We start from the raw sequence: 62,843 nt of genomic DNA on the forward strand, positions 1-62,843 counted from the left end.
TACCTTGTTGGCGAAAAACTGCTATTTTATGCCTGTTAACTGTGTTAGTTTTGATATATTTCATATATATCTAACATATATTAGTATTAACTGTACACACACTTAAGTAGCATCTTTATTGTGGAAAGTTATTTAAAGAAAATCAGTTTATTCCTTATTTCCTCTGATTGGAGATAAACACCTTTAATCAGCTTACAGTGTTTATGCTTGTGTGACATCAATCATGTTACAGAAAAGAACTTCAGCAATTCAAGTGTAAAACTAAAACTAAAGTGTAAAACAGAGTGCCCCCTGGTGACTCAGATGTCCCCCTGATTTGCACAAGTGCTGCTCTTGTGTTACCTTTCACTAAAAGAACACAAGACCCCTATAGATAGAGTTGGATGTCTCGAGACCGGTCTTGGTCTCGGTCTTGGTCTCGTCTCGACTTGGTCTTGGTGTTGTCTTGGTCTCGATACCCTCTGGTCTTGGTCTTGTCTTGGTCTCGGATTAGGCGGTCTTGACTACAAGTCTACCTATAGCTCTATGAGATATCTCGAAACATTTTTATTTTTCATTAATGTGAACAAACACTTTTTTCTGACAGACACTTGTCATGGACAGGCTGTCTACGTCTTTTAAACCAGACTGGAGAAATCCATGGAAGCACATTGTTTTTATGGTATAAATTGGATGCAAAGCACTTTTTTTCAAATATTATGTCACTGTTGCCACTATGATGACAACAAGTTAAAATGTTGCATTGCACAGTAGAACTCTATAACTCCTTTGCATGAAGCAGCACATCATGCTTCGTGGTATGCTTCATCTCTCATGGGTGACTCAGTTTAACAACCACTCATTGATTTCTTGAAAACACATTCACAGGTTCACAGGTGATGAATCCTACAGCCTTTACTGCTCTGCTGACCTTTCCTTTGGCTTCACCATGAGCTTTATGTTATCAGTGGATTAAAGTTACTTATTTCAATTATTAGTCATGTTCATATGGAATCCACACATCGCTTTTGGTGCTTTTTTCAAACTTTTTGTATAAACTGTAATGAAACTTGCCTTGATGAGTAACGAACCTATCTCAAACATATCTTTCACAATTCTTTCACTGCAGTAGAGATCTGGTGCCATGAAATATCAGACACAAAGGATCTATAAAACTGCGGCTCTTATTGTCTGTGTACCATTATATACTTTACATGCCCCGATCATACCGCTGTGCCCTGCTTTGGAGTGTCTGATTTTTGGAAGTGAGACTGGCAGCTTCAGCTTGAACAAGGTAAGTACTAAACAGTTAAAAACACCGTCGACATCAGTGTTTATCTAACAGCCATGCTGCTACTTCAAATATCTGGAGGCTTTACAGATACCTAGTACCTCAGAAAAAACAGTCCATGCTGGAGTGAAAACGTGCCCATACTAAGATGTGTCCATGTGAAGTGCTCACACTTCCTTTGGACTTGGTGTGTTCTTATCATCCACGGCTTAACTATCTTTAAAAGTCGGCCCTTCCATGCTGAGCTAAAGCTCAAGAGTCCCCTTCTGAACAAAACCACTGGGAAAACAAAACAAAAAAACCCACTGTGGCTGCTGGTAAATCTTGTTTACTGAGACTCTGACTGGCCAGCTCCCCAGACTACTTATTAGATGCCCTACAAAGAAAACTAATGTAGATGAACATACACACACACACACGCATTCACACACAAACATTTATCCCTCAGTGATGCATTAACCTTTAACCTCAGCTTACATCTGGTAAGCACACAGACATATGTGCAAACATGTCAGCTAATGTGAAATAACACTAATGGTGTCTCATACACCAGCTAAACGGCTGATACATTATGGACGTCTGTACTTCTGTGTTTTGCTGATGACCTTTGATAAGTCCAAAATAGAACTGAAGACCACAGGGAGATGAGAAGCAAAGAGAGTGTGAGACTGAGCTGTTTCAAGGTGTAAAAAACAGCGATCGGATGGAAGCTTTAAATTAGCAAAACAAATAGCACTATTCAGAGATGGAGCAATGAATGACGCAAAAGCATTGTACATAGATGTGTGTTAACAGCTTTGCACATGACAAACAGCAGAGCCTGGAGTTCCCAAACACAATCTTCTTAAAGAATATAGAAATAAGCCCATTGCTCTCCGAGCAGTAGCAGGTCTGTTTAATTTTAATTACTCGAACTTAACCGTCTGAACCGGCTCTGTTCTTGCTCCATTAAGACTCCATTATACTGGTGGGAACAGGCATCGCATCACTTCTGGTATTTCTTTTCTGTTCAACTACAGATTTAATTCCTTTAATTGTCCCAGGAAAAAAAAACTAGAGGTCGCATTTAATTAAGATGCAAACACGGATGCAAGCTGCTTTTCCTTTCACTGTCAGTGTTTCTTCATTTAAAAAAGAAGGGCTGAGAAAGTCTTTGTGGGGCTCATTGGTAAGCAGTGTTTATGGTGGTGTAGAGAAAACTGCTTCACTCCCCATTGCTGTAAAACGATGACCAACATTTCTGTCTGCTACTGAAGAAACACTGTGCTGCAGTCTGAATACAGCAAACCACCAGGAACAGCAGACTGCTGAAAAACATCCTTTAAGGAACTCTAAGGAATTAGAAGTAAAATATGAGGGGGTGAATAAGCAAAGGCCACAAAGCACAATGCTAATCTGATCTCACCTGGTGTAATCTAATTGGTTTGGTGGGGAAAACATGATCCAGACTTGTTCATGGTAAAGGTTTTACACATTTATTCTAAGAGCATTTGGGGGCATCACGAGTGAACCAGACACAAGCTTAGTGTCCACCTATGGTGTGTCCTAACTGTTTTGTTTTAAAAGCTTTATAAAGAGTCAATTAATATTTAACCTTTCATATTCCCGATGTTTGCACTTGATGAAGGTGGTTTCAGTTAGTATGGACTTCTCACTTCTTTGAACTACCTTCAAACTACCCTCAAATTACTATATTCCCCTGGAGATCTCAATGCTTTATTGCCTTTTTACCTTTTTTGGGTGCTATCTGTTTAAGTTGTCCTGTTGCTTTTGTCTGCTCAGTGTGTTTTATAAAGGTTTTTCTTTCTTTCTTTCTTTCAGGTAAAACTTCTGAAAACTAGAGTTTAATTTTAATGACACTGCCTCAGAGTATAAAAATGTAATATTTACAGCTTAAAATTAGATTTTTTGTTTTGTCTTGTCTTTTAAGCACGTTTAATAATATAATTCAGAAGTAAAACTATTTTTTCTGGTATTTTTGAAATCTCACTTTGGCATGAGGATAAGGAAACTAAAGTGTGTCTTATTCAGAGAGCTCAAGATTTTGCTTGAATGTTACTGTTGACTAAATCTGGGGGTGTTTTTTCCAGGTGAAAATAACAATAATAACTTTTTTAAGGCTTAGAGCTTGGGAAGTGAATGAAGAATGTTTTCTTCTTTTTATAGACCTCCTTCTATATATGTAAATACATATTAAGATGGGTGAAAGAAAGATAAGGTTGAATTGCATGTCTGTTTGATCTGTGTAGCAAATGAATCAAAATGACCTTATTTTAATCATCATGTACATTAGCCATAATCCTCTGCACAATTCTACTTAGCTACCCCGTAATTCGTAGCAGCATCAATAATAATAACACGATATTGGATGTGGCTTATTTGAATGAATTTCAGAATTAAACATTTCATCAGCTACACCAGCATCTACTGAACTGCATTCTGAGTAGGACAAACTGGAGATTTAAGTTAATTTTTTAAGGATTGACTGACCTTGTACGGATGAAGAGGAAAGGTGACCAATCAAAGTTGGCTGGGATCAACATTTCTAGCACAGAAATAATGTTGAGGCATCAACCAATCATAAGTCCCTGTGTTTACACAGTGTAACACTGCGCATCATTGCACAGTGGCAACAGTGTCACTGGTGACACTTTGTCTTTACTGTATGTCACTTTTTCTATTGTGCTTTCATCCTGGCGGCTCTTTGATGCTCAAAGCGAGCATGTCAGCATGCTTATGTTACATCATCTCTAATTTATATAGATAGCTATAAGATTATATCCCATTATATTTATCATCCCACTTTCGAGTGTTAGCACACCAAGAGGAGTCAATTACCTCTAATTACATAGTGATGTGAATGCCATTTTTATGCCATAAAACTGTGATGCTGCTAATAATTATACATGGCTGAAGTTATTACAATTTTTCTAGAGGCAATATGCAAATTCTGTGTGAATGCAATGTAATGCTTTTCTAGTCTTACTCTCTATTCAAATTGTTTTAGATCACAAGTCTAGACGCTATACACTAGGACTTTATCCACCTCTCATCCATTACCTAACAGGAGTCACTGTTTACCCTTTCCGTGTCTTTGGACTGTAGGAGGAAACCCATATAAACAACTAGAAACAGGTAGAAAATGCTGACTACACACAGAGAGGACAATTGAAACTGGAAGCTCATTGCTATGAGGTCAAAGTGCTAACCACTGCACCACCGTTACAATGCCCAGAAGTCTGTAATACTTTGTCTAATCTAAAGATAACATGGACGTGAAGGTTAAACCAAAGCAAAAGCCAGGCTATCACTAAAGTATTTAGCATTCATCACATGTGGACCATGAATGTTTGTGCAAGATTTCATGGAAATCCATCCACGAAATACGTATTAAGATCGGTCTAAGAAAGATAAGGTTGAATTGCATGTCTGTTTGATCTGTGTTGCAGCTGAATCAAAATAACCTTATTTTAATCATCATGTGCATGTACATTAGCCATAATCCTCCTTATTTAAAGGTTAAAGTTTGTACAAGTTCAAGTACAAATGTATTAAAGCATCGAACTGATGACCCTGTGAAGAACATTTTACTGATTTATGCTTTTAGTTTGCTTCAAAGTATGCTTCAGCATTCTCACCATGATCTCCAATTCATAAAATAGCAAGGATGAACTTTTCACTTTTAGTGCTTTGCTTTTTGAAATATTTATCTTAACGTGGGGAGCTGCAAACGTAGAAAGTGAGTGTGTGTAGCTGCTTCAATAAAAAAATAAGAAATTTAGAAATTTGAGAACAGAGCTCAAAAGCTTTCAAACATCCTGAAGAATAAAGGATGCTCGTAACAACCGGCTTGTTGTCTAGAAACATAGATCAGTGTAAGACAGTGAAGAGCGAGAGAAGCAGTCTGGATAGACTGAGACTGACAGAACTCAACGAGAACCCCCAACACAGTGTCACAAACCAGATGACCAGATCATCAACAGCCCTGCTGACTACCACTGCCAGCATGGCATTATATTGCTGCTTTCCTCTCATCACTGTACCCTGCACCAGCATCTCATCTCCCTACTGCTGCTTCAGTTATGAATATCTCAGACATGATATATTCGTGAAACTATATGAATGTAACCACAGAGCTGTGCAGTAACCAACTTTGTAAATAAAAATCTCTCAGCCCAGGTTTTAAATAAGAGTCATAAAGAAACAGAGGCCCTCATCTTCTCAAGAAAATGTAAGGAACCACAGTCTATTCTCAATGATGGCTTTTTATTATTACAAAGCCTGTTTTGCATCTGCTATTTCCTCCCCTAAAGTTTAGTATATCATATAAATGCATGAGGTGGGAGAAAAACACCTTCTTAGGCCGGAAAAGCTATTTTGCATCAAGTAGATATACTCTTTTAGCAAAGTCTGAGCCACAGTCTTACAGCCAACACAATACATATCTATTCCAGCATGATTTTTTATACATATATTTTAAGTGTGTGAGTCCCAGCTCTCAAGTATGATACCTGAACCAAAAGAACAGAAGTAGACAGTATGGACCAATACTAAGCTTCTCTTTATATATAAAAATAATTTGCATTATTATTTGTCCTGATGGCATTTAGGTAACCAGTATGGAGACATACTGGTGATACTGGTTAGTACTCATAAACAAATTCTCTGATGTTAAGTAAAATGAGTGTTTCAAAAAACTGTTTCTCTTTCTTTTTTTTTCTTTTTTTCTCAAAAAAAAAACTGTTTCTCTTAAAACACTGTTTCAAGTCAAATTAAATGGGTATTTTCTCATTGAAATCGCTCTTGCTCAAGAGCTATTTTCTAGTAAATCTCCCATTTTACTTTTCTAGTAAAGTGGGAATTTGTTATTTGAACATACAGTTATGTGAAAAAGAAAGTTTTCACAGGAGTTTTATGCATTATTGTGAAAAAGTAAATGCACCCTTGCTCTTTCCATAGTAATTAAAAGTCGCATCAAGTTGCAACCAGGTTCTGTTAATTAAATGCATTTGATTATTTGATCATCAGCAAGTGTGAGCACCTTTTGTTCGTTGGTCTGGAGCATGGAGTGTGTTAAAACAACACCACAATGTTCCCAGGAGTGGACATGCCAGCAATTCTAGCCCAAAGTCAGACCGTGTAGTGTTCTAAATTCAAGAGCTACAGCTCAGATGCTACAGGCATCAGTTAGCATGTTAAACATTAAAGATCATGACAAAAATATTAGAAAAAGACTGAATGGCTTGCTTAGGAGGGTTTCCATGTGAAAGCTTCTTCTTTCTAACAAGAGGATTGTAGGTTTGCAAAGTTACATCTGAACAACCCACAAAAGAATGACCTTTGGACAGACCAGACCAAAGCAGAGATGTTTAGCCGTAATGCATAGCACCATAATTACATATTACACAAACACCCAGCACCAAGTGCCACACACCAGGTAAAGGGTTGATCATTTGGGTGTGTTTTTGCAGCTGCAGGACCCAGGTACTCTGCAGCCATTGAGTTGACCAGAAACTTCTTTTTATGTCAAAGTATTCTAGTGTCAAATGTGAAGCCATCTGTCCAACAGCTAAAGCTTAGCCCAAATTGGGTCATGCTACAGGAAAATGATTCCAAGCACAGTATCTACACAAAAATGGCTGCAAAGGAGAACTGAGGTGCTGCAATGTCCCAATGCTCAATAATGTTGTAAAGAACAGTGGACCAAAATTCCCCCACAATGATGATATAGACAATGATTACTTAAAGCTGTTGTTACTATGAGTGATTCTAAATCATGGGGTGTACTTAGATTCTCACAGGACTTCACGGAGTCCAGTAAAAACTTTCTTTTTCACTCATAATCCTCCATCCACTATATCCACAGATCTCTAGCTGAACCACATGTGTACAGATTCAGTGCACTGTACCTGAAATATTTAGATATTCAACATGGACAGATTTCTCCATTTACTGTTAAAGCTTCTCTCTCTGTCTCATCAGTTCAGTCGTGCATCTGCACTGCTTTCCTCAGCTTTTTATTTTTATTTAATTTCGCGTTTTTCCTTTCAACAAGTGCGCTGTGCACCACAACTGCATTTCCATATATATTTCCTACTGAACAATCATTCCCCCATCATTACTAAACTGATAAACCATTACCTCTTCAGCATTCGGATAATGATGTCACACCTGAAGCCCCCTGTCCCACAATGGCCTCATTAGCCATTTAAGACATTATCTGCGTGAAGGTTGTGTAAATGAAAAATGTGGTCGCTTTTCACAAGGCATTCAGCACAGGCAGATAGATAGAAGTGCAGTCACATGGTTGGAGCGCCTCCCCTGCAGCTTGCTGGAACTGAAATATTTGAATATTTCCCCCTGTCTCAAAACTTTTTTTTCCTCGGCACTGCCCTCAGTCGGAGCGCTGTGTGTGATGCCGCTGAACGCGTGGTTGCAGTGCCGCGGTCGGAGCGCTCTCTCTGCGGTTCCACAGCAATAAAAAAAAAAGAAAGAAAAACGCGTGAGGTGAACAAAAGGACAGGAGCTCCATGATAAAGGACTGTATCTTGGAGAAAAGTGGCTGGCCGGAGCCCGTCAGCATGCGGGTCCTGTTGAGCGTCCTGTACCCGGTCCTTTCCCTCACCATCTTCGGATTGTATCCCTCTATGGTGAGTTTGATTTTTTGACACTTGTTCCGTTACAGAGCGAGGATGTCGTTTTCCGCGCACTAGCCTGCTAAGGGGTGAGGATGCACAACCTGTAGTTTCTCCACAGTAACCCTCGCACTGATAGATGCCACAGTTTGTTCTACGATGGTATGCCCAACTTCGCTCTAAAGTCGCAGTGCTTTAACGGGATTTAATGAGGTTCACGAATGTGCAGGAAGTACAGCACGTCGGTTTGGGTTTGGTGCGCATAGCTGCCCTTATTTCCATGAAAACTTTGAATAAATATAATGCCTGGAGCCATTCTCTAAAATGTAAACTGAAGCCGTCCCACATTTTTTCTAAATGCAGTGCTAGTTAGTAGAAAATGCGTATGGCTTATTACCAAATACACCGTGCGTTCTTTTCTTTCTTTTTTTAAATTCACCTGGGTCTGTTTTCCCAATAAGCCAAAAAACGGCCACGTAGTTAATTTGTTCAATTTCTTTATGAAAATAAAAGGAAATCATTCTTTTGTGAATAATACATTTTGGTTCGTCACCCATCTTGGCCACTTGTGGATGTCATTTCGTTTGAAAGCTGAACAGGTTGTAATGCAGTTGTGAGAGAAGGTGCACAGCATTTCACCGTAAGCTATGGGCTGTTTCCTGTCTAATAGATGTGAAGCTTCAGCCCTAAGCCACCATCCGTGCCCTATATGGTGAATACTTCAGCAGCAAAATCTTCCACAAAGGAGCGTCTCGCTCTTTTGTCAGTGACGCTGTTTCTGTCAGGATTTGTTGGTTTGTCTTTGCGTTTAACCTTCAGAAAATTGGAGGAAAGTAGAATTTCAAGTGTAGTTTTTTTGCTCAAAAATTCAAGTCTGAAGCTCAGTTTATCGAGCTCAAGGTTTTCTGTGGAGCTGTCCACTCTGTGGTGCTGAAACTGTGGTTCTTCCCAACTGGAAAACCAGAAAATCGACTTCATCCAACATTTGTATGCAGTTTCCAAAAGCGCAATAAGAACACTCTATGCTTTATTCATAGGGGTGAGTTCCTTGATCCTTTACTAGTCTTGGAACAATTAGGTGATTAATCAATTAGCGCACAGACAGAAAATGAATAGGTGGCAGTTTTTTTAATGAGTTCATTCTTTATGTCATCAAGATGACAGTGTCTCCTGCATATACGTCCTCAAAATACTGCCTCATTTTTCTCCTTCACATGATTTCATGATTCCTCTGTTCTTCATCTCTAACTTTTATCTGTATACTTTATAAGTTAATCAGTTGATTAGCTCATCCCTGCTATATACTGCATATGTTTTCATTATTTCATCACTAGTGAACTCTGTAAATCTGCTCGTTGGTATTCTCTCTATATTTTAGATGTTTTTTCTGCAAAGGCAGTTGTGGTTTCCTCTGACTATCATTCAGTTCGCTCTCTATCTTTTATCTCTTTGTGATTAAATCGATGAATACACCGTTGCCATTGAGGAGATATTGTGCTTGATCAAGAGCTGCATGCAAATTGCTTGCATGGCCCCAAAGGCCTTTCAGCTTCAGTGTTTAAAAATGATCTGGAAAGGGAAACCTTTTATGGTATTACACTAAGCTGGAAATTATTAAGCTGTCACTCACATGCTTTCAGACCTTATACATAATGCTTTCTTCAGTGTAGTAAGTGGTGGCAGCTGTTACTTCTTGGCATTTAAGTTTATTTGTTCATTCTGCCTTCATTACCCCTCAAATGTTCAGTTGGGCAACTTGAAAATAACCTTTTACAAACCAGACCTTGGACAAAGAGGCTAGAACTAAGGCTAATGGTATGAATTTTCCTTTGTTGCGGAGTGGCACAATCTGGTTTGGCAGATATTACCTCTGCAGTGTAGACAATGGATCCCTAAAGAGCTTTTGTGAGAAAATGAAATATTTGCATAGTGTAGTTTTCCCTTATGGTCTGTGCCAGCCCGGTAATTACACAGTGGCTGCTAACGGCACAGTGTTACTCTCATTATGATCAAAATGATGACTGGGATTTGTGTTTTATGATTACACGTGATAGTCTGCACCCAGAGGACGTATCGATTGAAGAAGAACGAGAGACGTAATTGACCTGAAGAGTCTGACATCAGTCCTGATGCCAAAAATTAAACTGCCCACTTCAAATTCAACACCCATATCTTTCCTCATAGTCCAAGCTAATAGCAGCAATTTTGTCTATAAATAATCACACAGTGCTTTTATGTAAGGTGTTACGTGTTAACATGTTTTAGCGAGTGCTTAACACGATAGGCTTTTTTTTTTCATGGCGAGGCTTAAAGTAATCAATGACTGACATGTCTTTTGCGACAAAAGGGGCAATGCTGTTTCCTGTGGAAAGTTTTTTCTTGGTGAGACAAAAACAGCAAATCCCTGTCAGTTTCCTTAGAATAATTAATTCTTCTTTGGATATAAATGACAAATGATGTGCACGACTGCACAAAACATAACTGGTGTGAATAATGTGAATTTTTCTGGGGATTTTGTTACAACACCAGTGGGATGGAGCTTTGTGTAGGCACTTGCCCTCTCTGGTAGCCATTGTGAGTAGGTGGCAGGCAGGAGTACACAACCTGCAGGAACGCACACACACACACACACACACACACACACACACACACACACACACACACACACACACACACACACACACAGAGTCCAAATAGTCCCTTTTATTAATATAAATGCCAGGTTTGTCAGTTTACAGAGATGCTGTTTTCAGCCTCAGTTTTGGCTGAAATGTTTCAGGTCACTTAATCAGGTTTTGATCACATATGAATAATATGAAATGAAAAATGATCATGGGTGCATGGGAGAGCATACTGTTACTGATCCAACACTGATCATTAATCATCTTAAACACAGAAAGGCATTTATGTAGCTATTGTTTTGCGGGGCTGAAGGAGGCTATCTGTCAGGAACTGATGTTGTCTCTTGCTTGTTTGAAATCAGTTTTTCAGCTTGGATTAGCATTTATATGGATGATACACTCCGGGAAATTTGTTGAGCACAGATGCCATATCAAAAGATGAGAGGTGCCATAGGCACACACCTACTCATATCCACACAGTGGTTAAACAATGGAGGTTTTACACTTCACATGACTATTTCCACCAGGAGCTAAATTAAAAATGACATCTTCTAACTATGTGTCAACATAAACCAACCAAACTGTTAGCCACAAGTCGGCACGCAAAGTCATTAGTCTGATGCTGCTTGTTTCATGATGGAAGCAGGAAGGAGGTTGTCAGGGCTCTTGGACTGGAAATAAAGAAAGCAAGTCACCGATGATGGATGGGGACAGTTTGTGCAAACAGCAGAATAAATATGAGGCACTTTTTGGACTAAGAGATGTTAGACCTTTTGAGTCACTGAGAGGTTGTAATGACTTTTCTGTCAGTTTTTTTAAAAAAAAAATAAATAGTTTTGTACCTGTCTGTTGAGAAGTATGTGGCAGGCTGACGGAAGAATTCAGTTGACCTTGTGTTTGTAGCGGTTGAATTCATCCTTTTGTTTAGCAGCACGGTGTCTAAATACAGACAACTATAGACACCCACAAACAAGCCCTGAAGAAGTTTTTACTTTTGCACCTTTGCTTCTCCCTTTTCTGGCGACTGGCCATCATATTCACTCAAAAACAGATACTTACCAAGAGATTGCAGTTATGTGGGCAATTATCAATCGCTTAAAGTTTCCATCTTTTTTTATATAGGTGATGATTATAACTCTTGAAGTGACATTTCCTCGTTTTATTTTACTTGTAGTTTTTTTCCCCTCTCATCTGAGTGACTGCAGCTTAGTTAATAATAAGTCTAAGCATAATTACAGGAGTTGAAACATGATGTTGAAACTACCAGGGGCATAGTTACAGCCCTCTCCCTGTTCCCTTTTTGATTACTATAATTACAGCCCAAGCGGTCTGTATATCAGCTGCATATTACTGGATAAGAGCTGAAAGGCTTAACATGAGAGGACTGGAAGACCTTTTTAGCCTGGAAAAATGGATCTTATACTTTCAGAGGTATTTAGAGCCAGATAAAGACAATAATTCCTGATGTCTTACTTAGATGCAAACAAACTGGAGCAGAGTTGAGTTTTTAGACTGATGTCAATAATTTAAATAGTCATTAGAGTCAAAGTAAACATGCATCAGAATGCATGAATTTCTTTCTAAGCGGTGTTTACCAGATGTGTTTCTAAAATGGGCCAATAATAGGATTGTTCTTAGTAGAGATAGGCATGTCTCCAAAAAGAACATTTTTGAAAGAGCAGGTTTGAAAGGTTGCCTCTGAACAAACCACAAGATATTTCAAAAGACATTTGGAACAACATCCTTGGGCAGAAAAGAGCAAAGTGGAGATGTTTTAATGTGCACCACCTCATACCAGCTGTCAAGCACCGTGGTGGAGGCGTAATGATTTGATGAGAATCTGGGCATATTGCAGTCGGTGACTAAGCCTTGAACTCCTCTGTATACCAGAATACCAATGCTACAGCCAACTGTGAGGCCATCTGTGACAGTTAAGGCGTGATCTAGAGTGGGTCTTGGAGGAAGACAGTGATCCCAAGCACAGCAGCAAAAATCCAACAGCATGGCTGAAAAAGAGAAGAATCAAAGTGTTGCAATGACCCAGTCAAAGTCCAAACCTCAACCAAACTGAAATGCTATGGTGGGACCTCGAGAGAGCTATGTGCAAACAAAAGCCCTTAAACCTCAATGAACTCAAGCATCCATCCATTCGCTTCCGCTTATCCTTTTCAGGATCGCAGAGGATGCTGGAGCCTATCCCAGCTGTCATAGGGCGAGAGGCGGGGTACACCCTGGACAGGTCGCCAGTCTGTCGCAGGGCCAACACACAGAGACAGACAACCATTCGCTCTCACATTCACTTCCACTTTCACACCTATGGGCAATTTAGGTTGATCAATTAACCTAACCCCACTAATTGCATGTCTTTGGACTGTGGGAGGAAGCCAGACTCAAGCACTCAAGCAATGCTGTAAAAAAAAAAAAACAGTCACAACAATCACTTTTAGTTTTTGCTGTTACGTTTAACAGGGTTCTACTAGCTTTTGAGTCAGGGCTTTATTTGGCTTAATATGTTTTCATATGACTGTTGCCTGCTACAACACAGCTGAAACTTTCATGGACCTCAAATGTGCATCATTATAAAGCCACTCATGTGCTTTACTGTCAGTGTTTATTTAATACACTTGTTCACAAGCGTTTTGCCCAGTACATAGGCACTGGAGCAGGAGGAATAAATGTGCCGTGAAATTGGTCTTTATATTTTTGGAACTTGAACTTGAACGGGTGCTAATGTTGGAATCCAACTGGGGACCTTTTGCTTTTTAGGTAGAGATGTAAACTACCTTACAGCCTTTTGTTCAAAGTGCAAAAGAGCTGCAAGATCAGTAACATTACAACAATGAATCTGTACATTCTTTAGTACTGAACAGAAAAGATAACAATCGTTTAAAAGGTATTTCCCCATTCATCAGGTATACGAGTTTGCTCTTGGTGCAGATGCTGTAACATCTAGAATCCAGAATGATGACTCCTTATGCACGAATGGGTCACACAGCAGGTTTCTGTAGTTGCTGTGGTGGTTTGAGTGCAGTTCCAGCTCCAGCATCAAAGATGGAGAAGTGAGGGTCACCGTTGAAGCCTCTAGGTGCCACCTTGTCTTCTGTGTATCAGAGGATTCCTTTCATGGGTTCCTCAGCAGCAGCCTCAGCAGCATTCTTAATGTTGCTGTACTTAGCGGGCTTTTCCAGATAGTGTGGTTGATGACAGACCCTTTGGGAAAAGATACATGGGAATTCATATCAGTCAGTTAACATTCAGCTTGTAGATAACCTTGCCAACAGCTTTGGTGGCTTCAGTGGAGGTGGGAATGATTTTATCGGAGACCGTCTCTCTGTATTTTACCAGATGAAGTTAAATTCCAAGCCTGATTCAGCATGTTTGTTATAGTCTGCAACCAATGTTGTGCATGTAACTGATAACAGATGTTGTAGAGCGCATTACAGCAGACAGGCACACAATCAGTGTTACATGCTTGCTCTTATAATATAATTCCAGAAACTCTTCAATATCAGTGACTGATCTTAGTACAGTTCAGTGTACTCATTTTTAACATGCAACAAAATACAGAGTTTAACAGGTTACGCTATAATAGGACAAAGATTGTTTAGGGTTAAGGTTAAGCAAAGAGTCATTTGAATTAATTGTGTACAAAATAGATCAGTACAAATCCAAAGTCTGAAGTTTAACCATCAGGTATTGCTTTTTTTCTTCAAAATCATTTCTTTCTTCTTCCACTCGTCAGCACACACACCCAGCTTTCATAAGAGAGAATCTCACCAATTCCTTCATTGGCAGTGGCCTCAGACAACCTTAAAGAGTTTAAAAAGTATTTACCAAGCTACATACTGCTATACACTGGCAGTACTGTCCATATCTATATATGCTGCTTTATTGGAGCCAACTAGTATAAGCATATTCCCAAAAAGTTGTTAAGAGACATTTTAAGGAACTCATTAACTGAAGTAGAAATGTTGGAGTTCAGTTTAAGGAAAGTAGTTAGAGCAAATAAATTGCAACACAACTTCAAAGAACCGCCTGAAATGCACTGAACATACTAATATGATGGTTTTTTGTGGGTAAAAGGCAGTTTTTAGACTTCGTGCTCTCTTGCTTTTACATCAGGATTTGGACCAGAGGCGGACATTTCTCTTCCCAAGGGGTCACATGAGAAACTGGGAGTGTTATGATGGGCTGCATCAATAAGCTGAACTCAGTTCTGCTCAATGTTAATTTTATCTCTTTATAAACAGTTACTGGTGAGAGTAGATGTTACAATAAGCAAATAAAAATATGAACTAAGCAAAATGTTCAAAATTTTGAAGACTTTTAACTTTATCCAGTGTGCTATTGCTATAGTTCTTGTAGTTTAATTACTTCATCTGCTGTTTTTCAGTTCCCTTTCCTTTGTTACTGAGTAAAATACAGTCTTTTTTGGGACTGAAAAGTTCATTGTCTGAACAATATCTGCCTTCCATTCTGCATCTGAGAGCTCTGGAAATCCATAATTTCTTTCTCACAAAACTGAGGTCCTATGCTCTTTTTAGTACTTTGCCCATCCTGAGCTACCTGACAGATATGTGGTGGCCTATGTCACCATGTTCATGCTCGTAGTGCAACAAAGTATTTGTGATTCTCTTGCCCTGATTAAGTTAATTTGTTAACATCAGCGACATGCACGACACATCCTGGTGTATAATAGAATTAAACAATACCAATTTCAGGGTTCACTTCAGTCCTTTTATCTTCTATTGTATCTGCTTCAAAAGTCCTACATTTTCCAGTCAGATTCAGACACCCAGCAGTTGTAAAACCTACTAGTTTGTCCCATTTCAGCCCAAGCCTGTCCATGCATGCAGTTGAACAAATTACTCCCTGTCCTATTCTCTTTCACTGATCACACTGCTGCTAGCTCTTCCTAAAATCAAATGTTTTATTCTCCTATGTACGAAGATGAGTAACTGGGTTGTGTAATGGACACTACATCACAGCTTTCATCCAGAGACGAGAAGAAAAAGACAACATTTTCAGCTAAAGCTCCTTGGACCACCTTGTTACGCTTTGCCTGGAGAGGCAAATACATTAGAAATTCTTCTTTTTTTTCTATTAGCACATCAGAGTCCACCAAATACTCTTTGATAAATTGACCGCTACATCCCTGCAGTGCAAAGCTTGGTAAAAAAAAAAAAATAGTGCTTGCTGCTTTTACAGTTTTGCTAGCAAAGATTCAGATCTCTATTTTTGCTCTACATTATTGGTCAACTTATTCTGCTTCTTTGTCTTTAGTCTTGTAATGGAGATCCAGATTGTAAAATCCTTAAACACACAATCACACAGCGTTACCTCTTGCTTCTTTGAGTGAGTACTTAGGCCAGTGTTTCTCAACCACTATCACATAGGTGTGCCATAAGAAATGATCAGGTGTGCCGATGAAGATTGTCTGGTTCCAGCGGTTAGTACTCTAAGCGACCAGTGTGGGTAGCGGGAGAACAATTACATTCTCTACCACTAGAGGGCAGTACAACTACCTGCTCTAATTCAAGGGGATGCCAACTGCCACTAAAACAGAAGAAGAAGAAGAAGAAGAAGAAGAAGAAGAAGAAGAAGACGATATTACATAATTGTCATCCTGTGAGTGAGAAAATACATTATAGCAATAGATAAATATTTGAGAAGAAAAATTAGTCAATATGACCTGGATGACCTGGAAGAAAATTCCGACCCAGATGAAGGCCCGAGCTTGAGTAGTGGTCAGCAGAAAGCAAAAAAGGTACACTGGGGACAAACCGAGCCAATTCCGCTATGCCTGGTGCACGTGGTTTATCAGTATGCTTTTTGTGACATTTTTGTTTGGTGGTGTGTTTTACAAAAAAAGCAGAAAAAAATAGTAAAGCATGTTATTGTTTTGATAAATATGCAAAATTACAGTTATTTGCTTGCATTCCTGATCAGAACCATTTGGGTTAGTGGTTGAATATTAAGCTTGATTAATTTCTGACTTTTTACAGGAATCCAGTGTGGCTGCTCAAATGTTGGTATGAAAACGTAGTTCAGTGAATTCACTTTTTTGTACGTTTTAAATATATTTCAAAATGATTTGAAATCATATAAATTTCTAAAGCACAGTATGGCGAGCTCTCACCTTCAAAATAAAAGCAACATAACCATATTGTGATTGGGATTTTCCACAAAACTGCAAATAACAGTATAGGCATTCTCTGATGGGGAGTTTTTAAAAGAGTGTTTGTTGACTGAAATGGGACAAACTGCTTGATGTATACTTATTTACATTTTAATCCTAATTTTCCTGACTACACACCGACTGGTTATGGAGAATCAGAAGACCAGATGTGGTCTAGGGGCTGCACAGCACCCAGGTCTAAATTTGTACTAGAAGAATCTGCGTTGTAGCTTCAGCATCCTACCCATCCTACTGACACCACCACCACCGTAGAGCATAATTAGGAGGCGAGAATTCAAAGGGTACTAAAGAGCAAGAATTCGTAAAATGTGACCATCTACAGATTCTGTGACATTAATATGGCAGCAGTGTCCTTTTTCAAAGATTCAACCTTCTTATGTAATACTAATGAGCATGCTCTCATTTTTACCCTTAGAAGCTGCCAAGACATGTAATTGCTAATGACACAGATTTGATTTGAACATCAATTAAATGGAGATTCTTTTTGTGGCAGACTGCTTTACAAGATTTACTATACATTAACTTTAAAATAATCCTCGTTGGGTCCTGAGACTGGATGTGAGTGGCATTTCAAAAAGGCTCCATAGCTTTAGCTCTTATGAATCAGCTGAATGTGGACACTCCTGACAAAGACCGAAAGAACAAAGATTCTAGTCTTGGCACCCAGCATCCGCATGCTTTTCTCAGCGTATCCCAAAATAAATTTACATGGGAGATCTCCTTAGTATTCTGCTTGTGTATGCATGTGCCATTCACAGTGGCCTGAAGCTGTCCACTGGCCTTACTTCACTGATAATGTTTGATGACCGTTTCATTATCATCCTCCGTGGTGCCTATGACTGACATGTCATCATATTCAGTAAGAAGACTCATCGAAGTACCCCCCCGGAGAAGAAGCACAGGCGTGTGAACAAGATAATGCTGTGGTTCATTCAGAGACTGTCTAGGGCAAAATGTGCAGAGCGCCTGCAAAATTATCTATTCAATCGTCTCTTCACTGGGGTCAGAAAAGGCAAGAAGGTAGCACGCCTCTAGAAAAAATAATCTCGCTGCCTTTCACTATAGTCACATCTGAGAGAAAAGATGGCTTTTGCTTTTTGCTGCGTCTTCTTTTCCTCCCTTTTTTACTCCACAGTATGCGGCATCTCTTTGTCACTATCTTTCCGAAACCCTTTTTTGGTTTTAGGATTATTGCTGCTCTTTCTCCTGTGTTTTGGGGCGTCACCATTTGTCAGCGCTGTTTTGGATGTCTGCATTAGACTGCTTACAGACTGCACATGCAAGTTCATCTTCCCGTGCCATTAGAGTTAAAATGTTAAGTCATTCAAGCCGTATGATCATCAGTTACAGCACCGACATGCGCATTCCACTCCACTTGCCTCCAATACCCTGGTGGCTTTTTGTTTGGACAGGCTGATAGATGACTGGAGAGATAGCATCTGTTTAGGTCTCTGTCTTGTCGCAGGCAGAACGGCAGCCTTATTGTGATATGAGATTTAGCTTTGCCGGTATCACTGGCAGCTAGATTTGTTTCTATACATATTTACGGGTCTTTTAATGTCACACAATGCCAGCTTTAATCTGAGTTTAAAGACAGGAAATGCAAAGAATATGGGAAACTTTTCAAACATGTATGTTTGCCGTAACTTCGTGGAATTCAAATGTTCGACAACATAATGGACAAAGACGAGCTGTAGTGACAACTAGTAAAGTTAAGGTGTGTGACAGTGAAGGGATTTCCAGTCTGTCACCTTCTTCTGTCAAGACTTCACACTGTGGAGATGGAAGTGCCACTTCAGACATTACCATCTGAGAATGAACCTCATATAGTCATAACTCCATATTTTACAGTACTGTGACAAACAAGTGATGACAGCTTATCAGAATTAGACTATTTGTGGCTTTTCTGCAGCTCTGACTGATACTGTTGAGGGAGTCAGTTACCTTGCTATTAATCTGTATTTATAACGCATTGATTTCTGCTGCTGTCAATGACAAGCTTTTAATTTTTTCAGCCCCAGCATCTCACCTGGTTTATTCCTCTGAGGGGTTGCTCACAGACTCATACTGCTAGAGCGTAGCAAATAGAATAAGCCATCATGAAAATGGCTAAAGAAATTATATCAAGAGACCAAAGCGATACACAGCAGGGGGAAGGGGGGTTCATTTAGTGCAGACAGTCAGCTATGGTATATAGACTTGCTGTGAATCTTGGCAGCGGCTAATACAGATCTACTCAGCACTGAACAAAATCATTCCGCTGCTAGAGCCCAGCTAGTTTTGCACACAAGGGTGCACTTGAAAAAGAGCTACAGTATCCTCTATCAAGTTATACCTGCTGTGACTTTATAGAAATGCTTGCAAAGAAAAAAAAAGTCCAGAATTCAACGTGCAAATTTATCCGGATAAACTGATCACAACTCACAAACAAGGGGAAAAATTTTTTAAATGCAAAAGAAAAGTGCAAGAGGGCAGAGACCAGATCAGGACAGAAATGCAATCATTAATGGAAGTGATTGAAATCTAATGACTCTAGCTAAGTCTCCCAAATCTTTTGAATTAAAAAGGTTAATGAAGAAACAGTTAAAGGCAAATGAGTAGTAGCCAAGGTGGAGGTTCAGTTAGGTGTGAAGCTGGCAGAATGTATGATTACACTATTCATGGTTATACCAACTAAACTCAAGATGAACTCTGTTAAGATGGAATCAGTTTTGCTCAAAATTATTTGATCTCTTTTTAAGTTTATTGGTCCAACCACAACAGTCCCAGTTTCCCATATGGCACTTGTTCATCCATGACTTGATATATTTACAGCACAAAGGGAGCAAGACAGAAACATTCACAGACAATGCAGAAAATACTTCAAGTAAGACAGGACTATCTACACTGAAGGCTAAATTGAGAAGAGGATATGGGGAATGCAATCAATAAAGTCCAACAGGGAGGTGTGTGGATCTGTCAGTTACCCATATACAGGGGTTAAGGTTAGAGGGTTAGGGAAAAGTGTGGACCGGCTCTCTATTTAAAGGGAATTTCTGATTCCAAGGGGTGTTCTTCCTTGGCAGGCCATGCAGAAACTGGTTTAAGCCAGTGCTAAGGTGAGTCTACCTCTGACAGTCTACCTCTGGATGCTGACCCCGCTAATCTTTTGGCGAAACTCTCCCAGAGTAGCCTTGCTGGTGAAGTCCAATGCATCAGTTCCTCTCCATGGCTGCAGCTCAGGAGGTAGAGCAGCTCTTTCACTATTTGACAGGTTGATAGTTCAATCCCTGGCTGCTCCAGTCTGCATCCTAGATCCTTGCACAATACTGAACTTCTACTGCTCTCTGTTATGTGTATCAGGGTATGAATGTTAGGAAGCAAGTACTTGGGCATTGAAAAAACTGCTTGCATAAATGGGGGGCAATGAAGTATGTTGTATTGAGTGCTTTTTGTAGGATAGAAACGCACAATACTATATGAGAACCAGTGTATTTGGCTAGCTTATTACTTTAGTGGCCAGGAAAAGAATAAGCCCCAGGGATCTGTTTCTTTTTAAAGGGAATCTATAAAGACCATTGAAGATATGTCATAATTATTTGGAATCTGTCACGGTCCTGGGTCTCCTGACCCAGCGTTTTTAGTTCTTTGTGATTTTCGTATTATTGTACTTGTGTGTGATTTATTCTATGGCTTCTAGTTTTGATCCCTTGCCCTTCATGTCTCTCTGTGTCCCCTCTGTTCTGTGTAATTGTGTCTTTGCATGTTTGAGTTTCTTGTTTTCTGTCACTCTGCATTGTGCATTATGTTCTCATGGTTGGTTTTTTGTTACTCTCTCTAGTCTAGTCTCTTGTGTTCCCAGCTGAGTATTTCCCTGTGTATTTTGGTTCTTAGACCTCTGCCTTATGGTTTATGTCTCTGTATTTCTTAGTTGCTGTCTCCACTGTGTCAAGTTCGCGTCTCTGTGTGATACTTCCTGTTTTACTTTGAAGGTCCGTTTCTTATGTGAATGCGTCCTGCTTTGCTTGTCTCGTCAGTCCTGATTTCTCCCAGCTGTGCCCTCCTTCTGTGTCTCATTCCCCTCGTTACTCCCCAGTGTATTTAAACCCTGTGTTTCTCTGAGTCGGTGTGACGTCGTCCCTCATGCTGTGTGTGGATCTCCCTGTAGTTCTTAGTTTGTGGCGTCCCAGTTTAGTTAGTTAGTTAGTTAGTTTGTTTGTATGTTTGTTTTACCAGCAAATAAAGCTGTGTTTTGAGTTCATTCCCTCGAGTCTGTGAGTCCTGCATTTTGGGTCCAACTCCCGCCTGCCGCACAGCGATTCATGACAGTACGACGTCACCAGATATGGACCCAGCAGCACTCAACCCACTAGAAGAACTGCGTCTGGACATTATCTACTCCGTGGAAAGACTCCTGCATCTGTGGCTCGAACATGAGGGGAAGGAATTTCGCCGTGCTGTGGAAACCAAACTACAGCGTTTAATCTCTGGTCTTCCCTGGCTACTCAGTGCGCTCCACCCACTTGAACAGGATTTAATCCACAACGAACTCCTCCTTCATCCCCCAGCTGCTACTACCCACCTGCCTGAAGGGCCGGATGTGGAGCCGCTCGGCCCGTCAGAACCATCATCAAAAAAGAAACGACGATCACGCCGCCAGCGCGCCACCCCACAGCCGGACATTCAGACTTGTACATCGCCGGCTATGGTGAATAAGAACTCTTTTTCTGTGTCGAACCGTGGGACTATTCGTTCAGGGGTTGTGTTTTGTGCTACGGATGGAAATGTGAACAGTTTATGAGCTGCCCGGCCTCCTGAAGCTCTCTTAGCTGCCCGGCCTCCTGAAGCTCTCTTAGCTGCCCGGCCTCCTGAAGCTCTCTTAGCTGCCCGGCCTCCTGAAGCTCTCTTAGCTGCCCGGCCTCCTGAAGCTCTCTTAGCTGCCCGGCCTCCTGAAGCTCTCTTAGCTGCCCGGCCTCCTGAAGCTCTCTTAGCTGCCCGGCCTCCTGAAGCTCTCTTAGCTGCCCGGCCTCCTGAAGCTCTCTTAGCTGCCCGGCTAAAAGCTGCGTCTCCTGTGTCCCCGCTAGCACAGCCATTAACTCCACCACACGCTCCATTTTCACCTCTACCATCGCTTCAGTCATCAGTTCGGTCTGCCACTCAGTCGCCCTTAGTTCCGTCATCCACACTACCACCTGTTTCCCTTCCATCACTACACCCAGCCATTCAGGCTGCTACTCAGTCAGACATTCAACCCATAGCCCTGCCGTTAATATGCTCTGTAGCTGAGCCACTAGCCGCCCGACCCGCAGCCACTTCAGCCACTCCTCCACCCGTCACACCTCCACTACAACCATCACTGCAGTCTCTAGCGCAGCCTCCTGCAGCCCTGCTTTCCCCAGTGCAGTCTCCAGTGTCCCCAGTGCAGTCTCCTGCAGCCCTGCTTTCCCCAGTGCAGTCTCCAGTGTCCCCAGTGCAGCCTCCTTTAGCACAGTCACCCACTCAACCACCAGCACCACAACCGTCACTACCTCTAGTTCATTCCCCTGTGAAGTCATTAACTCCACCACCTACTCCACTCTCACCACCACCGTTACTACAGACATCAGTTCAGTCCCCTGTGCAGTCATTTACTTCTCCACCGTTAGCAGCTCAGGTCCCCGTGTGTCCAGCAGCTCAGGTCCCCGTGTGTCCAGCAGCTCAGGTCCCCGTGTGTCCAGCAGCTCAGGTCCCCGTGTGTCCAGCAGCTCAGGTCCCCGTGTGTCCAGCAGCTCAGGTCCCCGTGTGTCCAGCAGCTCAGGTCCCCGTGTGTCCAGCAGCTCAGCTCGCACCTGAACCTTTGGCCCAGTTCCCCGTAGCAGTGCAGTTTTCTAGCCAGCTTAACGTTGAGCCCGGGGTCCCAATTCTCTCTGGCTCTACATCGGCTCCTGCTGGAAGCTCGGATGAGCTCATCCAGCACTCCGCGGCTCCCGTGCCGCCATCTACCTCGTCCGCTGGGGGTTCCAGTGAGCCCAGCCAGCACCTCCTCATCTCCGCTGGAGGGTCCGAGGGGCCCGTTCAGCCACCTGTCTGCGCTGGAGGGTCCGAGGGGCCCGTTCAGCCTCACGCCTCGTCAGCTGGAGGGTCCGAGGGGCCCGTTCAGCCACCTGTCTGCGCTGGAGGGTCCGAGGGGCCCGTTCAGCCACCTGTCTGCGCTGGAGGGTCCGAGGGGCCCGTCCAGCCTCACGCCTCGTCAGCTGGAGGGTCCGAGGGGCCCGTCCAGCCTCCTGTCTCCGCTGGAGGGTCCGAGGGGCCCGTTCAGCCTCACGCCGCACCAGCTGGAGGGCCCGAGGAGCCTGTCCAGCCGCATCCGCCTGTGCTTCTGCTACGCCTGGTCTGGCCTCAGCCTCTGCTTCTGCTACGCCTGGTCCGGCCTCAGCCTCTGCTTCTGCTACGCCTGGTCCGGCCTCAGCCTCTGCTTCTGCTACGCCTGGTCCGGCCTCAGCCTCTGCTTCTGCTACGCCTGGTCCGGCCTCAGCCTCTGCTTCTGCTACGCCTGGTCCGGCCTCAGCCTCTGCTTCTGCTACGCCTGGTCCGGCCTCAGCCTCTGCTTCTGCTACGCCTGGTCCGGCCTCAGCCTCTGCTTCTGCTACGCCTGGTCCGGCCTCAGCCTCTGCTTCTGCTACGCCTGGTCCGGCCTCAGCCTCTGCTTCTGCTACGCCTGGTCCGGCCTCAGCCTCTGCTTCTGCTACGCCTGGTCCGGCCTCAGCCTCTGCTTCTGCTTCGCCTGGTCCGGCCTCGTCTGGTCCTGCCTCGTCTGGTCCTGTGCCCACCAGGCCATGGCCAGCACGCCTGAGACTGGAGGGCCGCCGCTGCCTTGCGCGCGGTCGGCCCCCTGAACTGGTTCCGCGTCGCCGCCGCCTTGCGCGCGGTCGGCCCCCTGAACTGGTTCCGCGTCGCCGCCGTTGCCTTGCGCGCGGTCGGCCCCCTGAACTGGTTCCGCGTCGCCGCCGTTGCCTTGCGCGCGGTCGGCCCCCTGAACTGGTTCCGCGTCGCCGCCGTTGCCTTGCGCGCGGTCGGCCCCCTGAACTGGTTCCGCGTCTCCGCCGTTGCCTTGCGCATGGTCGGCCCCCTGAACTGCTCTGTGTTTGGGTTGTTTTCTTGGGCTCCGGTGTTTGCTGTGCTCTTTTGTTTTCTGTTCCGAGCCCTCCGTCCTGGGCCCCCGCCGCCCGCCCTGGGTTGTTTTCTGTTTGGTTTTGTTTTTCTGTGTTTGGGCTGTCTGGAGCCAGCCCTTGAGGGGGGGGGTACTGTCACGGTCCTGGGTCTCCTGACCCAGCGTTTTTAGTTCTTTGTGATTTTCGTATTATTGTACTTGTGTGTGATTTATTCTATGGCTTCTAGTTTTGATCCCTTGCCCTTCATGTCTCTCTGTGTCCCCTCTGTTCTGTGTAATTGTGTCTTTGCATGTTTGAGTTGTTTTCTGTCACTCTGCATTGTGCATTATGTTCTCATGGTTGGTTTTTTGTTACTCTCTCTAGTCTAGTCTCTTGTGTTCCCAGCTGAGTATTTCCCTGTGTATTTTGGTTCTTAGACCTCTGCCTTATGGTTTATGTCTCTGTATTTCTTAGTTGCTGTCTCCACTGTGTCAAGTTCGCGTCTCTGTGTGATACTTCCTGTTTTACTTTGAAGGTCCGTTTCTTATGTGAATGTGTCCTGCTTTGCTTGTCTCGTCAGTCCTGATTTCTCCCAGCTGTGCCCTCCTTATGTGTCTCATTCCCCTCGTTACTCCCCAGTGTATTTAAACCCTGTGTTTCTCTGAGTCGGTGTGACGTCGTCCCTCATGCTGTGTGTGGATCTCCCTGTGTCTCGCTGTAGTTCTTAGTTTGTGGCTTCCCAGTTTAGTTTAGTTTGTATGTTTGTTTGTTTTACCAGCAAATAAAGCTGTGTTTTGAGTTCATTCCCTCGAGTCTGAGTCCTGCATTTTGGGTCCAACTCCCGCCTGCCGCACAGCGATTCATGACAGAATCATTTAACCTTAAAGGGTATCCAAAAGCAAAATGCAAGAGAATACTAAATATTAAAGGAAAACAGGGAGCATTAAACTAGTACTCAAGCAAAAAGCCACAAATGCTAAAAATGAATGGGGAACTCGTTATAAAGACAAAACAGAAGAGAAGCACGTAAAACCAGTCTAACGTAACCTTCGTAATCATAAAGTAATCAAGCAGGAAATAAACAAAAGATAACTGACACCAGAGGCTAACCTAAGAGTGATAACAGACAGTGTCACACAGAAGACAAACGAGGCCGAGGAAACACAAATAGGGAGATCTCACAAGGCTCGAATGACAACAAGAAGCCAAACAAACATCAGAACTCAATAATTTCACAAGAACTAAGACTCAGAATCACTAAAGTCAAAAATCATCATTAGAATGACAAACTAAAGCAAGAATCAAAATTCTAAAACTATTTGAAACACTAAATTCACAACTGAGAACCAAACAGAAACCCAAAACTCGAATACAGTGTATTAACCAAGAATCCAACAGCAAAGCCCTTGGACCATGAAAGGACAATACAATTACGCATTTCAACATACAAACTTGATTCTGGTGGTGCAAGGCAACAAACAGGCAATTACTTTTTTTCTCTTTGTGATTTCTCGTGAATTCCCCATGAGGTGTAGAACAAACTGTATGCACTAATGTGAGATGTGACTGGAGGTTTGTGTTGAATCATCTCCTTGTTTACTCACTCACTGTTCTGTATATAATGGACACACATTGGTTCACTCAGCAGCGACAAGTAAATTGAGATGTATTAACCATGATTAGTTTATATCATTACTGTTTGCAATTTGGTGGTCGCGTTGAGCTTTTGTAAAGCACAGTGTATTGTACTGAGGTATTTTAGGCAGATGACACTGACCTGCTTTTTCTGTGTATACATTAACCAATTACTATAAATATAAAGAATCATATTAGAAGGTTGTTGACCAGCATATGTTCAGCCTTTACTGAAAGCCTTGTTTTTCTCAAACTCACAAATGTCAGTCCCACAGTAAGAAAAGGGCAGGGGATCATTAACGTAATAACTAAGATTCATAATCTACATTACATTTTAAGAAATCCCACCATTCTTCCATGAGATTGTGAGATGTTTTGTGCTGAAATTATCAAACCATTGTAATTTCACAGCCCCTTGCATGAGCAGCAAGCTTTGTTTCAGCAGAAGATGCAGCTGTTCAGGACCGCTGGGCAAAAATAAATATTGGTAGCAATATAAGTGATAAACAAGCAGTTACAGTAAACTAGTCAATAAACCATAAAAACAACAGACAAAACAATCAACATGAAGCTGGTTAAATGACATCAGTATTGCATGTCATATTATGTGAGGGGTGCCTCCATTCTTTTCCTGTCATCGGCTTATTGCTTGTTGGCCTGATGACGGATCCAGTACTGTAAATGTCACTCTGGAATTCACTAAGACATAAAAGGTTTAGGGGCAAATTCACTGTTCATTCAGGCAGCCTGACACAAGTCCAACAATAAAGAGGACCAGAAGTGAGACTGATTTTGTGGGCGGCAATAAAAGCAACGAAAACAATTCATTCATTACTTAGGTGTTGTGTAATCTTTGAGTCAGTAAATCAAGACCAGCAAACATTGTTTACATCTATGTTGAATGAACACATTTGTAATAAAAGTTAAAATATTACGAGTTTTGATGATTGCTGATCTGACTTGGAGACAGGTACATAGTTGTTAAATGGGTCCAGTAAAGGTTTGTTCTTTCATTTCACTGTGTTATTATGTCATGATGTGTTTTCTGCATTGAAACACTCTTCTACATGTTGTGTTTTAGTGCAGAAACTTCCAAATCTCCCAGGAAGCAGGAAGCTGTAGTAAACAGTCTAAATCTGTCAGTAGACACAATAAAATGTCAAAAGGGGCTTTCTTTCAAATGACATGAACCGAGATTTGCTATTTATGAAGGACTTTCTTTGGATTTGTGAGGTCACTCAGAGAGTAGGAGGCTATAGAGACAGTTTCATATTGAAACATATTATTTAAAAGCTCAGATATTATTGAAAATCCTCAATCTTAGTCACATAGAAAAATAAATGTTTATAACAGGTTTGTTAAAAATTGAGTGCTTTCACAAAATCGTCTGTGCCTATGTTAGCATGTGTCATAGGTTTTTACTCCGGTTTGTTATAAATCATGGGGAAATAACAAACTCTGGGCTTGCTTGCTGGTTTCGACTGTAAACATATTGAAAGCTGGCACAAAATAGTGTCTGTTGGCAACCTAACTCCAGAAATATTGATGACTGCTGTAAATCATCCTTTCAAAAATCCATGAGTCAAACCTTGGCAAAGACACATAGGGAGATCAAGTATGAGAACAACTGCAGGAAACAGTTGTTCTCATACTGTGTCTTGTGTGCGTGTTAAATACTGCATGTGACCACTCATGCAATTCTGCGCTCATGTCTATGATTCCTGCAAGGAGAGCGATACCTCGCTGGATGAGCGGGCAGAGCTTTCGGCTGCTGGATGCTGTTTTGTAAGGATGATAAATGACTGAGCTTTGGTGTGCAGAGCTGTGAAACCCCATGTAGCCTTGGAGCAAGATCTTCTTGTATTTAGTGTTTTGGAGGAAGAATATATCGGAAAATTAGTGTTTGCCTCATCGGCTACACGGCAGCACAAGTAAAACACAATGTCACTGTGCTGAACAAGCTAAAAACATCGTCCCTTATTAATGATACGGCACCCCTGGTGTCGTTGCCCACCTCTCAATTTTAAATACACGTAGACGTTGAGGCCTATCAGGAGGGGCTATGCGCTTACCTGCTGCTCTCTGGCAGGTAGCTCCATGCGCTCCTGGGTTTTAAATGCACCTTAGAACACACATGCATCAACACTACAATGAGCGGGTGGAGGGAGGTTTGGAGTCTTCACACACCCCCGTTCTCTGCGGCCTGCTGGAGCAGGGGGGCTGGGAGGAGGAGTTGGCCATCCAACTGGGATCTGGAGTGTGGGGCCTCCCTGCTGCTGCGGAGTCGGGGCGGTCTGCCTCTCCCCACTGCAGGGAAAAGGGTAACACCACCTGGGTCTGGGTGCAGTTCCCCCTCCAGGGGCAAGGGTACCTAGACCCGGTTCGTAGAGTACGCTTGGGGAGTGTGATCGTGTGTACAGCGTCTCTTTATGTCTGTCTCCACGTTGGTTGAGTGTGGAGTAAGTGCATATGAGAGCATGAGGGTGGGAATGGATGTTTGTATCTGTGTGTGCCTGTATGTCTGTGTCTATATGTCAGGTTGGGTATCAGACGCCACCTCTCTGGGGACATCTCAGGCCCTCCAAGGTATGGAGGCCTATCTCCCCCCACCACCACTTCCCCTGCTGGTGGCAGACGCCCTCAGACATCAGTGCGTTGGTGGTTCTTGGTGTCCGGGGATGGGCGTCCAGGCTCACTCCTTGGTGGCTGCTTGTCGGGGCCTAGAGCCTGGGGCTTGCTCGGGCCACTTCGGGGATGGGGTGTCCTCGGCCTCTCGGCCTGGGGCTCGGTCACTCTGGTGCAGCTGGCTGCCGGCGGAGCTCACGGGCACGTCACTGCAACCCCCCCTGGCTTTGCTCCGCGGCTGCTGAGTGACCCCTCATCTGAGACTCTCCTCAGCTCTTTCTGGGACAGTGGCGCGGCTGCCCCTCTGTTGGTCTTCCTTGGTCTCTTGAGTTCTGGGGGCCTCTGGATGTCTGGAGTTTTGATCTCCTCCATACCTGCTTCATGCCCTGGAGGACGGGGCTGTGGCTCCTCACACCCTCTAGCAGATCGTTACATGAAGGAACCTTTTAAATACAAGCGCGCTCACGCTCACAGGTGTACACACGGGGACTCACACACACATACACCCTTTTGGGCTCCTTCCTCAAAGCACACTGTGCACTGTCGATCTTACGTGCTGCACAATAATGTTTATTATTTAGTATTTACTGTTATATTCCCATAAATCATCATGATGTTGTTTATTGTATTGCTCTCATTTTCTTCTGCTTGTTTTCTTTTTTCTTTCTCAACAGGTGATCCAGGTGATTGATATATGTATTTTTTTCTCAGCTTATTCTGTTGGTTTTTATTTTTTGCCCTTTATCCCCGTCCCTCTTCTCCGCAGTTTTTCCCCCTCTTCCTTTCTCCCCTTTCTTTTCCTCATTCAAGTCTGTCCCGTATCTAGCAAGTGAAAATAAAAAATAAATAAAATAAACAAATCAAATAGAATCAAATAGACCATCCCAGGCTGGGATGGTCAATTTGGTAAAGTAAATAAAGTAAATCCGTTGGGCATCTTTCTTTGCCTTTAGACAGTAATTCTGATGGCAAAAGAACCAAACGGGACAGGCAAAAAAAACCCAACATTTTAATGATACGGCAGTAGCTCGCCAGGTTTAGATATGTACATCGTGTTGGACGTTACTGTAAAAGATTTGTCTTGCATTAGTAGGCAGCTTTAATAAATCAATATTTAGCAATCAATAGTTAAGCATCAGTGAGATGGACTGCACTGCCCTAGTTTTTTAATGTTTTTGCTTTTGCAACTTTTTGCAATTTTCTTTCATTTTTCCTCAGTACATTTTGAATGCCTACCTGTTTATTCCTCATCTCAGCATTTTGTGCTTACTGTACAAAGTACTTCTTTGTCAGCAATGTTCTGTTTTCTTTCCCTTTTTCAGATGTTGTTTACCTACATAACCACCTCTTCAACTCTTCTGTCTATTCATATCCCTCCTCTTCCCATTTTTTTTTCTTCAGATGTCAGATTACAGTGAATGAGAAGGTTTACAAGCACATAAATATTTATATCATTACAAATGCATATTCTGGCTCCTCTGTCTGTTTGCTTTACTGGAGAGTCAGCTAAATCTCTATAGCTAGAGAGTGCATGGCCCCGAGTCCTATAAATAATTGAAAAAAGGTACTTGAAGCTACGTAAGTTACACACAGTTCAAAGCTGTCAGAGTTTCATAGATGACTTTTAGATCTGTTGTGTTACTTTATTAAGAGTATTTGATTCTGGTCATATATTATGCATTATACTGAGATATTCCCATAGTTTAAACATGATAACATAACAGTTCAGTAAAAACTTACTTAAAAGTTCGGAATAGTGTCAAAAAATGTATCCACGCAGAGATTAAACAAGAAAAGACCGAAGGGATTGCTGACAAATCGATGTGTTAGAAGCTATTCTGACAGATGTGGTGAAAAGTATTGCACTCAACACAGGTTAATTGACATCCTTGAATTGCCTTATCCAATCATGGCAAGCATGACAGCAGGCTAGTAAGGGCTTAAGTTTCTCCACACATTGATGTTGACGTGTGCACAGGCGCAGGAGCAATACTCTGAATACTGTACTGTGTGTATAGGAACCTTGCAGAATAGAGGCCTTTCTTGACCTTTCCAAAAAAACAGAGTTGCTATGTGTGCTCTAAATGTAAGTTACTAATGTTTAGCAGTTTTATTTACTAGCTTACTGCTACCAATAGTGACCAAACCCAGTATCAAGATTAATTCCAAAGCTAAACAGCATTTCTTTTTGATTTTCAGGTGTTATTAAATTCAGAGTGGATTACTATACTACACACCAGCGTAGCCAACACAAGCTTTAGGTGTGCGACACCTGCTCAGACTGGCCAGACAAACTGCACATCCCCAAAAAATAAAAGTCACAAATCTGATTACTGATATTGGTCCATAAAATCACAGAAAGTGCAAAAGACTGATTTAGCAGCTTTAGTTGATGAAGCAATGGACACATGCCTCTTAAACTACCTCTTGTAAAATTATAAAGTAATATTTAATATTTTTAGGCTTTCTCTCATTCCCTTTCATTCTACAACTACCTGCACTTGATTACAAACTTACATTTCTATAAATGTTCGTAAAAATCAAGCTGAGCGTCACTTCAGGCAAGTCATGTAGTCATGTATCATATACTGCATGGGACATAGGTAGTTACAACAAGTGAAGGATGTCAGACCTTAGTCTATACATATTCCATATATATACTAGAGTATATGTAATATATTATCCATCCTTAGACTCTACATATATTTGTTGGGTCTTACAGACTATCGGTCCAAAGGAGGGCTGGCAGGTGTACAGCTCAGCCCAGGATGCTGATGGGCGCTGCATCTGCACAGTGGTGGCACCAGAACAAAGCCTGTGCTCTAGAGACGCCAAGAGCAGACAGCTCCGCCAGCTACTAGAGAAGGTAAACACACGATTTTACCACACACCTGCACACACACGTTGTTTTATAAAGGATAGGAATAAAGACGTAACAAGTCTCTATAAGCTTTATTTTCCTTTCATCTCCCGATACAAGGTATTTTATTGTGAAATTTAACTGAAGTGGGGTGCTGCTAGGCCTTTCCAGGATTTTTTTTTCTCTTTTCAACAATAGCCCATTACAAATTTCAGGCACACACAGGCTCACCAGGGAAACCCATCAAAGTGCCTTTCAGTTAGCTGCGCTGGCTGGAAAGAAGGAAAGAACAGAAGACGTCATATATTTACTTTACAACCATATCATGGACTGTAGCTAGTGTCTCAGTGTGTGCATTGGAACCCCCGTTCCAGTTTTAACGTGGCTTCTTTTATTCTAGGTGCAGAACATGTCTCAGTCCATTGAGGTGCTGAACCTGCGCACTCAGAGGGATTTCCAGTATGTCATGAAGATGGAAAACCAGATGAAGGGTCTGAGAACCAAGTTCAGACAGATTGAGGATGACAGGAAATCCATCATAGCCAGAAATTTCCAGGTGTTTTATTTTTACCTGGTTAATGTTCAGTGGATCTTTGTGTTTTGTTTTCATTTATGTGAATTAGTTGTTTTTATGCCTTTCTGTACCATGAATCTGTTAAAGTGTAAACAGGCTCAGTATCTTTTCTCATGCAAGTCTTTACATAAGTTCAATCTAACAGTTCTTTTAACTTAATATATTTCAAAGAAGAGAAAACCAAGAAATACTAAGTCATGAAAGGGTTTACTAGTTGAGTTAATTGACACTGTGAATAGAAAGCCACTGTTGTCCGAGGCTTAATTTAGTGCAGTTGGCTAATAACTACCCTACAGATTCCCTTGAATTTTCACCATAATAATAAAAATGTATAGCATATTTACCACAAACCCTTCAGAAATCATTCAGAAAGGGTTCAAATCTTAGATTTCTTTTCGCTGCTGTCACTGCCCCGTGTGGATTGTACTGGACAGCTGGTAGGGGAGTAGGATTATTTCTGGTGTGGCAAATTGTCTGACACCAAATGAACTGAAAGATTCGCAACAAGCAGCTGGAAAATCAGAAATTGAGCTGTTGGTTGACCACCAACAAATTCCAATGTCATTGTATCATTGCAAATAGGAAATTGGTCCATTTCCTTGTGTTTAATAGTACTAGATGTCAGTGCTAGCATTACTTTATTCTTTCATGTAAGGCTGACTGTTCTACTACAGTACAATAAAACTCTACCATGGACATTTCCTGACATACAGTAATTTCGTTTCTTCCTAACTTTTGCACCTATCCGCGATCTCCCACCTCTTCCCCTTTGTTTCTCATCTCTGCTGCTGTCATTTCTGTAGGAGCTTAAGGACAAGATGGACGAGCTGAAGCCGTTGATCCCTGTGTTGGAGCAGTATAAGATGGATGCTGCACTCATCTCTCAGTTCAAGGATGAGATCAGAAACCTGTCTGCGGTGTTGACAGGCATACAGGAGGAACTTGGGGCGTATGACTACGATGAGCTTTATCAGCGAGTCCTGCGACTAGACAGTCGGCTCCGCAGCTGTATGGGCAAGCTGAGTGAGTAGTGTGCACTGCATTTTGCTGATAGTACAAAAAGTTTGAATTCTTCTTGTTATCACAATAAACTAAAATAAGAAGCCACATGTGTACTGAGAAAACTGTGCTCATCTAAAAATAATACTACTGTGTGTGGTAAAAACAATGGCATTAGTATGTTGTAACAAGTTCACATAGGAGTATTGATGTTATAGGTGTTGCCATTAGGGCTGCCACAAACGATTATTTTGATAGTCGACTAGTCACCGATTATTTTTGCGATTAGTCGACTAATCAGATCATCATCCATTGGAGGTACAGCGTACAGCTTATTGCACCAGCAGCATCTGGTCTTATATAACTATCATTAGCTTACAGCTTGAAGTGTTTGTGCTAACTAAAAATAAAGACAAGATGGTAGTTTATTAATTTTTAATGAAATTTGCAGATTGTTTCGGTGAAGTTTAATAAACTCCTTGCTTTCTAAAATATAACAGGACACCAGAGTATATTCTCCAGCGTCTCACACTTCTGATAATCAGCTGTCTGCTTGACAGTTTTAGCTGTGCAAAAACTATAACTTTAATCTCAGCCAAACCGATTTACTCAGGAACAAATAAAATACTAAAAGCCAAACAATAACATTTTTAAGTTATCTAAGTGACTTATATATATGTTTAACCTGACTAGCGAAAGACGGCGGTGGGTTTGAAAACGATTTGCCGGGAGTCCGGTGTTCTCACGGCTCTAGTTAGCCTTGCCCCCGCCTAGCTAACGAGCTAGTGGGTAACAGACGTCTCCGAAAACGTCGGAGCGCTTTTGAAAATATGTGGTGTCTTGATAAACTGAGCAGATATTTGAGGTTTACACAGCTACATTCAAGCCTGAAAATATGTTAAACGTTTATTTTGTGACCCAGAAAGAATAATAAGAGTAAAGTTAAAACTAACTAGCTGCCGCCATTGTTGGCAACTGCGCTGGGCTGCGCTATGAATTCTGGGACACAGCTTCTTCTTCTTCGGGGTTTAACGGCAGCTGGCATCCTTGTACATGCAGTGCTGCCATCTTCTGTTTCAGTCCGTTATTACACTCTTAAATCCTACTACCGGTACTCATTCCTGCGTCCTTTGTGATCTTACAAAGCTTCAAACGATGCGTCGACTATTAAATTAGTCGTCGACGATTTTAATAGTCGACATAATCGTGACTAGTCGACTAATCGTGGCAGCCCTAGTTGCCATCATGGTGTACTTGTGAGTAATCCTGCTAAAGAAATTAACCACCTAGGGAAATGCACAGTGCTGTGCTTAAGTCTAGAGCCATCGCTCATTTCTGTGTATGTTGCTAGGACAACAGGAAAATAGTGCAGCAACTTATTCAAACATGTGGAAAACAAAAGTAACTAGTTCTATTTGGTATGACCACCTTCATTTTTCATCACAGTCTGAACTGTCTTAGACAAGTTTTATTGTAACTTCTTTAAGTAGTCTTCTTGAACTAATACTGTTACTGTTTATGAGAAAGACCCGAGATGCAAGCACAGGCTGTGATGCGAGTGAACTTTATTCCAAAAGGTGAAAATGCAAGCAGAAGCAGAGAATGTCCAGGACAGAACTAAGAGCACAGCCCATTCTCACTCCTGACGCATAATATACCAACGATTTGTCACATTCCAAGGCGTTCCATGGAAATGCGAAAGGTGACCTTCTGTGTTCCTATGCTACGCGCTGGATTGTGGATGAAATCGAACAGAATGACACTCCCGCAGTAAAACACGTTCCAGCCGTGTAACCCTAACCATAACCTTATCCCTAATCTTAACCACCACATTAATCGTGTTAGATAGTGTTTTCCAAAGTGATTTAAGTAACAGAAACGTAAATGTGTAGATTCATTTCTCTCATGTTTCCTCATTTTTCCGAACTCGTAAAATAGGGACCTGTTGGGTGACCGTAAGCGCAATATACCGATGATTTGTCACCTAGCGTAAAATGTTACGCTTTGGGAGTGAGAACGTGTTGACAGACTGACAGAAATCAGAGACAAGATACTGACAGGGAACAGAGGGAACATACGGGCAGGGATGACTAGACTAGACTAAAGAGAAGAAGCTCAGAACCAAAACCGAAGAACTAGGAAAATTTTACCAGAATACATAACCAGAATAAACAAGAACATAAGATAATGTTAATTAATACAAAACACACAGTTACATTGTGTGTTTTCTTATGCAGACATGCTTTTACAGCAGTTTTAGAATCACTGTCATGTTGAAAAATGAAGCCTTTACCATTTAGATGTTTTCCAGATGGATCAAAATCCAGCATCACTTGCCTGCATCAATGATTGCATCAGTTCTGAAAAAATCCCCAAGACCACTGAAATGCAGCCCAAATGACAGAGCCCCCACGGTGTTTTACAGATAGCTGTACCTCTCTTCTGATCTCCTCCATATATATTGACAACATATTGAACCAAAAATGTGGATTCATCACTCCATCACCTGTTGCGTGAGATTTTCAGTCCAGTTTTTGTGTAATGTGGCATACTGCGTTTTCCTTCATTAAGAAAGGCAGCCACTCTTCCACTGAGACCATTGGTGATGAGGCTTCACCAAACAGTAGATGGATCAGCTGAACTGCCAGACGCAACTCGAGGGTTGTATCCTGAAATCCTAGAAAATCAGTGAGGTGCAGGAAATGGACTGAAAATGAGTGAAAAAAAACAGCCAATGTCCAAAGAAAACCTCCAGAAGGCTTTAAGAGAATCTGGATTAAATTGTTCAAGATCACTTAAAAATGACACAAACATCTGGCTCTTTGGAAGCAAAATATATAAAAAATGAGCAGGGGCTTTACACTTGCACACAGTTTCACAAAGTACTTTAATATAATATAATTAATATAACCAAAGCTTCAAAATCTTTGAATGTCCAACTTCAGATACTTTTACTATTCTTTGCTTATTTCTTGTTACATCTCAGAGTGACAAATGTTGCTCTGAGATATAACAACTGTGAGAAATAAAAAACCTTGTGAATGTCAGTGTGTTTCATCTAGAATTCATGCTGGTGAAAGACATTTTTTAAGGACTGCTGTAATGTTTGGCCTTTAACATTAAATGTTCTAAAATCTCTAACTGAGGGAAGTGAGAGTAATGTGCCATGCCTAATTTCTTCCTAATGGGCCAAAAAGGAAGCACTTTGTGCCTTTAATATCTACAAGCACAGTTTCTCCCGGGAAGTTAAGCTATTAATTAGTACAGTAGGCAACATTCAAATTACATGGTGACTTTCAGGGATCTGTTTTCTTATGCTTTGAGTGGGGGGCAAAGTGAACAAGCAGAAGATGGATTTCTTAATATGATGGCAATTTTAATGACACTTGTTCCGTACTTGAAGATCAACCATCCATTACTAATTGTGCTTAAATCAAGCCTGTTATAACTTACCAAAATAACAGGTGGAGGAGGTCTGCATAGAGAAAGAGATGTGTACATTTTTAATCTTCAGATACTCTAAAGAACTGTGCACTAGACATAAGTTGAGTTTCCTTTAGCTACAAACCTCTTCAACCTGAGCCTGAGGTTGGGAAGAGTCCCACAGCTCTGGAAAACCTCCTGTGTTGTACCAGTGCCAAAGACTTCACGCCCCAAGGACCTCAACAGCTACAGGCCGGTGGCTCTGACATCCCACCTGATGAAGACCCTGGAGCGGTTGGTCCTGGCTCAGCTTCGGCGCCTAACAAGCTCATCACTAGACCCACTTCAGTTTGCCTACCAGCCTGGCATTGGAGCGGATGATGCCGTCATTCACCTCCTACATCGTTCCCTCGCTCACCTGGAGACCGCTGGAAGCACTGTGAGAATCATGTTCTTTGATTTCTCCAGTGCCTTCAACACTATTCTTCCCTCGGTTCTGAAGGACAAGCTGGAGAACTCTGGAGTGGACCATCACCTCACTACCTGGATTTTGGACTACCTCACCGACCGACCACAGTATGTGAGGACTCAGGGCTGTGTGTCGGACAGGGTCGTCTGCAGTACGGGGTCCCCACAGGGAACGGTTCTGGCTCCGTTCCTCTTCACCATCTACACTGCAGACTTCTCCCACAATTCCACCCAGTGCTTCCTGCAGAAGTTCTCTGATGACTCTGCAATAGTCGGCCTCATCACTGATGGGGACGACAAGGAGTACAGAGGACTGACTCAAGACTTTGTGGACTGGTGCCAGCTGAACTACCTCCAGATCAACGCCAGTAAAACCAAGGAGCTGGTGGTAGACTTCCGCAGGCACAAGCATTCTCCACTGCAACCACTGAACATCCAGGGTATGGACATTGAGGCTGTGGACAGCTACAGGTACCTTGGTGTTCATCTGAACAACAGACTGGACTGGACTCATAACTCAGACGCCCTCTACAGGAAAGGGCAGAGCAGGCTGTACCTGCTGCGGAGACTCAGGTCGTTTGGGGTGGAGGGCCCACTCCTGAAGACCTTCTATGACTCTGTGGTGGCTTCTGCTATCTTTTATGGTGTGGTCTGCTGGGGCGGCAGCATCTCTGCTGGGGACAGGAAGAGACTGAACAGGGTGATCCGAAGGGCCAGCTCTGTTCTAGGATGCCCTCTGGACCCAGTGGAGGTGGTGAGTGACAGGAGAACGGCGGCTAAGCTGTCATCCCTGTTGGACAACGTCTCCCACCCCATGCAGCAGACTGTGACAGCACTGAGCAGCTCCTTCAGTGGGAGACTGCGGCACCCACGGTGTGGGACGGAGAGATTTCGCAGGTCTTTCCTCCCCACTGCTGTCAGACTCCACAACAAAGACTTTAACTGAACAAACACACACATCCACACATGTGCAATAACACTAAGTGCAATAATCTTTTCTGGCATCGTTGTATTTTTACTCAGTTGTATATAGCATTCATATTCTATTTTTATCTTATTGTATATTTTTATTCTATTTTATTCTACTGTATATAGTATATTATTTTATTCTATTCTGTACAGCTGTGTACTGTATTTATTCTTATTGTATTCTAATTTTTGCGTCATAACTTTTGCACTGTCCACTTCCTGCTGTGACAAAACAAATTTCCCACGTGTGGGACTAATAAAGGTTATCTTATCTTATCTTAAAACATCAGTTGTGTAATTCTGTTTTAAGTTAAATTAAGCATCTTGCTTCCACTGCTACCTTAGTATGCACGGAGGGCACACTCTGTGGTGGAACAGGCATGAAATTGGCTTCAGAAATCTAGTTAGAGACAAAAAGCACCACAGCACATCTTATCGCTGCATTTCTTTATTAACAGCGTGTGGGAAATTAATGAAAATCACTGGACCTGTTACAATAAAGACATCTGGAACCCGGTTTGGGGCATGGATGACTGATCCTCTCGCATCAACCAGAAACAACAGGGTGAGTTATGAGAGCATGAGGGTGCGATGCATTTAATATCAGCGATGTGCTCTGTTGTTAAAGTGGGCAGAATATCACAGCAATTTAAGAAGAGGCTTGCATTTATAGATGGGGTTTTGATTTATTTATTTATTTTTGGGAGGGGTGATTTTAAAAAGATGTACGATGTGGGGTTTTTTCATAATATCAAGAATGATTCAGATTTGATTTTGTATTGCTGATGGCTGATTCTAACCATCTGTCCTCTCCATCATCTCTTGTTAGGTTTGGTATATGGACAGCTACAGCAATAGCAAGATTGTACGTGAATACAAGACAATGGAAGACTTTGTAGCAGGGGTGGTTTCTCGAACCTACAGCCTCCCCTTTAAATGGGAGGGAACAAATCACATGGTCTACAATGGATCGCTTTATTACAACAAGTACCAGAGCAACATCATTGTCAAGTATAACTTCGAGACGGGCAGCGTGCTGGCCCAGCGAGCTTTGGAATTTGCCGGCTTCTACAACATGTACCCATATACGTGGGGGGGATACTCTGACATCGACGTCATGGCTGATGAACTGGGAATGTGGGTTGTGTACGCAACCAATCAAAATGCTGGAAATGTTGTCATCTCTCAGATCGACCCTGACACTCTGCAGGTCCTAAAGACTTGGACCACCGAATATTCCAAAAGGAACGCAGGTGAATCTTTCATGATCTGCGGGACACTTTATATTACTAATTCTCACCTGTCGGGAGCAAAGGTTTACTACGCTTACTCTACCAAGACTTCAACCTATGAATACATAGACATTCCTTTCCACAACCAGTACTTTCACATCTCCATGCTCGACTACAATGCCAGAGAGAGGGCGCTGTACGCTTGGAATAATGGGCATCAGGTAATATTTAATGTGACCCTTTTTCATGTCATAAAAACTGATGATGATTCTTAAGTGTGATACTTTTCAACTACAACTACAGCACCATCGTTTGTGATACAAGGACCTCCTTATTGACCATGTTTTCTTCTATTTGAAATGGACTGTGGTTTCTTTACTTCGCATTACTTGAACTTTTCTAATTTTTGCCTCTGGATTCTTGGCTGACTTGAGCATGGACTTTAATGCTTTACTGAAAAACATGCTATACAGTTTATACACATTTCCGTTGCTGCTGATCAGACTAGTATGCCTTATTTGCTAAGTGTCAGGTCTGCCAGCACAAGACGCTTTTGCATGAATGTTAACATTTTGTCCACAGTGATTTGCTATGACATGACTGTGTTTTGTTGCAAAATTGTTACTTGCTTTACATACAGTGTTTGCTTTCTTTGTCTTATTAAAATTCTATTTAAAAGTATTTAAACCTTGAAAGTAACGTATTAATGATTGTAAAATGTAGTTGCCATTCTTTTAAAGATGGCCCTGTAAGATATTATTGTTATGTATGTCTCTGTGGAAGAACATTTGTATTTTTTATAAAACCAAAACCATGAGACGATATCGGCGCATTTTCATTAAAACGAATTATTGTACATTTCATTCAAATTATTTTGTCTGCTAAAAATGAATATCGCCCCTGATCTGATGAAGAAGCAGTCAGCACCCTAGTCTAGTCATTCGGCTTATTCCAATCAGGAAACGATGCATCCCACAGTGGAAGCCATTTGCCTTGTTTGGTTTGTGTCCATCATAGGCATGCAGTATTCATATTAGCATATGAGCACTCATCTAAAAGAGTTTGAGGTATGCTGCAGATGACTCTCCCTTTTGAAACCCAACCTGTATCATCTTAAACAGGACAATTTGATCAAATGACTTCTCCTAAAAGGTGATGGAAAAATAGAAGTATAGTACTGCACACAAGTCTTAACCTTCCTGCCTTCTTGGGACCTTTTTGTGCCACTGCTATGTGTTAAATGGCTGCCATTTCCAAACTTGCCACAGGATAGTTTTTACCTGTCAATGTTAATATTCCAGTGTGAATTCCCCACACCCATCACCCTGGGGACCATTTTCTGCCCATTGACTTCCATTATAAACGCTATTTTTCAACCCCAAATTATCATCATATGATTTTATTTTTTCTTCTTTTCTTGGATGTCAATGAAGACTCAGGGCCTTGAAGTTTTAATTTTTAAATTGCAAAAAAAATGCAAAAAAAATAATGGCAGGTCAAAATGTATGTTGGTGCCAATCTTTGGTCCATCTAAAGGCCTACTTATAATGACAATCACATATTACTTCAACTGGTTTTTTGTGGAAATATTTAGTTTCATTTTTTGGTTTTTGGGGCTTATAACACAGGGCGCTCATGTAATAACACTGGGATTTGAAGGGTTAAAATATAATTAAAACTTTACATGAATATTTCAGGGAGAAGTAGTTTTACAAGGTTGGCTAATTTAAAGTGGAATAAAATATGGATATATGGTCTTTTTATGGCGTGGCTGAGAATGGTCCCTAGGGTGATGGGTGTGAGTTTTTTAAAGGATGGCAGGAGGGTTAAGCCGTACCTCATTTCTTTATACTGTATTTTTTAAATATACATGGAAATACAGAGTACAGGGCAAAAACAGTTTGTACAATTCTTAAAACCTTGAAATTCAACGACCATCTTTATTCTTTATATTCTGAACTTTCTTAGTCTGCTTTCTTGTTATTTCTTTAAGTAGTCTTCAGAAACAGTTCTCCAAGCTTCTTGAAGGACATTCAAAGCTTTCCTTTGGATGTTGGTTCCCTTCTGTTCCTTTCTATGTCAAAATGATCCCACACTACTTCAATAAAGTTGAGATCCAGGCTATGGGGAGGCCAATCCATGACTCTATTGTGTGTTTTTCTAACCAGGTATGTTTTGTTATCAGCAGTGTGTTTGGGATCATTGTCATGACTAGAAGAGTAGAATTTTCAAGTATCTGCGCTTTATTTGAGTAGTTTTTCTCTGACAACTTTTTACTTTCACTCCCTAAATTTTTAAACAAATATCTGTACTTTCTACTCCTTATATTTTCAAAATGAGCTAGTTACTTTTGGTTTAACAAATTTGCAGGGAGTTATTGTTTCACATCACTGAGAGCCTTCAAACATGAAACCGATTTGAGCCTAAACAGAAACACATGAAAGGTAGTCCTGTTTGTATATTAATCACCAGGGTATGTCACATAAAGACAAATGACGTGTTGATAAACTGGAAATGTAAAGCTTACATGTAAGTCCTCATGGTTTTAACTCAGATATTGAGTCTGTAAATTTGAACCTAGTTTTTCATATTGTGAAACATGCTGCAAAGCAAACTGAGGTAGATCAACTGTGTGCAGGTTAGTGCAGGATAAACAGGGTAGTTTGCTGTACTGTGATGGATTTAAAGTAAAGAACAGTGTGTGACTGAACAGCTGCCTCTTCTTCTCTCATTCTCCCCCCTCCCTCTCCTGTTGCTACTTCAATCGTGAAACTGATCAATGATCAGCTGATCGGCTTTTCTCTCTTGTTTGTTTATCGCCTACTTTGCGCCAGAAAGAAGAAACCAGCGGATGTCGCGCTAAACAACAGCAGCATGTTTAAGCTTGATCAGCTGTTGTTAGAATTTATTTAATCTTACTTTCTAGTATCAGCTGATGTTTGTTGGAGCCACAGCTGTAAAAGCTGCTGGTCATGATGTCAGTTTGGTTATCTGGTGAGAGGGAAACATGAAGATGAAACCAGGAGATGTCCTTACTGAATCAGAGCTGTGATGGAGAAACAGGTTTACCTTTTAGGTGACATGAATGAGTTGAAGGGAAGTTATGAACTGTTTCTGAGAGACAAATAACACCAGGATCCTTTTTCTATGTAGCTGACAGCTTGTAACTGTGCAGGGGCGGGTCTAGCAAAGTGTTGCCAGGGGGGCAGGTAGGGCATTAACAGGGAGAGGGGGCACAAAGTACTTTTCTTTCTTATTCTCATTTAAAATGTCTCGCTTTTAAAAAATAATTGAATCTTACAACAAACGATTGATAGATTGATACATATATACCATCAAAACAGTGTACATCACTGTCACAACAGCGTTTGTTTTCATTCAAAGGCTTTATGATTTTTCCTATAATGGTGGGCCAGTCTCTAGTAAAAATGCCTGGGCCAACTTTTTGTCCCACTCCAGCCCTGTAAGCAGCTCATCTGCAGTCTGGTGTTACCTACATCTTCCTATTCAGAAGGCAGAATTTTTGAGTTCCGAGTACAATCGAAAGTACCACGACTGCAGTTTTCGTGTTGGATGTAAAAAGCGCACATGACGCTATGACGTAGGCTAGAATCATGGCGGCGGTCAATGGCGGTCTAGGCGTGGGATTTCTCTTGTGGAAATATGCAGATTATTTTTTCCTTTCTATTGGTAGGTGGCACAGTGCACTTGTGGCAAGTAAGCAAGCTAGAAGACTGGCAATCTTGCTGGGTATCCAGTTAAAGAAGCAACACATTAACAAGAGAATTCTGAGTAAAACCAAAGTTACTTTCCCTAGTAACTAGTTACTTTGAAAGTAACAAGTAACTTGAAGTAACTGAGTTACTTTTGATAGAACTAGTAATGTAACTAAGTTACTAATTTAAAAGTAACTTACCCAACACTAACTGTTTTACTTCTCTCCTAACCTCCCTCCATATATATTGAAGTCTAATAAGGGTTTGGCAAACACTAAATGGATCAGCTGACAGGCTGCATGCATCTCTTAGCTCCTGTATCAGGCCTTTGCTGGATTTCTTTTCAATTTCTTAAGGACTTGACTTTCAGATTGTCAGGGGGCCGAGTGGCCTGTACTGAACAGGACTCAGGTGCAGAAACCCAGAGCAGAGACAGCAGATGATGTAACAATTTATTAGGCTTAAGTGCAAAAAAAGAAAACGTAGCAAAGACAAAAAAACAATAAGACGTGGAGTTTGACGAGGCGTGGCCTTGGGAACGTGGCTAGGGCGAGGGAATGAGGCCTGAGATGCAGAGTGGAGCTGAGCAGGGAACAGTCACGCTTAAGAGAGAAGATAGAGGAGTTAGGGAGGTAGTGGAGGCAGCTCTGAAGTGGCCAGTTGTAAGAGTAGCAATTCTTACTTGCAGTAGGGGACATGGAGTGTTGAGAGGGGGGTGATGAGAATCCAGGGGAAGCGGAGAGGCGTGGAAAGGCTGGCCTGAGATCCAGGGCTTCAGATGGAGTGTGATGGCAGGAGGGCAAGCAGGTGAGGCACAGAGAGATTTTCAAAATGATTGCTTGGTATCCTGAGTCCAGAGGTGGAGCATGAGCCAAGGTGAATACAGCAACTGCAGCACAAGAGAGTCTTGTTAACAAGATAGAGCACAGCAAGAACTTGAAGTATAAGGCCTGTTACCAACATGTGTTGATGACGAACTGGCAGTGAATGAACATAAATGTGTGGTTTAAATCCCTCTGGCTTGATTGCCTGCAATAGGCTCCAGGTGTGCAGGAGCTGGAGTTGGCCCTGCCCAGGGGCGGATCCCAGGTCAGTTCAGGAGCCTTATGGAAATTCCAGCCACCCACCGCAGACCATGACACAGATACTGTTCAGTTGCAGTAGATAGTTTTTTAAGCCTGCCACTTCTTCTTTTTTTTTTTTGACCTTTTACAGTTTTTTAATTGACAGATACTGTAAAGAAACAACAAGAAAGCAGAGGGGGAAAGAGAGAGGGGAAGATATGCGGCAAAGGGCCATGTGTTGGACTCAAACCCAGGTTGGCCACTCCCAGCCATATGGCATGTAGTTGAATTCAACCAGCGCCCCCTGCCACTTCTACTTTTGTCCTCGTTTCAGTTTCCTCAAATATTTTTAGAACACACTGTACACCATGTTGAGATACTATATGACAAGTTTTCAGCTAATAACTAACTACTACTTTATGCCTGTCAGACTTCATTATCTTTGCCATTTGTATTACTTAACTATAGAAATAGGAATAAATTAAGTAATTTTGCAACAGAACACCAGCAACAACCTGCCTGAAGAGGCAATTTAAAATTTGCTCTTTGCTAAGTTGTCTGTTACATGTGGAAACAAGACTGGTTTATTTCTTGTGTTTGTTGCCTTTTTGTGCGATTCATAAGTCAGTATTAAATGGCTTAACAAGCAAAAATAACTAAATAAAACAAACATTCCTCTGAAAATGGTCCGGTACAAGAGCTGGACTGACAATGAGTGACAAGCAGCCAAACCTACAAAAGACCTTCAGAATGCCTGGAGAAGTATTGCTGAATACTTCTCCAACAAATGAAAAGAAAATCTGGCTCCTTGGAAGCAAAATATGAAGAAATGAGGAGTGGGTCGAGACTTTAGCACAATACTTTGGATTTTAGTAGCGAGGGAAGGAATTGTTTGCACTTGAAGATAACCTAAACTAGAGTATTTCAGATTGTGTTATAGCTTAAGTGCTTCTAATAGAATATATAAAGTAGCTAAATATGCTTAGCTATTTTACAGAGACACTTGCAGCATACCATTAACTCGTGTGGATCCCACTTCAGGAAAGGAATTGATGGAAGCTGCAAGGTATTGTGGGGCTTAACGTAACATAAAAAGACTCCTTCTTTTCATTCATTATAATGAGGGGTAAAGATGAATAGATATGATGATGCTGGTAATGACAGCATCTCTCAGTAAGAGGGAAGAGGATATTCATGCACTCAACATTAGACTTTCTAATGGCTTAAGAGTTATCCTTTGGCATTTCAAGCAGCATAAAAAGGCAATGAGCTGCTGGGATGTTCACTATCATTTCCTTCTCCTTACCACTGTGTCTCTATCTTCAGTAACAAAGAATATGTTTACTTTACAGTCCCCAATGGTGAGTTTTGAATATGTCACAGTGTGGTCTATCTCTTTTTAATGGGTAAACAAACAGTCATGTTTTCATGCACACATAATGAAACAAGCCTGAGGCAAAATACATTTGCACTGGCACACATAAACAAACACAGACACATGCTTGGGGGTGGACTGCAATCAGTTAATTTCATCAGCATCCATCAGAAATCACAGGCATCACTGTCATCTGCCTGACACGACCTACAAGAGCCACTGTGTAAGCAGTATGTTTGGACACTACAGGTAATCCATTGTCGCTGTATTGTACAGCTCTGCAATTCACTTCTTGGGTTTTAAAGTGCTGCAATTTAGCTCGAACGTGAGACACAAGAGTCACTCTATATATTACAGCTGGGTCATTAAGGTCTTGAACAATGAAACATGTTTTGTAATTTCACCCCTGTACACCACCAGAGTTAAATCAAACATCAAGATCTGCTTCAAGTGCAGACTTTCACATTTAATTCAAGTGATTTAACACTTTCCCACACCAGAGTAATATTTTGAGCTTATCAGTGACTCATAAATCATCATTGATGGTATATATTCAAAGAGCAGAAAGTTAGATTTCTAACACTACATCACCACCTGAAAACACTGATTGCTGGACTATTTCATCATTGCCCGGGATAGTGTTAAAAAAGCATTGCTTGAAGTCTTTTAGAATTACATTACACATTGTTATCAATGGTCTCCCATATTCAAAGCCTCACAATGAACTGAAAAAAATGAACATTGTTATAAGTAAGAAGATTGATTTCAATATTTGGATGAAAATCTGTTGCTCTCTATAACTGTCTAAAGTCTAGAATTCATGGACATCACTGAATGCTATGTTTCTCTCCCAGAGATGCTCTGCTATCCCTTCACTTGAGCCACTTTCGGTTGTTGCTGTTTGAGGTGCTCACTGCATTCAGTTTTATCTCTAGTAACTAGAAACTCTGCTCTGTTAGGCTGAGATCAAGTGACTGAGTTGGCCATTGAAGAATATCCCATTTCTTTGCCTTGAGAAATTGGATATTCAAAAGCAACCCATGGCTAGTATATTGGGTTGCTTTTGCAGTGCATTATCCCTTTTCACAGTGAAGCAGCATCTAATCATTTTTGCAGGATTAGTCTGAATCCAAGCAGGGAGGATAGACCTATACACTTCAGATTTCATTCTGCTACTTGAATCAGCAGTGAACTGAATCAGTTGGCAGGAATACACACCCATGCCATTACACACTCAGCACTGCGCTGTTTGGCTGATGATGTGATGCGCTTTGGATTATGAGCATTTCTTTTCCTTCCTCAAACTTTCTTCTTCATTTTGGTTTCATCTCTCCAAAGAAAAGGTTGGTTTTTTTGCTGGAGGCAGTGGGGGGGCTGACTCTTTAGGAATTTGACTGTTTGTAGAAAAACATTAGCAGTGTGGTTGATTAATCGTTTCATGCTTTCATGTTCGGAAACATTAATCATCAATAATCACATACAGAGCAAGCACTAGTTTCTGCCTTCTATCTTGCCTGTTCTGTGTGCACAACCTCTAGTTGCTGCATGTAAATATCCATATAAGTATTTTGCAGAAAGCTTTATGATTCTGCGATAATTGTAGAAACCCTGAGCAAATTTAAAAAGCATGAATATTCAGTTTAACAATCATTAAATGAAGCTTTCTTTGTCACTACTCCTTCTGGTGCATACACAAGGCATTACCACCAGTTTTCCTAAATGCTGTTTGGGGTGTTGCTATTCGAGGTGATAATGACCACATCACAGGCAGGGGATCTAGTTACGGTCAAGGACCGTCCAAGGATCAGCCAGGGATTAGGTGACTGGATTGGTGTAGTGAGGCAAATTTACAATATATGTCATGGATGGATATAACTGTATATGTACCTTGCAATATGTAACTCACAGTGTATGTATTTAACTACATTACAGAACTATGTGATTGGGTTTTTAATAGCTCTCACCACTGCCTTTCCTCATTTATTGACTGCCCGTCAGGGGTTTGAGGCGAGTGCCACTTAAAAAGAGTGAATGAATCATCATTGTCTACTCAAGTTTACCAATAACAGCAAAGAAAAAAAAGACCAAAAACTTCCCATCAGCGTTTTTTAATTGAATCAAAAATGGCTCATGCAGAGAACTCAATTAGTATTGATCTTCCCACTCTTCCTCGCTGTATACACCATGTGACTGCTTGGACAGCTAGCTGCTTATTCAGAGAGGTACAAACATCAGATCCAAATCTGTATGTTTTACCACACACATCTTTTTCTGTGCTCAGCGGCTGTTACAGGGTACAGGGCACAGAAAGGTCCAGAGGCTGTCATATCAAAGTATATCACAACAAGTCTTCTTTAGCTTCAGACTAGCAGACTGACCGGCGGCGTGTTTTTGATTCTTTTATGGTAAGTAAGTAAGTAAGTAAGTAAGTAAGTAAGTAAGTAAGAAAGAAAGAAAGAAAGAAAGAAAGAAAGAAAGAAAGAAAGAAAGAAAGAAAGAAAGAAAGAAAGAAAGAAAGAAAGAAAGAAAGAAAGAAAGATTTGATTTTTAAAAACACATTTATTCACTCAATAGTGAACCATACAAACAGTCAGCTCAAACCAACACATTGCTAAATACAAGTTCAGAGTTATTTAAAGTAAACAGACTACCTTTACAATCCCAAAGATTTTGAAAAACATCCAGTCCATTCATATTGAAACAATATTTATACTCTAACATCACTCTTGCTCTCGACATACTTTTGAAGAGCTCAACACAATCAGTATTTCGTCCATTATCAATCTTGTACTTTCTACTCAAGTAGTTGTAGAAAGTAGTCCCTTTTTCTTCTTCCCTTAGTCATATGAAAAACCAAAAATAAAACACTGTTGTGTAAAACAATGAAAAATAGTTTCTCTCATTGAACAAAAAGGACATGCATCTGAAGACCCAGGCTTAATGATGGACACAAAAGCATTTACCGCAATGATACCATGTAAAATCCGCCACTGTAAATCACCAGCTTTCTTGGTCAATGGTGGCTTGTACAGCGACCCCCATACAGGGCCCACATCAAAACCAACCTTAAAATGTTCTCTCCAAGGCGTATCAGTTTTACCATTTAACTTTGTTTTGTTTATTGCCTTAACACAGCTTTTATACAACACCTTCCCAGTCACCGAATCCAGTGGTGTCCAGCGGTACTTCTCCTTCTCCAAATAAGGACCAGGGCTGTCAAAGTCCTTGAGCTGCTGTCTATAGCACAGGCCAAAGAAACTGTCCGTTTTATCAGGAATCAAGTCTTTTATCATCGTCTGAGAGTGCCTGCTTGAATCTTGTCAACATCAAGCCCACAATTCGGAGAGAGCGAACCTCAAGTTTTCTTGCCAAGGACACAGCATCTTCCATTTTGGCTCCAGCAAGTTCAAGCAAAAGCCTTACCGTTGTAACTCCCCTTCTCTTCAGTAGCTCTGACATCATTGCTGCATCATCCCAGGATGAACCCAAACGAGACCCTTTGAGAATAGGTTCCATTAAAGCCAATGCAAAGATGTAGACTTCCACCGTCGTTCTGTTTCCATCAGCCCCCAAGCCTTTAGCACACTAACATAGAAAGGTGACAAACACTTTACACCATACCTTGAGTGATCGCAAACAAAGTCTTACCAAACCCCAAATTGCCAACTTTAGAAAATAAGTGTTCTGTAACCTGCCTCCACAAAACATTTTGATCCCCATACAAAAAACTCTGTAAAAACTGTAACCTAAAAGCTGCTTTCCGACTTTCGAGATGAATCAAACCCTGCCCTCCTTCCTCCTTTGACAGGAACAAAACGCTTTGAGGTATCCAATGAAGCCTGTCCCGAAAAAAGTTCAAAATAATAGTTTGTAATTTGGCCAACAGGTTAGGTGGAGGTTCCAAAATTGATAGATGGTGCCGATAGATAGATTATTAATAATAAGTACGCGACCCCTGTAAGACATTCGTGGTAAAAGCCAATGCCATTTCTGTAACCTACCCTCTACCAGTTCAACAAACCCTTCCCCATTTTTCATGACCTCCATGTTATCCCCTAAATACACCCAAATATTTTAAACCAGTTTTTGTCCATTGTAGGTCATCAGGTAAATTGGGTCCTGCTCTTGTCCATTTACCTACTAACAAAGCTTTACTCTTACTCCAATTAACTTTAGAGGATGAAATTTTACCAAAACATTCAATGAGTCGTGTTAAAGCAAGTACATCTGACTCTCCCGTTATAGCCACAATAATATCATCCGCATATGCAGAAAGTTGAAAAGGTAAAGAAATGCCATTCAGTTTTATCCCATGCAGGTTATAATAAAGGTTCAATGCTTAAAGAGTACAACATACACAGACATTGCACAACCTTGTCGAACACCTCTCTTTACATTAAAGGGAGCACTTAAACTACCATTGACCTTCAAAACACTTTCAATGTCACAATAGAGGGTCTTAATCATGGCAATGAAACCAGAGGAGAAACCAAAAGCCTTCAAAACATTCCAAAGATATTGGAGCTCCACCCGATCAAAAGTCTTTTCTTGGTCGAGGGAAATCAGACCAAAGTTCAAGCCCGATAAATTAGAGACATCCAAATAATCCCGAATTAGTGCTACATTGTTTCCTATTGATCTGCCAGGAATACAATAGGATTGATCCGCATGCACAACTTGATCAATCACTTTCTATAACCTGCATGCCAGTGCTTTTGAGATGATCTTATAGTCAGCACACAAGAGGCTGACTGGTCTCCAGTTCTTTATTTCATAAAGATCCCCCTTCTTGGGAAGAAGAGTGAGCACAGCTCTGCGACAGCTTAAGGGGAGCTTTCACCTAGCCACACTGTCATTAAGAACCTCCAACAAATCACCAGCCAACACAGACCAGTATGATTTATAAAATTCCACAGGCAAGCCATCTATTCCTGGATCTTTACCATTTTCCATACTTGACAATGCATCCTGCAGTTCTTGCAGAGTTAAGGCAAGCTCCAAGATGATATTGTCTTGCTCTGAGACCTCTGGCAAGTTACTGAGAAACTCAGCACCTGCCACGAAGTCTTCTCTAAACTCGCTGACATACAGCTTTGAAAAGTAGTCAACAGCCCTTTTTCGTTTATGCAGTGGGTTCGGTCAGCTCCTTCCCATCCTCAGATCAAATACAATGAATAAGGCGATTCTGTCCATTCTTTTTCTCCAAGCTAAAGAAGAATTTCGAGGGAGCATCCATTTCAGCAAAATTTTGAAAACGTGAACGGACCAGGGCTCCCTGTGCTCTGAGCCCTAGCAGATCAGCCAAAACAGTGTTTTTAGTTTTAAGGGCCTGCAAATGGCCTCGGTCTCCTGTGGACTCACTCAACCGTTGAAGATCCACTATATCAGTCTAATTCTTCAATAGATTTCACCATCTCTCTTGTGACATTACATGTGTATTGAATACAGAAATGCTAAATCTTTATTTTACCAATGTCCCGCCATTGCTGTAAGGAAGCAAACTGACATTTCATAGTTCTCCATTGATTCCAAAAAAAGAAAAAACCTTTTCTAAAACACCCATCATTCAGCAAAAGGTGGCAAATTAGACAGAATGATCTTCTTCGCCAGGTTCATTAGAGGAAAGTACGTGGTATACGTACTTCTCAAAACAACTCCCTTCTCAACTACGCTATTCACTTTGTCAACAGAATCCACAAACATAACAACCGCATGAATCATCCTAGAAGCTGCCTTTATACTTTCATACCCAACAACTTCCCCTACAGCCAAACCAAACTCCTCTACCGGTATTTTAATACCATGCCGCTGGGAGAGCCCTCCGTCGCATGATTTCTTCCGGCCATCGCACCGAGCTAAGCGCTGCCGAAAAGAACACCAAACAAAAAACAAGGGGAAAAGGATTTTGCAACAGGACGAAAAAGTGAATTACCACTGTGAAAAAAGCAAAGTTCAAACGCTCACACTCATTCTCCGTCCCCCACCTGCACCAGACGCTCACACATGAGCACCTAACAGAGAGAGAGAAAGAAAGAAAGACAGACAGATGTTTTATGTTGCTCCTTTTCATCGATTCAAATGTAGCTTAGCAATCCTGCTGCATGCTGTTTTATTTAAGCTAAATTAATGGAAGTTGCCTGAGAAAAGTCATTTTGTTCACATAGTTAAATGAATATATAGGTGGTGTCTGTCAATAACCCCACTGGGCTAATAATTAATTTTAAATTCACCTCATCATGGAGTACGCCTACAAACCCGGGTGCTTTGACATTTCCTCTATGATTGTCCTGTAATGGTTCTGTGAAGGTGTCTATTCACATGTTTCAGTTTTGTGCTTCGCTTTGTATTCTGTGTCATCTGCCCACATTCGATTGCTCCGGGCTGTTTGATTTATGCCAATTCCCTTAGAAGCCAGGATATAAAAGTTGGTGTGAGCCACAGTTTTGCCTGACTATAGTTTCCATGAAGTCAAGGAATGATGGTGGGCCTCCTGCCAGGAATAGTTTATGTTCACATAACAGGATGCAACCTCTATGTAGGCTGGCACATCAACAGGAGAGGCTAAACCATCTTAGATAAATTCTAATTGCATCGCAAAATCCCACCTGTTATCTTCTCAAAGCCCAGAAGTAATATAGATTTTATGAGAGACATCCACAACTACTTCAGCCAAGTGAGTTTAGTCACAGTGCCGTGGAAATCGCATGCTAATTTTTGTCTCGTGGATTCTTTCTCTGTCTTGGCATGCCTTGAGATGGAGTGATGATACCATTCCCCAAAGGTGGCAGAAAGTAAATAGGTAAAACAGCTAAAAAATGCTTATTACACTGGTTTCAAAAACAAGCTGTTTAATCACTGATAGCCTGGAGGTGTTTGAAACAGGATTTTGAGTCACAATTGTTTAATATTTAAGAGGAAAAAGAAGTTGAAGACTGATTTATATTTCCCCGGCTGAACCTACAAATCCATTGTGAATTTCCATAAATGTAACATTCCCCCTCGCTCTCTAAAATTCATTCTTATCAACAGCAGGAACATTCATTCATGTACAAGACAAGAAGGCGTAGGGATGGATGACAAATTCAAGGAAATGTGAACCTGACTGTTACAGCGAGACTGATGGGAGTGGTACCTTCCAGGATGACATCACCCTAAATCTCACACAGATACACATAATGTTGTAATGTTGTGATTTTTATACAGTAAATAAAACTGAATTGAATTGAACAATCTATCTAAGAGTAGTTTCTCAAGCCAACAAAGGAAAAGAAAGAGTAAAGCTCATACTCGTGGATAATATAAAACATGGAAGGTTGGAAAAATGAAAACACTGTAGATAAATCTGTGGTCTTGGACAGGAGACACACAGGAAATCAACATGCTAACCACACGGCCGTTGGCTCTACTTTCACAGCTAACATCTGCGTCTTCATCTTTCTCTCTTTTTTAGAACTGTCCAAAGAAGAAAACTCCATTAAACACTGTCAACAACCCCTTCAACAGGATGCATTACATTGTAACTGTCTTCTAATATTGTGTGATTGCATTGGGTCAGTCAAACACAGGTGATTTGTATAATAATGCTTCTTACGACTGTCTTTTCTTTCCTTTAATTTGTCACTCAGCCTCAGCTGACCTCAGCTGTGACACAAGCTTTTATCAAGAATCCTTTGGTCTTGTAAATTGGCTTTCTGAAAGCATTCATCAGAATCCCCTAATGATCTAATGCATCGAGTCCTTTGGGAATGAAGCAGTGTGTCTCAAAGGATGCATCAAAGTTTATGTTGGCCTTGAAACTACAGCCACAAGGTTGAAGAAGATACGTCAGCTGACTCCTAGTTTATTACCGTTCGCTCTGAAGATTAAATAAACAAGCTTGTTTTGAAACCCACAATAGCCAAGTTTAACTGAGCGCCATTAATCTCGCTGGCACATTTGGATCTGGATGCCAAATGAGTTTTAAAAAGCTCATTCAGTGGAAGAAAAAAATACAATGTTTCTTCTTTATTCTTTAGACAGCAAACTCTTTGAAAGCAGTTAACACTAAAATAAAAGAGGCAACATTTGTTTGAAAGGCAGCATGCTGCTCTATTAGCACCCTTTGCAAAAACACGGCTGGTAAAATGAATAAAACAAGGTGGGAGATATTTCTACCTTTCATGATTTCTCTCGTCCCAACACTAGAAAGGGAAAGTGTGATTGAGCCCTACCTAACAAAAACAAAGTAATTGAAATCTCATATCAGCACCGAGATTCCATTTTTGTTGCATAGTCTAGGTCTTGTGCTGATTTCCATATAAATCATAGAGAAACTTGGTTATCTTGCTCTTGCGGTTGGCCTGTGCAGACATCTACTGGTCTTAGTGCAGTATCTCTGTTTGCACACATTGTGGACTTTGGGGATTGAACTTGTCCATATTAAAGGATGCTGTGTGTGTACACTGTAAGGGCAAGGAACACATTTGTTGGAAAAATATGAAGAGTTCGAGTAACCCATACAAACATCTTGAAGGAAGCCTTGTCCCTGGGGAGCAGTCGGATCACTGTCATAGACTGATTTTTAATTAGGCTCTGGAACATTAAGCTGTCTGTGATTCTGTTGCAGCATCCTAAGTGGTGTAAACAAGTTTCTGAGTAGGTGCCAAATGAAGGGCTAGTAAAAAGACAGGGGAAAAGACACAGCTATGTGTTAAATTACTGATGAACAGGTTTAAGCTCAAAGTTGTAGGTAACATTTACAAAGGTAACATGGTTTGGCACTTCATTTTACCTGTCAGAGTATGTTTCTAGCTGTTATTCACAAAGGTAGGATGGTTCGCCACTGAATTTTAGCTGTGAAAATATGCTTCCAGCTCAGATTAACAAAGGTAGAATGATTTGCCACTAAATTTTAGCTGTTAGCATGCTTGTATGTCACATTCACAAAGGTAGTAGGGTTCGCCACTTAATTTCGTGTTGTGCGCATGCGCAGAAACAACGGATAGGATGGATTCCCAGAACACCGGCGTTACGTATTTAAAATACAAAATATGAGTAACTGTATTCTGTTATAGTTACCATTTTAAAAGGTGGTATTCAGAATACAGTTACTTTGTTGAAATAAATGGATTACAAGGCGGTCTTTTCCTGTTTCATATGTTAGGCTATGCCATCTCTATTTTTGGTAATTCCACGCTGGTGGAAACCCAAACAAAACACGCATTGAGAGGCTCCAATGCCTGTGTTTCAACCTCTAACCTATTTGTGGCCCGCATAATGACGTGAAGGAATCGTTTTTCAAATTATTGTTCAAAAAATTATTTAATATAAAGGCAATAGGCAGAGTGTTACAGGCATAGACCTAAAGAATGTAGCCTCACGGGCAGTGTAGCCCAGTTGTAAGTAAGCTATTAAGACTCAACTGTACACTGTGTTCGTGTTTTCCTCCGAAACAAGAAGTTCAGTTGGAGCAGCCTTTCAACGCCTCTCTCTTTCTCTCGCTAGCAAAGTTGACCCACACAACAACAAAGTAAAGCTAGTTTTCGGCTATAAGCCCGACACAGAACCCGACGTATTAGCCAGAGGTCCCTTTACTACGGTTTGGAGCCGCGGACCTGTTTTATATACGTGCAGAATAGTTTTGTGCAGCCTTACCTAATGTCCACCTTGTTACTCATTTTATATTAAGATTTAAACATCTAGTTGGTATTGGTAGGGCGAGTAACCTTCAGTAATAGTAATAAATCACACAGCAATAGTACATTCATGTAGTTGTAAAAAGCATGATAATACATTAAGTAATCCAAAGTATTCAGAATACGTTACTCTCATTGAGTAATGTAATGGAATACGTTACAAAATACATTTTGGGGCATGTATTCTGTAATCTGTAGTGGAATACATTTTAAAAGTAACCTTCCCAACACTGATAAAGAGTAAAGAGTGGACCATTCCGAATGCCATTTCTGTGGTGTGATTGTGCAGAGTGAGTACTTGCATTCATTAAAGTGCCTGTGAGCTGGTCATACTGGTAAATAAGAGTTCAAGTGCTCTGAAAGACTATCCATGTCAATAAACCCTTCAGCATGGAGAATAAGTGTGTTTACTTCCGTTTTTGTCAACATGTCCTTTTAGGACACTGAACCAGTGTAGCTGATTCAATTTTTCCCCAATATTAGTAAACTAGTAAAACTGTAAAGGTTTACACTCTCACTTCCAAGACCAAGACAGACAGCATAAACCTACTGTAACTGTGTGTGAACATCTACACATCCGTTTTCAGGGCCTACAGCCTAACCCAGCCGACACTGGGCAAAACACACAGCTAGTCCATCACAGGGATTTATCACATCTATGGCAAAAGTACGTTTAATCACCTGTTAACTTAACACAGCTATCTTCAGAAGGTAAGAGAAAATCGGATCACCCCAGGAAAATCCACGCAGGCACATAGAGAACATGTTAATGCATTATCCATACTTGTCCTGGACACAGGTACACCACGGGGTTATGTGCTCAGCCCAGCCCTCTTCACTCTATTCACACATGGCTCTACTGCCTTCTACTCTTCTAATACCCTTGTGAGGTTTTCAGACCTAGTGGGTCTCATATCACTACAGGGAAGAGATCCAGCACCGGACCCAATGGTGTTCAGAAAACAGCCTGATCCTGAACAGCAGTACGACCGAGAAGGTCAATATGGACCACAGAAGTCTGGGGAAAAGACGACATGGAGGAGATACAAAGCCCAGAAAAGGCTCTTTTTCCACAGGAAGCCTTAAAGGGCTGGGCTCTCCTCTGCAAACATCTACAGAACTGCAATTGAAAGCATCATCTGTCTCAACATGACAGCTTGGGATGGCAGCTGTATGAAACAGGACAGAAAGGACTCGGTGCAGTTAAAACAGGAGAGGGGATTTTGGGAAGTCCTCTCCCAAATCTGTATGCTGACTGTTTTTCCCCAGAGCTATTAACTCTATCACCTCGCTCCATAGACAACAGTCTTTTAAGGCATGACATGTGTATGCGTGTGTGTTTGAGGCATGCACAGGACAGCTGCACTTTACAAAAATATACTTAATACTACTTTTTAAATTGTCTCCCTATTGTGTATATTTTCCTGTCTTTGTTTTAAATACTTTCTGGTTTTCAGCTGAAAACTACCACTCAGTTTCATTATCTGACTGTATAATTACATGTTTTAATATGTAAACAGCTGAAACATGTCAGGGTTTTTTTAGCGTTAGCATTAATCAATGGATTTTCTAGTTACTGAACTTTGAACAAAGCCGTTACTAATTTCTCATCAGAAGCCGAAAAGTTAAAATTTACTACTCAAATCCAAAGAGCCTCCTTAGCAGGTGCAAGTTGTCACTCTAAAACCACAGGCATGTGACTTGAACATAGCATTAAGACGATATTGAAATGATATTGGACAGTTTAATGATTCAGTCACACTGAGGAAATTAATCTTTCACGGGCTTTGTAATCATCAGTTTCTTGTGATTCTCAGAAAATGACTTTATGCTCTCCCATAATTCATTTCGCAAGGGTAACTCCAGATATTTCACCTTCATTGCATCAGCAGCTCAATCTTTGTTCCTCGATGTTTTCCTGGAATACCGATTGACAAATATTAATATAACTGTCCCAAGTAATAACTTTAATCCACAATTCCACTGTTTCATGTACTGCTGTCTTTCCAATCCACATTGCTTGTGGTGCTTTTATTATTAGCTTATCCAACCTCACCTGTTGTTGCCTGGATCAGGTGATAAATGGCTTTCATATGGTTAGTAGCACAGCAAGATATACAGCGAGTAATAAGATGTGCCTCTCTCTGGAGCAAAAGGAGGGAAATTAATTAGCAAAAACAACCATGGACACAAATCACTCTACCAGCAGCCGTGGAATTATTTTTCTACATTTCAGTTCCATAAAAAATAAGCAGCTGTCATTGCAAACATTGATTTATTCCCACAGGTGTGCATTAGTTTCAGAGCCAGTACTTCTTCATGGCAAGCTGCCAGAGATTAACCACAGCACATCAATATCCTTCGTATAGAGACATCCTCATTGGATTTCTTCTTACTTTGCTGTCTCAGCTACGGCTCTGCTTTCGTTATGTTCATTTCTACTGGCTTTGTGGAAGGGTAAGCCTGCAGTCAATGTCACTGTCACTTACTGTAGCTTAACTTTGTCAGTCACAGAGTTGGAAATTAATCTGTAAACCTAAATCCAGACGGAATTACATGGAAACATGGATGATAACGTTTTGGAAGAGTTAGTTTTTTCTGTGTTACTCACTGGTGCAGATCCACTGAGTGTGTGCTTTCTGTGAGCAATAAAGTCACTTATAATTACTCGTTTTAGTAAAATGTCAAACTCAGCCATCCACCATTTTAATCAAATCGCTTAAATTTAATCTCTATTTTTTAAATATCTTAACATAGAAATTTAGTCATAGCTGAAAAGGGTTAAGACAACAAAACAGTGCATTTTAAAGACAGCACTTTGGTTATTTTGTAAAATAATGAAGGCCCAAACAGAAAATCCAAAAATGTCCTGCATGTCCTGTGTCACAGTCAGTCGAAGCAGACTATGTGGAGTGAGGAGGGGGACCCAAATGCAGACATGCAAAACTAAAACTTGATTCTTAACTGAAAGCGAGCCGTTTATTGTGGATGATTTAAAAAACAATTCAACGCTGCGCAAAAACCTAAACTGGGTAGACTAGAAAGAAAACATGAAAGATCCTAAACATGAAAACCTGGTATGGAACATGAAAACTTGACGAGAACATAACAGACAGCCAGACACTGAACAGAGGGAGACAGAGGAGGAGGGAGCAGAGCTCATGAGCACGTCACTATAGCCCACTGTGGCTTCTGCACCGTGGCTGCTGGGTGACCCCACGTCTGGGGCTTTCCTCAGTTCTTTCCAGGAGGGTGGCATGGTTGCCCCTCCGATGGTGCTCCTTGGGCTCTCGCACTCTGGGGGCCTCTGGATTTTCTGGGGCCAGGATCTCCTCCATGCCTGCCTCATGCCCTGGGGGACAGGCCTATGGCTCTCCACACCCTCTAGCAGATCATTACATGGAGAAACCTTTTGAATACAAGCACACTCATCCACACAGGTGTTCGCAGACTACACCTTTCTTGACTGCTACCTCAAAGCACGTTGTGTGCTGTCGGTCTTGCGTGCTGCATATTTACTGTTACTTACATTTATTTAGGTTATTGCAATGATGTTGTGTGTGTTGTGTTGCTCTCTTTTTGCTTGTTTTCTATTTTTTTCCCCTCTCAACAGGTGATCCAGGTAATTTTTTTTAAGTGTCCTCTCTCCCTCTTTCACTCTATTTTTCTTTCCCTCCCTCTCGTTCTTTCTTTCTCTCTTCCCTATCCCCCAGTCATGTCTGTCCCGTCTGTAATAACTTAAAATCAAATCAAATAAACTCTCATAGATGAGCTGCTCGTTACTAGTCAGGATATTTTGCAGTATGATTGACATCATATCATCTGCAAATGAAATGAAACCCAGCGGAGCCGCTGTGGTAGGAATCAGGTTTTGGACCACCTTCAAGGGCAGAAAGCAACAACAGGGAATTGGGCATGAAATTAATAACGCTTCTGAGAGAGGAAAAAACCCCAAGACGGTTGCCTGGGATGTGATTAAAAATAACAAATAGCTTAATAACTATGACAGTTATGCTAATTAAATGTTTTCTTGAACCTGTCTTAACACAGACACGTCTCGCTGCACGCAACATTTAAAGTCTGATGTCGTGTGACCCAGTGTTTGATTTTCATTGTGTTTTGTTTTCTATTCGTGTTCTGGTTTGAGTTTAGTTTACCTTATTAAGTGCTACAATGCCTAGATTGCTGCGTTAGTCATTTGCTTTGCAGATCCTTTTGCGTCTTGTCCCCTGTTCTAAGTCTCCCAGCTTCATGTCTACCCGTCATGCTTTATGTCTCTGTGGTGCTGGTTAAATTTATGTCACGTCTGTGTCTCGTAATGTTTCCTGCTTATTAAGTCTTGTTTCCATGTTCTATGTACTTAGCTTTCGCTTCCACTGTGGCGCCATTATGTTCATTCCAGTCAGCTGTTTTCCTCATGTTTTCCCCTGATCACCTCACCCTCAGTCTTCCTGTGTTCAGTGTGGTTTCGTCTGTGTTCCCTTCCCCATGTCTGGTTTAGACTTCATAGTGTCCCTTCATGGTTTATAGTATTTTCAGCGTTCATAGCTTTCACAGTCTCTCTAGTCTTGTAATAGTTTATACATGTTTTTTTTAATCTGGTCTCAACCAGTTTGTTTAATTTTTGTATGCTCTCTTATCAGCCACAAATAAAGGCTTGTTTTTCGTTAAAGTAATTTTGTCTCCTCATCAGTGTCCACACCTGAGTCCTCCACTCATTCTCCATCGAGACTGTGACATCTGATCATTGTAAGAAAGAACAAAAAAAAACAACTGCATTGTCTTGTTATGATAGATTACAGTTCAAAGTTATGTCTGACCTGTTATCTTTCAGCCTGTATGTCTCAGCCCAATCTAACAGCAAAATGCGCACAAGCTAGATCAACAATACACAGCATAGCATTTTCAATTTTACAAGCTGTAAATTATGAGCTGGCTACATTTCTTAGGAGTTTGTATAGAAACAGACCCATCTTTATGAGTTAACCCTTGTATGGTGTTTGGGTCTGTGAGACCCGTTTTCACTTTTTTTCAAAAGAAAAATGAAACAATTAATTATTTTTTCAACCTGAAATTCATTGGCTTTGGCTTATTTTCTGTGAAGAACATAAATCCGAACTAATTTTCAATGACCTCATACTGTACCTCCCCCCACGCATTTACATTACATACAAGGTGTTCGGGTCCACTGGACCCAGGTCTAATAAAAGTGTTGAAAGTGAAGGTCCTGTGTTCCCACACTCTGTCTTCCTCCTTTCTGGTGCTGCTGATAGTGTTTTCTTCCCCTCCTGCTCTCGCACAAAGTTGCAACATTGTTGAAAATTCAACTATCAACACCGTCTGCTCTTACATTCCCGCACATTTTACCCTCTTTCTTGAGGGATCCAAATTTTATTTTCTCATTCCCTGTCCCTCCTGCTAATTAAGGGCATAATACTATAAATAAGACTTTGCCAGTGTGGTTCTTTATCACAACTGATCAAGATGGCAAAAGATTATCTGCTGCGAGGGCCATCCAATTGATTTTGGAAGAGAGAGGAGCTTCGGATGTTGACAAAGAGGTTTCAGAATATTTCACATTTCTGAAAATTCAGAGTCTGACAGTGACTTTGAAGAAGAGGATGAGGTTGAGCACCATTTAGTAACAAAACGAAGACGAGTACCCCATCTGCAGCCAGCTCCAGGACCAGAACAAGCCCACCAGTCAGCAAGTGAAGAAATATGGATGTCAATAAGATAAGATAAGATAAGATAACCTTTATTAGTCCCACACGTGGGAAATTTGTTTTGTCACAGCAGGAAGTGGACAGTGCAAAAGTTATGAGGCAAAAATTAGAATACAATAAGAATAAATACAGTACACAACTGTACAGAATAGAATAAAATACTATATACAGTAGAATAAAATAAAATAAATATACAATAAGATAAAAATAGAATACAAATACAAATACTATATACAACTGAGTAAAAATACAACGATGACAGAAAGGATTATTGCACTTAGTATTATTGCATATGTATGGATGTGTGTGCTTGATCAGTTAAAGTCTTTATTATGGAGTCTGACAGCAGAATTTTGAGAAAAGTAACTCAAAATTTTGAGTTATATTTCTCGAAATTTCGAGTTATGGATACTAGCTTTTTTGTTTTTATTTAGTGGCGGAAACGGGCTTCCATAGGGAACACACTCTTTAGCCTCATTTGGAAATTCTCTGCCAGTGTACTAGAAAGAAGAGTCCATCTATTAGTCATCCCCATTGTTGTGGACAATTTAAACCCTGTGCAGTTGCACTGAAAGTTTGGGTCACATGGGTGTGGGTAACTCTGCTAGAGTTGGCCTTTGTCACTGATTCTAGTTATATTTTTATAAGCAGAATTTCTAGGCCTACCCAAGCAGTAGAGGGTTTTTGTTATGGTGGGCTCAAACACTCATCTCTGCTTTTTGCAAATGATGTGGTACTGTTGGTACAGTTACTAACCTCCAGCTTGCACTGGAGTGGTTCACAGCTTATTTGAAGTGGCAGGAATGAAAATCAACACTGATGGATTGACTGGTGTGTCGTCCCCAGTGGTGCAGATGCTGTACTGGTCTGCTGTGGTGAACAGAATGAAAAAGATGAAAGAAAAGTTGTCAGTTTACTAGTCGATCAATATCCCCACCCTTAGCTATAACCACAAGAGATGACCTAAGAATGAGATTATAAATACAAGCAGCAGACATCAGTTTTCCTCATAGGTAAGGTGAGGAGCTCGTCATTCAGATTTAAAGTCACCACTGCGCTACTCCTCTACAGTTAATGTGCACCAGGCATAAATACTTTTTTAAAACTCCTGCCCTCATTTTGTCAGTGTTTTTATAGTTACACAGTGCAATTGCCCACACTAATGTAATTTAGCCATCTGATTACAAAGCATGGCATTGCAGAAGAGCACTGGATGAGTTCAGCAACCTTGTGGCTGGTCTTTATCGCACTATAATAACAGAGGAGAGAGTAATTCCACTGATAATGAAAAGTGACTCAATATATTCACCATGCTACTTGCCATTCTGTGCACACTCTGCTCCGTGTGTCACTTTTTGGAGTAAATTAATCATTCCAGCTGTTATTTACATCCAGTGTGTCCACTTTTGTATCAGCCAAATTATTGTCATAAATCTCACTAATTCTGGAAACTCTCCAGCTTGGAGAAGTCATGGGTCTGCATGAGCCCAACCTCATCAAAACTTCCAAGTCTAGAGATGTTTTCTCTTCCTGTTTGCCTTGATAAAAGCCAACAGTATTGATATAAGGCTTTACATGAGTTTAATGAGCCCTTTGTTCCTGTGAAATATCCCTGATGATTAAGCACACAACTAAATAAGCTTACAGAAACACTATAAATGCAAATTTGGGTGGCAACAATGCAAATAGTGTTCATTTCCTCGTGTAGAAAGCCATATCCTAACTTGTTTCTTTCTTAATTAGAAGAGAAGCTTGATATTTTTCTTTTCTAATTGATAGAAGCAAACAAAAGTTGCGAGTTGAGAACACAGGAAAGGCTCCCTGACAAACATGTCTTACATTAGACACATGGCCTACTTGCTTACTGCATATACCAGGCTGGGGCAGGTAGTACAGGTCTCCAGCTTCTATTCTTCTGAGCAAACCTTAATATTTTGTACACGTTAAAGAAATATTTAGTACCAGATTTAAATGCATCCAACCTACTGCTGCAATCTGCATGTAATTAGTATAAAATTTACTCAGGCAGCAGCCAAATTCACAGTCGGCCACTGGGACTGCCCTCTAGATGCATTCTTAGTGAAGGAGAGCTCAAATGATGCCGATTAGTGCTGGGATTTGACTGAGATCAACAATGTCAGAAAAAATGATAATGGTGGTGATTCACAGTGATAGTGATGAAATGAAATTAACAAGTTTTCAAATTCTTTAAAAACGTGACCTTTTTCCTTCTGTGTTGTGTTTATAGAAGGATACTTTAAAAAGCATTAAAAAAGTCAATAAGCATCAAGTTTTAAATAGATTTCGTTTAAACTGTTTTGATGTCAAAGCTGATCCAAGCAGCTAAAATATATCTTTAAAATGTAAGAAGAATCTTTGGATTCTAGAAATCTTAATTTCACAGTCATCTAATGCCCAATAAAAAGACATTGATGTAGCTTTGAGCTAATGTTAACACCCCCCATATGAATAAGAAACAGGGAAAAAAAAGGTTTTAAAGTTGATATTATGATGCATTTTATAGTAATGGTAAAAAAAAAATGCATCATCTGTCAGTTTCAAGGATTTACAATTCATGACATAATAACAACAACACTTAACATATTGCACTGTGTCATTATTTATTTAACAAAAATTAAGCCAAAAGGCAAAAGCTGTGTGTGAAAAAT

General features: G+C 41.1%; 2 protein-coding genes across 2 annotated transcripts; both read left to right on the forward strand.

Annotated features, from left to right (window-relative positions):
* The first annotated feature begins 7,636 nt into the window (after window positions 1–7,636).
* On the forward strand, window positions 7,637–41,264 carry olfm3a (olfactomedin 3a). Its single transcript, XM_085286501.1, has 6 exons — window positions 7,637–7,920; window positions 30,817–30,960; window positions 31,355–31,510; window positions 32,332–32,551; window positions 37,846–37,952; window positions 38,217–41,264. The coding sequence occupies exons 1-6, from the start codon at window positions 7,801–7,803 to the stop codon at window positions 38,892–38,894; spliced, it is 1,425 nt and encodes a 474-aa protein (XP_085142627.1). The 5' UTR covers window positions 7,637–7,800; the 3' UTR covers window positions 38,895–41,264.
* On the forward strand, window positions 20,958–23,536 carry LOC146566873 (uncharacterized). Its single transcript, XM_085287819.1, has 4 exons — window positions 20,958–21,497; window positions 21,714–22,357; window positions 22,454–23,041; window positions 23,402–23,536. The coding sequence occupies exons 1-4, from the start codon at window positions 21,050–21,052 to the stop codon at window positions 23,534–23,536; spliced, it is 1,815 nt and encodes a 604-aa protein (XP_085143945.1). The 5' UTR covers window positions 20,958–21,049.
* Window positions 41,265–62,843: the final 21,579 nt, after the last annotated feature.

The sequence above is a fragment of the Mchenga conophoros genome, linkage group LG9 (genome assembly GCF_057382185.1).
Source record: "Mchenga conophoros isolate Kocher_MC1m ecotype Shallow Benthic linkage group LG9, M_conophoros_male_GT1.1, whole genome shotgun sequence".
Lineage (NCBI taxonomy): Eukaryota > Metazoa > Chordata > Actinopteri > Cichliformes > Cichlidae > Mchenga > Mchenga conophoros.

What these genes read in the sequence shown, in the direction of transcription:
- olfm3a (XM_085286501.1), top strand. Translation starts at nt 7,801, where the DNA reads ATGATAAAGGACTGTATCTTGGAGAAAAGTGGCTGGCCGGAGCCCGTC. An exon ending in TCATAGCCAGAAATTTCCAG is followed by an intron (nt 31,511 to 32,331) that starts GTGTTTTATTTT and finishes TCATTTCTGTAG; the next exon opens with GAGCTTAAGGACAAGATGGA. An exon ending in CATCAACCAGAAACAACAGG is followed by an intron (nt 37,953 to 38,216) that starts GTGAGTTATGAG and finishes ATCTCTTGTTAG; the next exon opens with GTTTGGTATATGGACAGCTA.
- LOC146566873 (XM_085287819.1), top strand. Translation starts at nt 21,050, where the DNA reads ATGGACCCAGCAGCACTCAACCCACTAGAAGAACTGCGTCTGGACATT. An exon ending in CTCCACCGTTAGCAGCTCAG is followed by an intron (nt 22,358 to 22,453) that starts GTCCCCGTGTGT and finishes CCAGCAGCTCAG; the next exon opens with GTCCCCGTGTGTCCAGCAGC. An exon ending in GAGGGCCCGAGGAGCCTGTC is followed by an intron (nt 23,042 to 23,401) that starts CAGCCGCATCCG and finishes CTTCTGCTACGC; the next exon opens with CTGGTCCGGCCTCAGCCTCT.